The 72,089-nt window shown below is 37.0% G+C and overlaps 1 protein-coding gene and 1 pseudogene across 1 annotated transcript; both read left to right on the top strand.

Annotated features, from left to right (window-relative positions):
• The first annotated feature begins 17,471 nt into the window (after positions 1 to 17,471).
• Positions 17,472 to 18,790, top strand: LOC145042844 (NDR1/HIN1-like protein 13). The gene has a single exon (XM_078991344.1). The coding sequence runs from the start codon at positions 17,780 to 17,782 to the stop codon at positions 18,557 to 18,559; it is 780 nt and encodes a 259-aa protein (XP_078847470.1). The 5' UTR covers positions 17,472 to 17,779; the 3' UTR covers positions 18,560 to 18,790.
• Positions 18,791 to 49,905: 31,115 nt separating this feature from the next.
• LOC145040169 (proteasome subunit beta type-5-B-like) lies at positions 49,906 to 50,822 on the top strand (annotated as a pseudogene).
• Positions 50,823 to 72,089: the final 21,267 nt, after the last annotated feature.

Raw genomic sequence — 72,089 nt, 5'->3', positions numbered from 1 at the left:
CCGTATATAATGATCTTATGGCCGTCATGTCGCGTCTTTTGGCCGATTGAAGATACTTTGGGAGTTTGTGGGCATCTGGAGCAAGAGTGAGGGCTAGAGGAGGCTTGAAGAGATTGTTAGACAAGGAGGGGCAAGGTGGTGATCAAAGGAAGTCCAAGGAGTCGAGTACTGGAGGTTGGGGACACAGGGAACGCGTTTCCAGGTAATCTTCGGATCATAATCTGTAGCTTTTACGATGTATGCGAATTTAGGGTTTAGGAAACCCATTTAAGGAATTGTAAGATTATAGTGTTGTTATAAGTGTTTAAAAACCCCTGTAATAGTATATGTGAAAGTCTAGGAAGCCCCATATCTATATACTTCGAAATCATGCGAAATACAGGAGGCAGCGGATTGATTGCATGGCGAGGACTCGCCGAGTTCAATGATCAGACTCGGCGAGTAGCTTGAAGTTTCACTAGGACTCGCCGAGTTGTTCTTCAGACTCGGCGAGTAGCTTGAAGATCTACTAGAACTCGTCGAGTCGTTCTTTAGACTCGGCGAGTGGAGTCAGGGTGTCTATACTCGCCGAGTTGCCCTTTGCACTCGACGAGTCCGGTCAAGTTGACCGTTGACCTGTGTGTAATTTGGTAGGGTCGGTTATCTTGTTTGATAAGATCATTAATTAAGGTATGTGGTATTATAGGGAGCCTGCAGATTAGCGGATCGAGTGCGAGTAGCTCGAAGGGTTTATAGCCTGCACACTACGAGGTGAGTCTTCTCACTATACTTCACCCGGAAGGGTTTGACTGTGAGACCGGAAGGTCGTACGTGTTATATTCATGCTATGTTTAGAGAGGTAGATGCTTTATATGTGATGTATGCTTATATGGGCCGGAAGGCGAGACTTTATGTGATAGAAAGAACGGTATGATGTATGACTTATGTGCTATGTGCGTTATGTTACATGTGTTATGTTTTATACTATTATGGGCCGGAAGGCAAAATACTATGGGCCGGAAGGCAATTTAATACGGGCCGGAAGGCGATATGTAATGGGCCGGAAGGCGATTATGTTACGGGCCGGAAGGCAATGTTAGGTGGACCGAAAGGTCCGGGCCGGAAGGCGTATGTGGGTAAGTCGTATACTGGGGAACTCACTAAGCATTTATGCTTACTAGTTGTGTTTATGTTTTTTTTTCAAGTACTAGTGATGACCGTGGGAAGGCGCCGGCGTGACACGTACACACTGCCATTGTTGAAGATCTGGGAGATTTATTATTTATACTTTTGGGATAAACTCTCTTGTCGAATAATGAAATTTTATTTTAAATGAAAATTTTATTTGAAAAATTTGAGCTGTTACATTAATTATGGTAAATACTTAATATCTTAATGACTAGGTTAACATGGTACGGTTCGGTGCGGTTTTTTACCAAAATCGAACCGAAAACCACAACTTCGGTTTTTTGAAGTTTAGATGCCGCACCGTTCGGTTTTTATACGGTTTGGTTTTTGCGGGGTTTTTTTTTTCCAGTTTTTTGTCGATTTTTTTATTTGGTTTTTGTTTTGCCTTTTTACTATAAGTCTGCTTAAAAATATACAATCATTATCTGATAAGATATATATTTATATTTATAGAAATTTTAATTATCATGAGTTCTTCGTTCTTACAAATATCAACATTTAATATATATATATATATATATATATATATATATATATATATATATATATATATATATATATATATATAGTACGGTTTGGGTTTTTGCGGTTTTTGCAAGACTAGAAACCGCACCGCACCGAACATTTTCGATTTTCACAAAACTAAAAACCGCACCATCGGTTTTTATTTCGGTTTCGATTTTTTCGATTTGCGGTTCGGTTTTTGCTCACTCCTACTTTTATATACGGTGCGGTGCGGTTTTTAGAAACTAATAACTTCACCGCAACATAAATTTGTGGTTTTTGAAAAACAGAAAACCTCACCATCAATTTTTATTGCAGTTGCGGTTTTACGGTTAATTTTAATTGTGGCGCGGTTTCTACTCACCCTAGTATGTGTGGCGTACTCCTCTGTACGCTAAGTGTACAAGCTATATGGCTTGTACGATGAGTGTACATGCTTGTACCCCAGCATACTACTCTGTTAAGTCACTTATACCATTAAGTACTTAATACTTTATTCTAGGGGTTGAAATCATAGATCCAAGTCCTCTTAAACGTCTTAATCCATAAAGTCACCGACTTTATGACTTTCCATGACCGAAATGAACCAAAACTTAAATTCTAACAATCTACTTCCATAAAAATGGCCATAACTAAAGCATGGAACGATTTTAATCCCAAAGATGACAACTTCATGATTCAATGACCCAAATAACACTAAGAATGGCAATTCTAAGCTTCATAAACTATAAGGACTCATGACACTTCATTAATAGGACCAAAAGGGTCCATAAACCCATACTTCAAGAGATCTAAGCAAATAAACACCAAGTTCAAAGCTTTATACCTTAAATGAATGCCAAATGTTGATAAGGTTCTGGATCTATAAGTCTTTTCTCCTTTAATGATTCTTCAACAATGGTCACCTTCCTTCTCATCTTGCACAAACCACCAAAAGTCTTCTTTCAATCTCCAATCTTCATCAAAGGTACTTTAGGGTTCCTGAACGTCAAAGGGGTGGTGGCTGACTTAAAGTAACCTAAGAAGTTGTATAATGTTGCTTATATAGGGTAGAAACTGTGACAATCATCAATCTTGAGTCAAGTCAAGTCATCAAGTCAAACCGGTCAACTCGATTAAACCTGGTGTATTAGGGTTTGTGTTATGTTCATACTGTATAACTTGCTATAATGGGAAAACATCACTTGGGAAAAGTCTTGTGTTAAAATTTCCTAGGCCTTAGTGCTAATCAATGAACTAAACTGATAAAAACCATGTTGCATACTCATCGGGAGTGTATAGGATCCTTAATCATGACTTAACGGGGCTCAAGAACCTTGCATTGCGGAGCCTGATTTCACTTAAGTGCGCTAGAACCAATCGATTAGGAAGTTTTCTCCTCACGACTCGATCATTCGTGCATACTTCCTTGCCTAAATTTTAATTTCGGGACGAAATTCCCTTTAACAGGGGGATGATGTGACAACCTGAAATTTTCCATACTAATCAAACCATTTCAATCCAATAGAAGTAGAGCAGTTACAATGAAAATTCAGACTTAGAATATAAGTTTGACAGTTTTAGGGTTTTACACCAAAAAGGGGTATTAGGAGAGTGGTTGCACTAGGATTTTGTGCAACACTGTAAATTCCATTACCCTAGAATCATTAGAATCCATTCCGAGAATAGAAATATTTTCTGCCAAAAATCTCAGGACTATAAATAGAATTCTGAACCAAATTGGTTCATTAGTTGAATTCCATTTAGAGAAAAGCCCATTTCTCTCTCACGGATCTTCGGGTTTTCATCCCAGATTGTGAGTCTACTTCCCTAGATGTGTTTTAATACTTGTTATATGCTTAATAACATTATTTACATGTCCAAAACACAAGATCCGGGAGTTTACCGCCCAAGAACGTTCTTGGGGAGTAAACTCCAAAATCAAGCCTAAAGGCCACCTAGTCCCATTTCCGTGTTAGGCATCTAACTAAGGACCTTATGTATGAGCATTAGAGGCAAGAAACAAATCAAAACCAAGTAGTTTGAGGAGTTTACGGCCAAGGAACACCTCTTGGGCCGTAAACTCCAAGTAAAGGGCACAAATGAGTGCCTAATGTTCCTTTAGCCTTAGAACAAAAACCTAGAAGCCTTAAACTCATGATTTAGGCCAACAAAACAATTAGAAATCAATTCTAGAAGGGAGTTTACGGCCAAGTAGCTCCTTGGGCCGTAAACTCCAAGATTAAGTGCCAAAATCCCTTCAAACTCTTCCTAAGGCTTAGTCTTCATTTTAGGCAAATACCTTAAAGTGTTTAGGACCTAGAAAACTCATGAAAAGCTCAAGTGTTGAAGAGTTTACGGCCAAGAGTATTTCTTGGGCCGTAAACTCCTATTAAGGGGTCAAAGGACACCCTAGACACTTCCTTAGGCCAAGAGACTTTTAGGGCAAGTACCTAGATGAGTTTTGGACTAGTTAAAATTCTTAGAACCTCATGTGTGAGGGAGTTTACGGCCCAAAGAGTTCTATGGCCGTAAACTCCATCAAATGGTCCCATTTAGTGCCATAAACCTTCCTTAAGCCAATGGTTGAAGCCTAGACTTGTTCCTAGAAATGTTGGAGACTTGAAAGGACAATAAGAACCCTCCCAAGGGAGTTTACGGCCGTAAACTCCAAGGGAAAAGGGGTCTTTGGGCCGTAAACTCCCCAAAGGAGTCAATATGGTGCCCAAACACTTGTAAAGCCTTGAAACAATTCCCCTCTAAGGTTGTAGTACTTCTAAACTCTATTTCATGACTTGTTTGAGAGTTTACGGACAGGAGCTTACTCCCATGGGCCGTAAACTCTAATGAATATGGTCTTTTGACCTTAAACTTCCATTAGGGGCATTGCACTCCTTTGTTGCAACCCATTAGCCTCCTAGCACTTGACCAAAAGTGTTGTCCTCGCACTTAAATGTTTATACTTGTATGATTAGTGATTAAATCTCTAATTATTTATATACATATGTCTTCATATGTAATTAGGATCATTGTGTGTGTCTAAGTCTCCACTTGACACCAAGCACTTGTCCGATCCTTCCGTACGATAACAGCCCGTGCAATTCCAGTCACTTACTGCAGGTGAGTTCATACCCCTTAACTAAGGTTTTAAACTGTTTTTAAATGTTTTATGGGGGGGGGGATGCAAGTAGAATCATGCTACTTATTATGTCAATCACATGTGATTAGTAAGTAGGATTATATTACTTATTATATCGATCACATGTGATTAATATACAGCATTCAAATGATTTGGCTACTCGTTAGCCGTTTTACCAAACAATTTCCTTCAAATGACTTTTTATAAACATTTTAAATGTTTTAAACTCGTTTTTACACTGTACAGCTTACTCCGTACATTACCTTTCAAACTTATTTACATCTATGTTTCAAACAAATGTTTCCTTATACTTAAACTGTTTTATTAAACTTATGCCTTCAAATTGTTTTATAGATTGACACCAAGTCGATCTTTTCTTAAAATAATACTTATATTTCAAATGTCTTACAAATCTTATTTATGCTTTTATATTATAAATTGCATGCCTCTATATGTATAGTTATATAAGAAATGTTTAAAAGACTTAGGAAGGCTATCCACCCTATTTCCTTTTCGCGCCTTGAGATGTGGTCTGGTGGGATATTGGGTATTCGTTCGAAAGTCGTTTAAATATTAGTTATATATCATGTGTACATATATAGTCATAAAAGGTCCTTCCAGTTCATCCTATGCCTTTGGGTAGCAAGGGTATACATCCATGTCCATACGTACCATTTAGATTACTAGAAAGGTACCATATGGGTAGTTCAGGAAGATGCTAGAACAATTACTAGAACAAGATATCATACAAATGAGTCAGTTCATTCATGAGTCAATACCTTCTAGAACATTACAGTACATTACTATACTCGCTAGATAGAGAGAACACACATTACAGCTAGCACTTTTACATAAGTACGCATACATGATTACTTTTACATGATTACACTTACATGAGCACATTTACATAAGTACATATACATGTTTACTTTTACATGATTACACTTACATGAGCACATTTACATAAGTACATATACATGTTTACTTTTACATGATCATACTTATAAGAGCACTGTTACATAGATATATCAGGAGGAGTCCTATTACATTTTATATGTTATCAAAACCCTCATTCTTATCTTTACATTGTGATTTCAATCACATAACCGACGAGATAGATTGGATTTATTATCCTAGTACCCAAGGATACAGTTGTGGGATTGACCATTCCTAAAATCTCTGTTAGCCACAGAGGTGAAAGTACATCCACGGATGTCAACGGTTGGTACCATTACATGTATACGATTAAGGGATTAACTATTCCTATACCCAGCTGTTAGCAACAGAGGTAAGAGTACGTCTACGGATGTCTTAAAGTTAACAATGATAGTTTCCCTAGTACCAAAGGGTAATATTCAGGTTAGTTGTATTATTGCCTTTATTTTGTGACTCATTCACATAACCAATGAGGTGAATTATGTAAGTATCTTAGTACCAAAGGATACAAATTCTTATAATGATAATAATAGTAACATAGTTAGGTCTTGGTAGAAGACTACAATCAAAACAGTTAGGTCTTGGTAGAAGACTACAATCAAAACAGTTAGGTCTTGGTAGAAGACTACATTCAGAACAGTTAGGTCTTGGTAGAAGATTACATTGAGAACAGTCAAGTCTTGGTAGAAGACTCCTTTTGTTACTAATAGGAATCATAGGGATTCTAGGGTTTTTCAAACATTTACAGTTATTCTACAAACATTTTCATACTTATTCGAGCTTTCTTTCATAACAATGTCAAGTCTTAAAAATTATAAGTTTTACAAATTAAGACACATTAATACTTATGATCTCACCAGCTTCAAAGCTGATACTCGCTTTCAAAATTACTTGTATCCTCAGGTCGTCATAGACAGGTACCGATGCAAGAAGAATGGAAGATGGAGCTTGTTCAAGACTTATCTTTCATTTTGATTTATGCTTTAGTGTTTATCAAAATTTGACAGAACACATTTGTATAATAATTATATTATTAATGCAATGGATGATGTTGTTGCTTGTTTACTACTTTACATTGTTGTTGATATTATACATGACGTCCTCTGCCCCAGAACGTGTCCGCCGTTCCTGGTTTTGGGGTGTGACAGATTGGTATCAGAGCATTGTTTATAGTGAATTAAGTATATCAACCCATAAAAGATATACTAACTATAAATAGATAAGGGATTAAAAATACTCTCACCAAGAGTTTATACTTTAAATAGTAAAATATTTAAGTAAGTATACGTGCTGCATTCATGCTAAAATCAGTGTCACTAGGACAGTACAAAAGAATTACGATTGTTGGGCAACACAAGTGGGCTTAGAGACATATGGTCAAAACTGGGAAGATATAACCTGATCACCTATATTATCCGAGGGTTGACTAGCATGTGCCTAAGTTTAAGTGTGTGGTTGCAACAATGCAAAAATCTTACCAACCCTACCACAATGAGAACAATAGAACATAACATTAAAATTTAAAATACTATATGAGTATTTGTTGTTACTATAAGTACTTTATACTTGAGAATTAAAACGGGATCTTCATTACTAAGTTGATAGTTGCTAAGTGGATACACTAAGGCTACATGTAATTAGGATGTTATAGACTTAGAATCTGTGATAATTTTGCCTTACCCCTATTCTGTGTGAATTTGGAATTAAGGTCACTTATTCGAAGGTCTATCCTGTTTAGATTACACATAGCTGGTATGCACTTCACAAATAGCGATGTAACTGATGAAGATTTTCTAAATAATTATACATAGATAGTTCGTCTAATAATTATTCTCTTACCCTAAATTCTCGCATAGAAAACATAACTGGACTCCATCCCCTCGACAACCAGTACCTTCCGAATGAAGTCATAGCTGGTTGGTTTGGAGAATAACCAGAAAATGATCATCCTTTTCCCCTTGAATGATCACCATGACGAAGACCTTTCGTATGATGCTAACTCCGAACCAGAGTTTGAAAATCTACCCCGAGTAGCTCCTTTCCAATTGCTAACCCTCGTCCGGCTTTTCATGGCCCGACCCCCCTGAGTGAGGGGAATGCTTGGAAACAAGGAGCCAAGGATAAGATCAGTCTATGCTATTTGATGGCGACTGAAGCTTTTACGACTGGAGCAATGAGGGCTTAGCAGATATAGTCTTGCCAATCTTGGTCCGCAGAGTGGCCCAAAATGAGATTCAAGGCAGGACAGCCCTACATCAGATTACATAAGTAGTTGCCTATGCTAAAATGCATACCCTCCACACCATTCGTCTAGAAGATGCACATGAGAGATCAGAGAGAAACCAGGAAACCCTGCTGCAAGCACTGGCCGAATCACGAGCCGAAGTCATAGAGCTCCGGGTACGCCAGATGGTGTGCGAAAGACACCTACTTGACATGGAACGTCAATTGGTTGAACTACGAGTTCACCAGAGGGATGACCGTCGCCAGTAGTAGACGCCTTACTTTATTTCCCTTATAAAAAGGAATCGTGTTTTTCTATCTATGCCGGGTGTGGCATTTTCTATGAAATTATCTTATTCCGTAAGTAATTTAGCTAGGTCTTTATGCTGTCAGGAACTATCTTCTCCGGATATGATGTGAGACCTTTACAAGGTCATTTTCCAGAATCTTTACATCGTGAATATCAAAGATATTGACAGCCGGCTAACTTCTGTGTCATTCTTCATTCAAGTACTCTTATCATACTTTCATTGGAGTCTATATGAAACATACTTTAGTCAAGTCATTGGACTATAGCGATTTATCTCCAGAGACATTTCCAAGTTTCTTTCAGTGGTTGGATCTTGTTATTCACCAACCCATAATACCTCAGCTCGAATGACAAACGTCTTGAGACCATTCTACGAACATACTTCCATTCAGTACTAGGACTGCATCATAGGGATGTAGGTCAAACTTTCGAGATAATACTCTTACTGTTTCATGAACAATCTAAGTACATCAGGGTCAACCAAAGTCGCTCACAAATCCTTATCTTTCGTATTACAGAATCATGTCGTCATCCGGAAACAACCAGCCAAGCAACGAGACCTCTACTTTTTCGATGGACGCCGCTACCTTTCAAACGACATTAACAGCTGCTGTAGTGGCTACCGTAACCGCGGTCATTGCGCACCGTAGCGCTAGCAGCACAGTCGATACTGCTGATGGGAATGAAGTTCCCAATCGTGATATCCATCTAGGAAGTCACCAAACAGTAACAGTCACAGGCTCGCAAAGCCAGAAAGCAGAGAACAAGAAACGAAAGCGTCAAGCCCGGAAGGAACACAAGAGAGCCCAAAAGCTGGCTATACAACAGTAGCAAGTGGAAACCCCTGCCGTTCCCGTACCGAGCAGGCCATATGAGGGAAAACTCCCTAAGTTTGATAAATGTAGTTTCCATCATCATGGGACTTGCCATGAGATGCAATGTTGCAATTGCCTAAACATAGGGCATCATGCTCGTGACTGTGGAGCACCGAAACGACCCATCACTCAAGTCCCTTTCATCGAGACTAACCCTGCGCGCAAGACGAGTTATAGCGCATAACGATTTAAGAAGCAATTTTCAAAGTGGAGTAACGAGGAGGGCACTCGTGTCCACATAGCACTAGCTAAGCACCGTAATTCCGTCACCAAAACTAGTCCTAGCCAGACATGCCACCAATGTGGTGAGACAGGGCACTTCAAGAAAGATTGCCCGATAACGCAGAATTCTGGCGCAGATGGGAAGATTCTCAGGATCACAGCTACAGGAGAGCCTGCTCAGGAACCACGTTAATGTAATTAAGGCGTTTCTTTGTAACATACTTATAAACTATCTAGAACTAGTGCAACTAGAGTCTTACCTTTTGCGAGATCCTATCTGTATAAGGACTCTCGTGCTGCGTATACTTGTCTTTTGTAGTATACCTTATTCGCAGCAATAGTCTTGTGGTAAACCTAAAGTACTGTAACTCTGTTCATGGTTGCACGGTTGTGTTTTGTCTGTAAACGTCTTATGTTCAAATCTAATGTCTTTAAGTTTAGGTATGATTTCGACATTATCATACGACTCGACTCAATTTGATCCTCACGAAAACAGCTTCATACGTACACCTCTTTCTTCTAGATCACTTTTCCAGCGAAACAGTCACATCAGAACACCGAAGTACTCATGCCAGGAGTACCTATTAGTTATTTTCTTTCCGAAGAAATCCCCGAAGTACCACTCGTGCAGTACGTCAAGTTTAATCCAAGGATTCATGCGATTGATCTATCACCAAGGAGGATATACATAAGAGTGATATATAATCAAGCTTCTACAGGTTTAGAATTGATGATTCCACTTTAAATTCTTTTTCCCCGATGGGATATGAGCTTAAAGAAGAATCAATTATTCGACTACCTTTTCAACCTTAATTATATATGACTCGTATACACGAAATGGTGATTGTGACCCAAGTATGAATTCTAATATGAACTTCGGGATGGAGAACTGCTTAAGCCTACGAGTGATCGCATCGTCATGCGAACAAACTTAGAACCCAGTACGACTCCTGTAAACAGATCACCTTATAGTTTAAACACCCACGGAGATACAAGAACAGTTTGGACAACTTAGCGAACTACATATAAATAGAATTTGAAGACTATGTTTCTCACCCTAGAGAACCTCGGTCATATTCTTCCAGAGATCGACGGATCGCATTGCATGTACCTCGGTTATCGAAGACTCTATTGAGATTTTTCATTAGAAATCGTTATCTCTGCCGCGCGTAGACAAAATGTTTGAGGAAACGCAAAGAAAGAAACTACCTCCAGGAATGGATCAGGGATCCGAATATCACCAGTTCGAGTGTTAGGGAAAGATGTCCGGAAGACTATCTCCCGAACTCGATACGGACACTTCGAGTCCGTAGTGATACCCTCCGGATAGGACCAATGCGCCCATAGCTTTTATGAGCTAAACGAGTAGGGTATGTCTTTCTTACCTGGATCAGTTCGTCATTCCTCCTTGTAATGACTTACTTATCTACCCTTGTAGTAAGAAGGAACCCATGGGAAAACATATCCTCCAGAGAAACTTTTAATGATGTTCTCAAAGCACGAGTATTGAAATTGAAGAGTCAAATTTCTAAAACCCGCTATTAGTAGTGTGGGAAATTTTGAGTACTCTTTCGATTTGTCAAAACTGTTGAGCATTTATCGACATCAGAGACGCCGACAGTCTTTCGCCAAATTCTAGGTCTTACCGACCTACCGCCTTAGTTCATTCAGAACTCCTCGCAAACTACAGAAACTCGTACGACTTTGACCCAACAAGGGGTGGCCTTGACTGGGAAGTTACTCAAGAAAAGGAACCTTTGAGATTCCAAGTGAGTGACCAGGTTCTTTAGAATAACTCACTTTGGGAATGGCTTAATACGCTTCGTAAAGCGTGGAAAGCTAAATCCAAGTTAGACAGGACCGCCAGAATTCTTATCAGAATCGGTCATGTGCCTCGCACAAACTAGATCTACTCCGCGAACTCAGTAACATACTTTCTACTCTTCGCATCTCGATCGTGAAACAATACCTTTCCGTTAGGACTCTTGCAAGTTCACTTGTCGAGATCCTCGCCTTCGTATTAGAACCGTAGTGACCCTCGACCGAGAGGTCAAGCGGACGGAGCAACGCCATCACCAATTAGTGAAGGTTCGTTGGAATGCCAACCGAGAGCCCGATTTCACTTAAGTGCGCTAGAACCAATCGATTAGGAAGTTTTCTCCTCACAACTCGATCATTCGTGCATACTTCCTTGCCTAAATTTTAATTTCGGGACGAAATTCCCTTTAACAGGGGGATGATGTGACAACCTGAAATTTTCCATACTAATCAAACCATTTCAATCCAATAGAAGTAGAGCAGTTACAATGAAAATTCAGACTTAGAATATCAGTTTGGCAGTTTTAGGGTTTTACCCCAAAAAGGGGTATTAGGAGAGTGGTTGCACTAGGATTTTGTGCAACACTGTAAATTCCATTACCCTAGAATCATTAGAATCCATTCCGAAAATAGAAATATTTTCTGCCAAAAATCTCAGGACTATAAATAGAATTCTGAACCAAATTGGTTCATTAGTTGAATTCCATTTAGAGAAAAGCCCATTTCTCTCTCACGGATCTTCGGGTTTTCATCCCAGATTGTGAGTCTACTTCCCTAGATGTGTTTTAATACTTGTTATATGCTTAATAACATTATTTACATGTCCAAAACACAAGATCCGGGAGTTTACCGCCCAAGAACGTTCTTGGGGAGTAAACTCCAAAATCAAGCCTAAAGGCCACCTAGTCCCATTTCCGTGTTAGGCATCTAACTAAGGACCTTATGTATGAGCATTAGAGGCAAGAAACAAATCAAAACCAAGTAGTTTGAGGAGTTTACGGCCAAGGAACACCTCTTGGGCCGTAAACTCCAAGTAAAGGGCACAAATGAGTGCCTAATGTTCCTTTAGCCTTAGAACAAAAACCTAGAAGCCTTAAACTCATGATTTAGGCCAACAAAACAATTAGAAATCAATTCTAGAAGGGAGTTTACGGCCAAGTAGCTCCTTGGGCCGTAAACTCCAAGATTAAGTGCCAAAATCCCTTCAAACTCTTCCTAAGGCTTAGTCTTCATTTTAGGCAAATACCTTAAAGTTTTTAGGACCTAGAAAACTCATGAAAAGCTCAAGTGTTGAAGAGTTTACGGCCAAGAGTATTTCTTGGGCCGTAAACTCCTATTAAGGGGTCAAAGGACACCCTAGACACTTCCTTAGGCCAAGAGACTTTTAGGGCAAGTACCTAGATGAGTTTTGGACTAGTTAAAATTCTTAGAACCTCATGTGTGAGGGAGTTTACGGCCCAAAGAGTTCTATGGCCGTAAACTCCATCAAATGGTCCCATTTAGTGCCATAAACCTTCCTTAAGCCAATGGTTGAAGCCTAGACTTGTTCCTAGAAATGTTGGAGACTTGAAAGGACAATAAGAACCCTCCCAAGGGAGTTTACGGCCGTAAACTCCAAGGGAAAAGGGGTCTTTGGGCCGTAAACTCCCCAAAGGAGTCAATATGGTGCCCAAACACTTGTAAAGCCTTGAAACAATTCCCCTCTAAGGTTGTAGTACTTCTAAACTCTATTTCATGACTTGTTTGAGAGTTTACGGCCAGGAGCTTACTCCCATGGGCCGTAAACTCTAATGAATATGGTCTTTTGACCTTAAACTTCCATTAGGGGCATTGCACTCCTTTGTTGCAACCCATTAGCCTCCTATCACTTGACCAAAAGTGTTGTCCTCGCGCTTAAATGTTTATACTTGTATGATTAGTGATTAAATCTCTAATTATTTATATACATATGTCTTCATATGTAATTAGGATCATTGTGTGTGTCTAAGTCTCCACTTGACACCAAGCACTTGTCCGATCATTCCGTACGATAACAGCCCGTGCAATTCCAGTCACTTACTGCAGGTGAGTTCATACCCCTTAACTAAGGTTTTAAACTATTTTTAAATGTTTTATGGGGGGGGATGCAAGTGGAATCATGCTACTTATTATGTCAATCACATGTGATTAGTAAGTACGATTATATTACTTATTATATTGATCACATGTGATTAATATACAACATTTAAATGATTTGGCTACTCGTTAGCCGTTTTACCAAACAATTTCCTTCAAATGACTTTATATAAACATTTTAAATGTTTTAAACTCCTTTTTACACTGTACAGCTTACTCCGTACATTACCTTTCAAACTTATTTACATCTATGTTTCAAACAAATGTTTCCTTATACTTAAACTGTTTTATTAAACTTATGCCTTCAAATTGTTTTATAGATTGACACCAAGTCGATCTTTTCTTAAAATAATACTTATATTTCAAATGTCTTACAAATCTTATTTATGCTTTATATTATAAATTGCATGCCTCTATATGTATAGTTATATAAGAAATGTTTAAAAGACTTAGGAAGGCTATCCACCCTATTTCCTTTTCGCGCCTTGAGATGTGGTCTGGTGGGATATTGGGTATTCGTCTGAAAGTCGTTTAAATATTAGTTATATATCATGTGTACATATATAGTCATAAAAGGTCCTTCCAGTTCATCCTATGCCCTTGGGTAGCAAGGGTATACATCCATGTCCATACGTACCATTTAGATTACTAGAAAGCTACCATATGGGTAGTTCAGGAAGATGCTAGAACAATTACTAGAACAAGATATCATACAAATGAGTCAGTTCATTCATGAGTCAATACCTTCTAGAACATTACAGTACATTACTATACTCGCTAGATAGAGAGAACACACATTACAGCTAGCACTTTTACATAAGTACGCATACATGATTACTTTTACATGATTACACTTACATGAGCACATTTACATAAGTACATATACATGTTTACTTTTACATGATTACACTTACATGAGCACATTTACATAAGTACATATACATGTTTACTTTTACATGATCATACTTATAAGAGCACTGTTACATAGATATATCAGGAGGAGTCCTATTACATTTTATATGTTATCAAAACCCTCATTCTTATCTTTACATTGTGATTTCAATCACATAACCGACGAGATAGATTGGATTTATTATCCTAGTACCCAAGGATACAATTGTGGGATTGACCATTCCTAAAATCTCTGTTAGCCACAGAGGTGAAAGTACATCCACGGATGTCAACGGTTGGTACCATTACATGTATACGATTAAGGGATTAACTATTCCTATACCCAGCTGTTAGCAACAGAGGTAAGAGTACGTCTACGGATGTCTTAAAGTTAACAATGATAGTTACCCTAGTACCAAAGGGTAATATTCAGGTTAGTTGTATTATTGCCTTTATTTTGTGACTCATTCACATAACCAATGAGGTGAATTATGTAAGTATCTTAGTACCAAAGGATACAAATTCTTATAATGATAATAATAGTAACATAGTTAGGTCTTGGTAGAAGACTACAATCAAAACAGTTAGGTCTTGGTAGAAGACTACAATCAAAACAGTTAGGTCTTGGTAGAAGACTACATTCAGAACAGTTAGGTCTTGGTAGAAGATTACATTGAGAACAGTCAAGTCTTGGTAGAAGACTCCTTTTGTTACTAATAGGAATCATAGGGATTCTAGGGTTTTTCAAACAATTACAGTTATTCTACAAACATTTTCATACTTATTCGAGCTTTCTTTCATAACAATGTCAAGTCTTAAAAATTATAAGTTTTACAAATTAAGACACATTAATACTTATGATCTCACCAGCTTCAAAGCTGATACTCGCTTTCAAAATTACTTGTATCCTCAGGTCGTCATAGACAGGTACCGATGCAAGAAGAAAGGAAGATGGAGGTTGTTCAAGACTTATCTTTCATTTTGATTTATGCTTTAGTGTTTATCAAAATTTGACAGAACACATTTGTATAATAATTATATTATTAATGCAATGGATGATGTTGTTGCTTGTTTACTACTTTACATTGTTGTTGATATTATATATGACGTCCTCCGCCCCAGAACGTTTCCGCCGTTCCTGGTTTTGGGGTGTGACAACCTTCGACCCCTTCTTCTTTCTCATGATGCACTCAAGTCTCGACCAATCAAACTGAAGAACCAAATCGATTATCTGCCTATCGACACTCCACTGTCTACAGCTACAGCCGACGCCTAAAATTGAATTCATTTGCCCATCGTTTGATTTATTTTATGCTGAGAAGTAAGGAATTGATCTGTTTATGATGCTTCATAGATTGATTTAATTCTTTTGATACTTCATTTTGAATACTTCATCTTAGCCTCTCTTGATTGGCTTGATACTTGTATTTTTACTTGAATTCCATTCTTTCGTCTTCTGGCACGAAGTTCAAAAGTGGACATCTTTTAGTCAAATTTATTTCACTACATGTGGCATTATGGATGAATTTTTTTAGCACAAGCTAGCCTCTCGAATTCAAGAGTTGTCATGGGATTTGGTATATTAAATAGAATATCTATTGGCCTTCCTGGGTTTCAGTAGTGTTGGTTTTTACAAGGTAATATTATTTATTTTATTAATATATAATCCAGTTTGACTGTAAATGAGAATTTTTTATGGTTTCATAATTTCATTATAGATACTAATAAAAAGAAATTATATAAATGGCACACATGTGTCTCCACTAAAAAATCAAAATACAATGCTAAAAAAACGAGCTCAAGTGAATTGTTGAATCCGAAGTAAAACTTATGAGTTACTTCCAATAGAATACATACAATAATTGAATCTTGAATTCCAATTCTATTGGAATGGAATCACGAATTCCAATTCTGTTGGAATTAAATATGGATATTTTTTTTACTGATTTATGCATGTTCTACAATTCTTGGTTATTGGATTTGGTGCAATTCACAAGTCCGCATATTTTTCCAAATGATTTTTTTTTTCATTTGCTAATGCATTATTGGATTCCAAACTACAATTTGGTTTTGTTTTCACAGAAGTTGATGCTTGAAGAACAGACCACAAAATTGAAAGTGATTCTAAGCATCATTATTCTTTGAGAATATATTAATGTCTTTGTTAGATTTTGATATTTTCTTTCCCGGTTTAAATTTTTTTTAGTTTTATTCTTTTAACAATAAATGTAATTTTTAGTAATTGTTACTCGTATTCTATAAGAATTAATGTAATTTTTGTTATTATTCTTCAACCCATGGTTCAAATTTTTGTTATTTTTCAAAATGTCCATTCAGTGAGAATATGTATTCTGCTCGAATATCATTATAACAGAATCAGATCGTTTATGATTAAAAAAAAATATGTTCGATTTGAATTAACTAAAAAACAATCATAATTTTTAAAATTAAAAAATCATTTAGCCCTTGAAATCCGATAATTTCCATTTTTAATTAATGAAAAATGCTTGGACCACAAATGATTATTACATCCACACAATAGTTACAATCCACATTATAACCTAACCCTCTTTTTATATATATATATATATATATATATATATATATATATATATATATATATATATATATATATATATATATATATATATATATATATATATATATATATATATATGTGTGTGTGTGTTAGTGAGCAAAAGAAGAATAGATGAAACAAGTATAACCATATGGATATATATTTGTCTTTATTGTTTAATAATTAATATCATATTTATAGTTGTAGGTGAACATTATCTATTAAATTTTCTTTTTTGGAAATTGATCTACCGAGTTTTCAGATTTCACATATAGTTAATATTATATATAAAAAAAAAATTGATTAAAAATTTATAATTTCAATCAAAATATGTATGTAGACAACTCAACTCCTTTTATTTAAAGAACATTATTGTTAGATGCATACTTGCACAAACAATAAATACGATAATTTTGATTTATTTATTTGGTAACGAGTCGATTTAAAATGCATTTAATATTTGATTTGTTAAGAATAGATTATTAAAAGTTTAGTTAAAAACGATACTTATCAAGCGAATTAAAGATGTGGATTATAGTCTAAATAATATTTTTAATCTAAATCCAATCTTCAAATTCATTCAAAAAGTTTGATTACTATCGTAGTATTTGTATACTATTCCAAAACCAGATATGTATATAAAAAATAAAAATAAAATAAAAAAGATAACCCCATTAATTTTGACTATATATAACCAAAAATAGAACCATATTTTCATGAGAAAGTTTTTTTAGGGTTAATGATTGAGGAAAGGAATTTGATGTATTCCCTCCAACTCCGAAAACAGCCTTGCATCTTCCAATAAACAGAGATAAAGATTCCGCGGCTTTGTTCCACCTTCAACCTCCCTTTTGGTTGCACGGTTGCTATCTTTCTCTCTCTCTCTCTCTCTCTCTGTCCCTTTCCCGGCGCCACCGTCAGCTACAATACACGTACTTACAAGGAGATCTCAGCTAACAACAATCACAAATTAAATAGACAGAGATCGAGAGTGATCGACTTACCTTAACAAATCATCCTCAATGGCAGAGAAAATCTACCCTGCTTCTAAACCCAACACCGGCCCCACTCCCGCCGCACCCACCGGCGCCGGAAACGGAAACGGCAATGGAAACGCTGCGTTTCCGGCTACCAAAGCCCAGATGTACAACGCCACTCGTCCGGTGTACAGACCTCAACCCCGCCGCAGCCGCCGTAGCTGCTGTTGCTCTTGCTGTCTCTGGATCACTTTTGTTATACTTCTGTTGATTGTCATCGCCGCCATAGCCGGTGGAGTTGTGTACGTTTTGTACCGTCCTCACCGTCCTTCGTTCTCAGTCTCCTCTCTCCATGTCTCTCAATTCAACCTCACTTCCTCGGATAAACTCACCACGAAGTTCAATTTCACCATTACAGCTCGTAACCCTAACAAGAAGATCGTGTTTTTCTACGATCCGGTTTCTGTTTCGTTTAATTCGAAAGACGTTGATGTCGGTGACGGATTGATTCCGGCCTTCACGATGGGGAAGAAGAACACGACGATGTTGCGGACAACTGTATCGACGACCGGACAAACGGTGGATGATAACTCTGTTCTTAAATCAGATCTGAAGAACAAAAAGAGTTTACCATTGAAGATCCAGCTCGATACCAAAGTGAAGGCGAAGATCGGAAGCTTCAAGACTAAAAAGGTACCGATTAGAGTTACTTGTGAGGGAATCAAGGCGGCAGCACCCACCGGAAAAACGGCGACGACGGCAACAACTTCAGATGCTAAATGCAAGGTGGATCTTCGAATTAAGATCTGGAAATGGACAATTTGAAATTATACTTTTTAATTGAAAGAGAAATCAAAGGTGTGATTATCTGAATTTGATTTTTGTTCATGAATATTATGATTTTTGGGGAAAGTTTGGATTTGCATGTTTAGGAACAGTATTATGGGTGTTTTTTTTTAATTGTGTTTAATAGAATACGTTATAAGTTTGATATCTTCTGATTAATCCATAATTGGAAATTGAATTTTTGTTATGAATTTAAGCATTTTCCATTCATTCATATTTGTTATGGAAATTAATCGTGTTTTTGTTTTTGGTATTTTCGGCACATTCTTTTCTAATCATTATTTAGATATATTTTTGGTAAAAGAATAATAAGTAGAGTAAATTACATGAATGGTCCCAATGGTTTGGGTAATTTGCAAGTTTGATCGTTAACTTATTTTTTAATTCGGAAGGGTTGATATTTGTTTTTGTTGCGTGTTTGGTCCGTGTCTTATCTAAAAATATTATTTTGCTTTTGATTTTTTAATTTATTTAAATAACCACACATTTAACCCCATTTACACATCATCTTACCTTACCTATCCTATCTTATTTAAATAAATTAAAAAATCAATGACAAAATAGTCTTTTTAGATAAGACAGAAACTAAATACACAATAAAAACAAACTATAGGAACCTTTTGAGTTAAAAAAATAAATTAGAAACCAAATGTAGAAATTATCCCAAACTATAGGGACCATTCGTATAATTTACTATAATAAGTACATACAAATGTTTTTTATCTTTTTTTTTAAAATCAAATATATTAAACTATTCTTAAATTATTCTACAAATGTCCACCATAGGACTTAACATCCGACTTCAAGTAGAAAGGATAACACCGAATACTGCTAGGCTAGAAGCTCTGTGGTTACAAATGTCTTTATCAAATGAACAAAAAAACTAAATTGTGTTACTAATATTAACTAAACAGAAAATAAGGTTCATAATAGTTAATGTAAAAGATTATTTAAAATAAGAATTGGCCTAACATAAACAAAATAACAATTATATAAAAAAAAATGTAATCGGTCATTGTTTAGACTATGTTTGGCGTACTAGTTGTTAGTTAAAAAGCTAGTTGATAGCTGAAAAGCTAGTTAATAGCTACGTTTGAGTTAAAACTAACTGAAAAATATAAAATGACATAAAATGATATTTAAAAGAATGTGTTCTATGATTAATTAAGGGGTACATTTGAAAATTTTAAAATAAGAATTGGCCTGACATAAACAAAATAACAATTATATAAAAAAAAATGTAATCGGTCATTGTTTAGACTATGTTTGGCGTACTAGTTGTTAGTTAAAAAGCTAGTTGATAGCTGAAAAGCTAGCTAATAGCTACGTTTGTGTTAAAACTAACTGAAAAATATAAAATGACATAAAATGATATTTAAAAAAATGTGTTCTATGATTAATTAAGGGGTACATTTGAAATTTTTTTAAAAAGACTTCCAAAAAGCTACTCTCTAAGTAGCTTATTAAAAAGCTAGCTTATAAAATAGTTGATAAGCTACTTTTTTTGCTTGCCAAACATAACAACTTAAAAAAACATCGAAAAATAAACTAGCTTATCGGCTAGTTGTCGCACGCCAAACATAGTTTTAATCTAAACTTAATAAAAATGGAGAATTTCATGAATAAGAACTTAGTTTATTTGATATAACTTAATCTTGGATTCTAGGCTAGGAATAAAAATAAATAAAAAAAATATAACGATTCAAAATCAAATTAGAAATTAAAATGTCGATTTTTTTAATTCAGTTGTTTTATTTAAAATTAGTCATATTAAAAGTACTTAAGTTAATAGATGAAATAATATATTTAAAACCTAAGGGCATATTTTAAACGTCCATGTATATACTTAAAAGGATTCTAAATGATTTGAATATAATATCTATGTGATGATCAAAATTTCCAAATAAAACAGCTACGATAGTCATAAGGTATATATATATATATATATATATATATATATATATATATATATATATATATATATATATATATATATATATATATATATATATATATATATATATATATATATATATATATATATATATATATATATACTTTATGAATATGGTTTAAGTGTATTAAAAAATTAGAAATTTATGTTTATTAATAGATAAAAATCCGGTTTAATTGTAAAAATTGACATACATGTACTTTATATAGGTTAAATGAAACAAAATGAATTTATACATGAAAATATGATTTTTAATATAAAAAATACATATATATGGTAGGGATGAGCGTGGGACGGAACCGGTACCGATCCGTACCGTTCCCGATTTTCCAAAAACCGAATTCGATCAAAAGTTAATCACGAGTACCGAAACGAATTAAAATCACCGGTACCGGTACCAGGAATGGTCCCGGTTTTCGGTACTAGTACCGGTACCGAATCCTGAATTTTATGTATTTGGAGTACCAAGTACTGTCCCATATTTTTAAATTCGGTACGGTTCGGTACCGGTTCCGGTACGGGATCGAGATTTGGGAAAAACTGTTCATCCCTAATATATGGTACTAGTATTTATATTTATACGCAAAAAAAAAGTTTATTTATAAAAATGTTTTAAATATACGTAAATATTTGTTTTGTATAAATATTTATACATATTCGTAAGTAATGATACGAATTTATATCATGCAAAGTTAGCGATAAATGTATGAAAAATATTAATTAATAAATATGTATAAAAATAAAATAATTTACAAAAATAGCCATTTACACTAATGACATTACAAAAATAGCCAAACAAAATCGAAATTACAAAAATGGGCTTCTCATCTGCGAAAGTACAAGTACCTAAAGCATAGTTGTGCTTTAGGTACTTGTACTTCCGCAGGTGGTTTTAATATTTTTTTTTTTTAAATTTTTTGCTGTATATATAGGGGTAATTTCGCAGATGGAATAGGTCCATCTGCGAAATCCTCTGACTCTATCTGCGAAATCGTTGTTATTTTTGTATTTTTTTTTTTAGGTTGACTATGAAATGGTTTGTTTTGACTACGAAATCAGGTTGCTATATAAATAGTTTTGTAGAAAAAATATCATTTTGGTTGTTATTTGTTTAGGAACTCTCTCTACAATTTGCTCAAAAAATGATTGAATATATGGTTTGTCTTGTAACCGATGGGAGATGGCAAGTTAATGGAACTAATCTGGAATACATATGTCCACAGGGAGGTATTTCTGAACTTGCTTTGATATTTTCTGAGTATATTAGTTATAGTGATTTTGTATCTTTGGTAAGAAGCAAAATTGGTTTGTTAGACAAATATAGAATTAGTCTTCGTTTCCACCATCCTGAATTAAATTATTATATAGCTATAGTTGAAGACTTGGATGTTAGAATGTTGATAAACGTAATCAAATGTAGTGGAGGAAGGGCTGTGAAAGTGTTTGTGGTGGTTGATGAAGTTGAGGAGGTTAATGGGGGTAGTGAAATTGGAAACCAGGTTGTTGGTAATTTATGCAGTTATAAAAGGAGCAACGATCCAATAGGTACTTTTAATACTCCTAGTGAACCTCAGTTTCACAGTGTTGCTGAAAATGTTAATGTTAGTTATTCACCTATTCACTATGTGGAACCTGAGAATTACAACTCTGTTGGTGATGATGATGTTGGTACATATCTTAATCATGTGGGTGGTCGTTGTGATGATGTTGCCGAACAAGAAGTTAAACTTATGAATAGACGTGTGGTAGATAAAACTAAAAAGAAAAAATATTCAAGTCAAAAAAATGAAAAAAATCATGTTTACGGGCATTATGTTGATGTTGGTGATGTATGTTTAGATATAAGCGAGCTACAAAGCAATTCCGATAGAGATGAGTTGGGTGATGAAGTTAAAGCTAAGTTTCCCGATAACCTTTTTCACGGTATGCCCCATGTACCAGCATGGCCAGTTGATATTAATGAAGATATCCCAACACAGATGGTAGACATGAATCTTCAAAAGATTCAATGTGAGAGTATATTTAAGAACAAAGAACTTTTAGAGCGGTGTATTGGTAAAAAATGTCTTCGAGAAGGTTTCCAGACGAGGACAAGTAGATCCACCAAATCAAGGTATGAAGCTGTGTGTGTTTCGAAAAATTGTTCTTGGTTACTAAGAGCAAAAGCAATTAAAAATTCTGATGGACTTTTCCAAGTGAATAAATTTTTTGATGTACACACATGTTCTTCAACATTGTTGCAACCTAATCATTGACAAGCAAACAAATATGTTTTGGGTGAATATGTTGCTGATGTTTTGGCTGAAGACTATAGTAGAGTTTATCGGGGAAAAGAAATTGTTAATGATATGACTGCTCAATTGAATATCAATATCTCATACCATCAGGCATGGTGTGCGAAGCAATATGCATTGTTGTCGTTAAGGGGTTCGAAAGAGGATTCTTTTACCAAACTTCCGGCGTATTGTCACAACTTGGCCAAACATAATCCGGGTACTGTCACACATATTAAAATAGATGTTGATGATCGCTTTGAGTTTTTGTACGCCGAACTCGGTTGCTCGGTTAGTATTATCATATTATATTAATTTTTTAATTTTTATTTTGGTATATTTGAATAGATATACAATGTATTGTAGGTACGCGCTTTTGTCAATTTTTGTAAACCGACCCTAGTAGTAGATGGAGCTCACCTAAAGGGCGAGTTCAAAGGTACCATGTTACTTGCAGTTACTAAGGATGGACAAAACCAAATATTACCGGTTGCATATGGTATATGCAAAAATGAGTGTACCAATTCTTGGACATGGTTTTTTCAAAAACTATGTGATTGCATAGGAAATATGCAGGAGCTTACAATTATATTTGATAGGTCTCCATCTATAGCAACATCCGTTGCCAACATTTTTCCTCACGCTCATCATGGAATATGTGGTGTCCATTTGTATTTCAACATAGTCTCTAGATTCGGCAAGAGTAAGACGGTTAAAGGAATTTTTTGGGAGGCATGTAGGGCGTACACAGTTGATGCTTTTGATGCCGCCATGGATGTTATGAAAAAGACAAAAGAACCAGTATGGGAGTATTTGAAAAGTATAAATCCAGAAACTTGGTCCAGAGCACATTTTAAAGGGAACCGATACAATCTTATGTCGTCCAACAGTGCGGAGTCTATAAATGCATTATCTAGACACGCACGTAAGGTGCCAATACTTATGTTGATCGATTTTTTTCGTGCTACAATGCAACAATGGTGGTTTCAAAGACGTAACTTTGCAGGTATTAAGTAAATTTTTAATATTAATGTTTTATTAATTTTGATGTTATTGATCTTAACTTCTTCATTTTGGCTCTTTTTTTAGCGGAAGCAACAACAATTCTTACCCCTTGGGCGGATGAAATTGTAAAAGAGAACAAGAAAAGTTTTAGCAAATGGGATGTTCGCATGATCTCAAATACGAAATGCGAGGTCAAAAAGGGGGCACAAAATGTGATTGTTGATTTCAAACATATGGCATGTACATGTCGGCATTGGCAACTTGATGGGATACCTTGTGGTCATGTCATAAGATGTTTACCAGTGAACAATTACGAAGACTGCTCGAGGTATGCATTAAATGCTTACTTTACCGAAACACTGAGGAAAACATATGAGGAATCAATAAACCCTCTGCCAAAGCCATCCGAATGGGAGATCCCCGATGATTTGATGATTGTTAAGCCACCAATAATGGATAAACGTCAGCCAGGCAGGCCAAGAAACACAGACCGCATTCCATCCCAAGGCGAGGGTCCAATTATAAAAGAGTGTTCTACATGTGGTCAAATTGGACACACGAGAAATAATTGTACTGGAAGGGTGTCCGGTAGCGGAGCACGTCACATAATTTCTACTGCAGAAATGGCATTTAATATTGGTGGTTCAGCGAGTTGCTCACAAACCTATAACGCTGATTTTGATATAAAACATCCTTGAAATGAAGAGTAATGACGAGTTGTTAACTTATTATGTATTCTAATATTTTTATTAAATCTTACAAGACGTTGCTATGCTTTCATATTTTTGTTTAGTTTGTTGATTATATCAATTAATGAAGACTTTATATTAAAAAATATAGTTTGCAAATTTTTTTTAACAGTTACAACATGTTATTTAAAAAAACAACAAACGATCATTTTGCAACCTAATCTGTAAGTAATTTTTAAACCCAGGGAACTGCAACGGGTACTTATCTTTCTCCATTGTTATATAGTCATCCCTAATTCTCATTTTGTCTTCGAAATGATCCTTTTTTTACCATAATGTGTATCAACTGCTCATCCTTCTCAGCAAGCCGTTTTTCAGTGGTGTAAAAAAAGGGTCTACTGAATCACAATAATAACAATCTACTTCGTTGCATGAGCAAATTTCGATTTTGTGTGAGGAAGTCATAATAAAGTCGATATTGTATTAAACTAGACAGTAATGACAAGTCCAACTTTGAAATGACTAGACAGTAATGACAAGTCACTGTAGTAACCTGCACATAACAGTGGGACCCTTAAGGGACAAGAGATAAATTACAGTTTGACATGACAAAACACTACATAAAGCTGAAAATCGTAGTCCAAATATAACCATTTCGTAATCAAAGTATTAATTCATATCTATTTACTTATATAAATAGATGTTTAAGATCTAAAAACCAAACACCCGAATCACCTAAACGAAATGAATTCCCATTATTAGAAATGTCGTCGAATGCAGCAAGTTCTTCGAATGAAGTACCTGGTTCCAATTCTGAAAGGCCATAGACGACAAACGAGGTGTTAGTTCTAACACGATGCTGGCTAAGTGTTAAGGATGATGTATCGTTACTTGCTCCCCCGCATTGCCTAATTGGTGATGAATGGAGTCGCATCACATCTTTGTTTAACCATGAGATGGGAGAAGGGAAAAAAAGAGAAAAAATCAGATGTTGTTACTAAGTGGACGGATGTAAAGAAAGAAGTGACATGGTTCAATCGAGCATGTGGTTATGCGAAACGTAACAATGTTCGTTATCGTGACGAAGAAGAGTTCTTGGAAGTTGTTACAGAGTTTTACATCTGTCAGCATGACGGCAGAGACTTCGAATATGAGGAAGTTTGGAAGGTTATTAGAGATAAACAGTATTTCAAGTAGACCGCTGTAATTTGTGTTAAGAATAACCCATGGACTTGTGTTTTACGTTAATGTTTTGTTCGTATTATGTCGTTGTTTTTCATGTAATTGTTGTGATGTTTTTAATGGTTCATGGAATCCTTGTTACTAATGTATTCTAATATATTGTGATAACTAATGCAATGACCATTTATTAACTCAAGTTAATCATACGAGTTGCTCACATAATAAACTAAAATACATTTTAAACAAACGAAATACATAAGAAATACATGAAAATAACTTAGTACATGAAAATAACCTAGTACTCAAATAATAAACTAAAATAGATTTTAAACAAACGGGATATATTTCAGAATATTCCAAGGGGCTTCAAACTGGAATTCCAACCCGTTACTTAATGACTTGTATTCCTCCTTAGCAGCTTCCAAGATAACCTCCTCAGTAGCATTTAAACGGGTGTCGTCAATTTTGGTATAAAGATCGTTGAATAATAGAACTTCGGTTTTCATTTCATACCATCTTGCTAAGATGTCTAGTTCGTCACGATCGTTTCTTGTAGCCCTTTGGTTTTCAGCATTGAAAATATTGGTTAAACGGGTCCAAAACATTGGATCGTTCAACTTGCTTGTCTCGTACACATGAATATAAGCATGTGTAAGAACCAAGAAATCTTCATTGCTCCATGATATGGAACTCATTTTGATTGAAACTAAGAGAGTGGAATATAAAAAACAATATTTGAACAACTATATTGGTTTATTTAATAAAGTATTTATGTAACATAAGGTCAATTTATAGTAGTTTCTACACAAAATCGCAGTCCAATCTTCTAATATGTCTGCATTTCATAGTCAAAATTAACTGACGAATGCAGTGTACTATACTAATAACATAACAGAGCACTGTTCGAGTTGACAAGTCATCCCCGGTCGAATGACAACACAATACATTGCTGCTTGAATTGACAAGTCATTGCAGCAGGAAATGAAGGAGTCGTTATAAATAGATTTTAATATGCGTTGTAGTTGTTTCGTATTACTTCCCTCCCTGCAATTATGGACTCACCACATACATGGAGGAACGCAGAGGAGGTCGCTTTGGTTCAAGCTTGGATTATAACTGTAGAGGAGGATTTTCCACCGGGTCCCCCACAAGTTCGTGCTGGATCATTTTGGTCTCGTGTCTGTCATTTGTTTCACCATTTAATGGGGCGTAGTCAATATCGAAGAAGAAAAGATGTCAAAGCCAAGTTTCTGGATTTGAAAATGAAGGTGAAAGAATTTCAACGTATTTACAACGAGTTGGATAATGAACATGCAAATACGGATGAAGACATTCTACGGAAGGTGACTTTGGAACTATACCGTTTTGAATATGATGGTAGCGAGTTTACCCACTTAGATGCTTGGAATGTTTTAAAAAATGTCTATTATTTTTAATATGCATGTTGGTTAAGGTAATGGATTTTCGTTATTTAAGTTGCTTGTTGTTGTATGTCTGTAGGCGTCACTATTTAATAAAAGTCCATTTCTTTTAATGTGTGTTGTTTCCTCAATAGCCAATACATAATACGACATAAATTAAATAACTAATACATAATAAGTCATAAAATATGAATGAGGTACATAAATAACTAATGCATAATACGACGTAAAATGTAAACAGGTTTCACGGATAACTAATACATAACACGACACTAATACATAATACTACATAAAATATAAAGGTGCTACATGAATAACTACTGCATTGAGGGAGGTAACAGGACCACCGTTTCATTTGGTATTTCTCAATACACATGTGATGGTATAGTATTCACCAACTCAGATCCATATGCAAGTCGATACACATAACTAGTGAACTTATAATCAACCAATCTGTTTATGGATTCAGATGTACGAGTTCTTAGACATGCTATAGCGTGGGCACATGGTATACCACTTTTTTGTCATTTACCACAACTACATACCCTTCGTTCAAGTTGTACGTTGGTGGTGGCAAAATTGTCATCGACTTGATATGTATCCCCATATAAACGTCTTGCATTCCAATTGTAAGACTTGTTGACACATTTTTGAACTTTACTCTCAACGTAAGGGGTCAACCCACCAGAAAACCTCCCTGTAAAATTTGATATTTTAATAAAAATAATAACACAATATCCCTTACCCGCCACGTCGGCCCGTTCAACATACTTTGATTGTATCGACGTGGTGATTAACTCAATTATCGTTGTTATAGGAAACTCACATCTGGATATAATTTGCAAAATTTCAGGGACGTCAATCGATTTAACATTGTAGCGTATTTTTGGGAAAAATGCTCGTGTCCATTTTGAAATCGGAATATCGTCAAGCCAGTAAATTGGACTCCTAAGCAAAGAAAAGAAAGGTGATTTCCTACATGCAGTTTGCAACCTTTCCAAACACAAGTAAAAATCATCAACGCTATATGCATTGCATGACTTCCAAAACAACGATTCAACTTCCGTACTGTTATGTCCCACACAGTCACGTATCTTTCGAGCTATATCTTTAGGACAATATCCATGATAGGAATCCGGGTAGGCACTCTGAACACCAAATTCTATTTTATCACACAGGTTGCTTATGAAACCAACCTCTATGTCGTCACCTTAACAATCTTTTAACCTCATCATGAACCATCTCCATGATTCTTCACACTCTAAGGTTCCCAAACCAATTGCTAAGAGTAGTGGTTCATGATTTCCATCTAAAGCCACTGCGAAGTACATTGTTGTCAGATAGCTCCCAATAAGGGGTAAATAACCCACATATATCAGCGGTATCATGCACCTAAGGAAGGTACGAATCTACATAAAAACGAACACATATTAGTGGTGAGTAAAAACTAATCGAGATACATTACCATGAAATATTATATAACTCAATAAAATTAGTATGTTATACCACGCAACCTAAAGCCACAAAACAGAATTGAAAGCGGTTGGTATCGGTTTTCTTGATGGCTGTGAAGGTATTAGGATTTGTTCGTTGAAGGTTATGCAAGAAAATTGGTAGTTGAGAAAAGCTTCTTCCGATGTTAGTACTCATTTTCAAAACCGATGAAAGTTCTCTACAATCATCACACAAATGCAATATCAATAAAATGAGATTATAAATAGAAAATATTGTATCTCTAATAACCTTTTAAATTCGTAGTCAAACCAGTTCATTTCATAGTCAAATTTCACTGACCGACATGGCAATACTACAAAACGTACTTGTCTGGATTTCGTAGTTCAACTTTTTGAATTCATAGTCAAACCAGTTCATTGCATAGTCAAATTTCACTGACCGACAAGACAATACTACAGAATGTACTTGTCTGGATTTCGTAGTTCAACTTTTTGAATTCATAGTCAAACCAGTTCAATTCATAATCAAAAAGATTTGTCTATAACATGATTTCTTCTATAAAAGGGTGTCACTCAGTATGAAAACTGTATCAGTCAAAGCAACTCCTATTTATAAGAAAAACAAGGCTAATGGCATACTGCAATTGCGGAGGAGAACGTATCGTTAGGATTTCAGGAACATCTAAAAACCCAGGAAGATTGTTTTACGCTTGCCCATATTTGGTATCATGTTGTTAACGTCATTCAAATTTAAACCCTCGTATTTACATCACAAAAATTTATTTTCTTATTGTGAATATTAAATTTAACAGGGACCAAAATGCGGGTTTATCAGTTGGGTTGATGAAGAGAAGGACCAATCTTCTATGGTAATAGCTAAAGTAGCTAACTCTAATAAGCTCTTTCAATCAGAAAATAAGAAGTTAAAGATAGCGTTGGTTTGTAGTTGGGTGTTGTTCTTGGCAATTCTTGTTTACAAGTTGTAAGCTTTTCAATATTGTTTTTATGGTTTTGAAGTTGTTAGGTCAATAAATTGTTGTATTTGTAACGTTAAAACAAATGTTGTAGTCGTTCTTATGTTGTATGTAATGTTAAGTAATTAGTAGGTCATTAATTTGTTGTAATTGTCGTAACGTTATATTTTTTGCCATCCGTTGAGTAAACTGTAAAAATAAACTAATAATGAAATCCAACATTAATTTGTATATACATTTATATAATCCAACTACATAGGACCAAGACAAGACCCCCAAATAATTTTTGCCATCCGGAGACGGAACTCTAAAGCTGCATTTTTTGGGTCAATAAGAACACGTATAGGTTGACCTGAAACCAATTGCTCCATAAACATACAAAGAAAAACACCGCAATCTTCCAAATGACCACTTTCTTGGGGAACGTTTTCTTCATAAATGAATTGCATATTCAATGGAATCGTTGGGATGTTCCTCCGGGCCCAATACTTAATCTTGTCCAAATAATTTGCCACCCGACGTTCAAATTTGGAAAAGATTCCTTCAGATTGGAATTTTTCATAAGCACCTCTACCAAGACTGTCATAAATATGCACTTCCATTGACGACAATCGTAGTTCCCCAAATAGCCAATGATTAGGGATGAATGAATCGGCAATAAGACCTGTATAAGGATCAGAAAATAAAATTATGTTTATTTACATCACAATACAAAAACATCACAATACAAAAACATAACAAAAAAAAACGATATTATTTTCAATATAAACTATTAAGTTTACCGTATTAACATCCCACCAAGCAACCATGAAGTTGGGGTACGTAGCAATACCAACCATAAACGCCCTCCAGTCCTGTCCTTCTTCCAAAGCATGAGAAACAAAAAAATTTGGAGGCATTATTGTATGTCGGTCGCTCTCAAACCGTCTCTCCATCAAAAGTCGGTACCAAATGGTTATATGTTGCACACATGATACTTTTGTTATTGACTAAAAAACAATTAACTTTTAAAAGAATTAATTAACAATTAATTTACCGTTGACTCCAACCATCCGTCGTGTGTATGCCCAAACAATGAGCTCCAAAAATCTCTATCTAACACGAAATTAAACAAACGATGCTGGACATCATATGAATGCAATACATAATTTTGGATGACATCCTCACCGCCTGCTACGTAAGGTTGCAGGCGCAACATGGAGAAGTCATGAGCAACACCAAAAACTGGAGGAGGAACGGGGCTTGTTGATTTCATATCAACCTTCTTTTTTGTTCTTCTTTTTTGCTTCGGTGTCGTGTGCAACTAAAAACAATATTGAAATGTTTAAATCTATATCTTTCATATAATTCACATAAACATAAAATCATCGATTTATAAATAAAACGAATACATCGGTGTAAGGAGGGCACAAATATTGTGATGGTTTTCGACTCCTCGGTTTATCGGGTGTAACTTCTTTGTCATCATCATCATCATGAAAATAATCTACATTTCCTGTTATTATTAGTTCGTCTTCGTCCGGCACATCATCATCAAATTTGTTCCCCGCATTGTCATTCCTCTCCTCTCACTCCTACATTAAAAATAATACTTTATACTTAATAACGAAATACACATAATTTAATAAGCAATAATATCTAAATAAACAAAATATTTATATTAATGTAACTATAATAACCTCTTTAACTTCACTATAATCATTTACATCAAACACATCATCATCAAATTTGTTCCCCGCATACTCATTCCTCTCCTCCAACACCTACATTAAAAATATAACTTTTTACTCAATAAAAAAAGACACTTTATTAAAAAGTAATTATTAAAATCGTAAAGGTAACATCTATAACAACCTTGTCGTCTTGAGTATCACCAAAAACATTTTCAGTTGTATTGTTTTTATTCATCACTTCATCTTGCACAACCTATATTTTCAAATATAAAATATGAACACAGGTATTCATATATGTTAATAAAATTTAATAAATAGTGTAGCGTGTAACTAACATGTTCATCATAATTTTTTTGTGACACTGTCCTATCATCATAAAAAATGTCGTTCCAAAATTGGTCATTATTCACTTCTTCAACAAAAACCTCTGTAGGTTGTCGGTTCATAAACACATGCTGCTCCAGTGCATGTAGCCGTTTCAACACCTCGTCTAGCTTGTGTTTCCCACTGCCCCGACCTCTACCATGAGAGCGACCACTGGATGACATACTAGACGAAGATTCGTCTTGTCTCCTAAAATGGTCCCGTACTGGGGATGGAACTGCTTTCCCTTCACCATATACATACTCTTGAAATGACATATAATAAAAAGATGTCATCTCACCATCACCCGGTAACATGTTTTGTCTTGGTGGTAGCCCCGCCTAAAAAATTAAACATATTAAAAATGCATATAAAAGTATAATAATCAACTTTATTAATAATAAACGAATTATTTTTAAACCTGCATCTTTGACCAAATCTTGTTCACGTCAACCCATTTCAATTTTTTTGTTCCACTCTAGCGTTTCATCCGAGGCAAGTCTTTATTTTTTCTCGATGCAAATCCACATGCACGAACAGCCGAAATCATCTCATATATCCATATCTACAATTTTTTACAATTACAGTAATAAAAGTTAAAATTAAAATAAAAAACATAATAATAAAACAATTTAAATATAAGAAAAAATTTATACCCTTATTGGAGCCGTAAATCCTGAGACGGAGTACTTTAAAGTTTTACCACCCTCAGAAACTGATAAATTATTATGTATCTTATTCCATGTATCCTCAAGGTCAACATAGGTAAAATTCCAGAGATTGCTACCCCAAGCGAAGCTAACAAAACAAAAAAACAAAATTGATTATTATATAAATTATAACTTTAATAAAATAGAATTTTTAACGTAAACAAAATATACCTATTCCAGAGATCCAAATTTTCAGCCAAATAAAACCAATCTTGTGGCACCCGATCGTTAACTTCTTTACCCAAAAAACCTTCACACAAAATGTATATAAAACATACTCTAACTGCATCAACGTCGTCAAGTGTTAGGAATGTTCGATTTAAAATTAAACTTTTCAGGTCGCCGATTTTCACCGAACTATTAGTATGGTCCGGAAATAGCCGTTCACGCAGTAAACATCTTTTTTTACTGCTCATTAATTTTTCTGACCCTTTTCTCCCAATGTTTTTTGGATACTCCCCAAAATTGAAGCCGGTAATCAAACAAAACTCTTCCGGCCCATAAACCATTTTCGTATTGCCTACTCGAAAATATAAATGTTTTATTCCATCTAGGGATAAAACAGGGTCCGGCCGGATCTGATGAAGGAACATTTTATGAAACAATAATGCGTCCCCTTGTAAACGAGGGACATCAATAAAATAACCAAAGACGGTATCTCTGAAAATAGCACGTCGAGCATCATCTAAAACTTTAAATACTTCCCATATGTTACCGCCAGAGCCTTTTAAGTTCACAAAGGCTTTCGTATTCATTAAACTAAAATCATGCTGCAAAAAAAACACAAAAACAAATTAGATAACTAAAAAATATTTTTTTTAAAAATATATGATTATGAACTCCAAATACATTTTCTTAATTACTAATATATATATATATATATATATATATATATATATATATATATATATATATATATATATATATATATATATATTCCGATAAAAAACAATAACATACACATATATAAACAATTTTCCAAGTTATACAACTAATATATTAACGATAGAAAACAATATCATACATAATTATATAAACATTTTCTTAAACATATTTTCAACTTAAATGACAAATATATTAACGACAAATATTTAACTTAAACAAATTTTCAACTTAAACGACAAATATATAAACAATTTTTATCTTTCTAATTAAAACTAACATTTTATAACCATATAAACAAAAAAAAATTATAAATAAAACGACAAACAAACTAACAGTTTTGCAAGTTATACGACAACTTTATACAAATTTTCAACTTACACGACAAATACAAACAATTTCTAACAATATATATACAACAAATTTTCAACTTATACAAATGTTATACTTATACGACAAACACAAACAATTTCTAACAATATATATACGACAAATTTTCAACTTATACAAATGTTATACTTATACGACAAATATATATACAAACGACTATTTTGCACTTTATATAAACAATTATACGATTAGAATATACAAGATTTCAGGTCATACAACAACTAAAAAAACAACAAAAATAACAAATTGTAAACATTATCTACGCAGTCTCTACTTGTCTCTACTTGTATTTAAACTTCAAGTATACTAAAAAAATATTAAAACTATCAAACATAACAAAATTACCCTTTTTTAACACTAAATAATACAACAAATGATAAAATAAAGAGATTGTTGACATTAAAAGAGTTAAAATCTAACCATATTTGCGGGATTGTTGACATAATCCTCCATTTTCTTCAAAAACTAGCCAAAATTCCGAGATAAGCCCAAAGTTAGAGAGAGTTTTTGTGTAGAGAAGGGTGAAAAATGAAGAAAAAAAACGTTTTTATAGTCAAATTCGAGGGTATTTCGCAGATGGGGCTTCTCATCTGCGAAAGTACAAGTACCTAAAGCACAACTGTGCTTTAGGTACTTGTACTTTCGCAGATGAGAAGCCCATTTCGCAGATGGGACCTTCTCATCTGCGAAATGGGTGGCTATTTTTGTAATTTTGATTTTTTTGGCTATTTTTGTAATATCATTAGTGTAAATGGCTATTTTTATAAATTTCTCATAAAAATATGAGTAGTGTTTAAATGTGCATAAAAAGTGATTAAATGTATTTATGGAAACCTACAATAGCATGTTATAATTGTATATTTTTTAACAAAGGAAAATAATTTAATGCTAAGATGTGTATAAAATAATAATAATAATAATAATAATAATAATAATAATAAACAAATAAAATCTAATTACTAAATATGTATAAGAAAAGAAAGTCGTTGAAATGTTATATGATGTATATTGGCTTTTATAACTATATTTATACCATATTATCTTTGTTAAACTTAATCCAATTGTAACACTTCATCTTAAAAATAAAAATAATGAATCTTAGTGAACGTAATTTGGATGGTAAGTTATATGGTTAAAAAATCAATAAAAACAAACATTTGGATGTAGCATGTTCTGCATCAGGACTCGTGTAATGGAATCCATATGTAACAGCTCAAAAATCAAATAAAATTCTTTTCATTTTCAAATGGGAAGTTACATCCATAATTTGTTTCCAAAATCCATTACATAATAAACAAGTCCAATTATCAGAGTAATAATATCAGTAAGTGCGAAAAACAATGGAGAATGAATGTTGCGCCATCAAGTGAGGCCCTTCCCCTAAGTACCAGAAGTATACCACAATACAAACTATAAACAAAAGCTTAGCGAGTTATCCCAAATACCACATAACACACAATCATAAAATACCACACAAAATACATATAATTGTCATGGGCTACCCCCATAGTCTTTTTCCTAGAATGTCATGGGCTACCCTCATGGTCTAATATCCAAGTGTTATGGGCTACCCTCATGGTCTTCCATGCCATGGGATGTCACGGGCTACCCCCGAGGTCTTTCAGGCAAGCAGACACGTAATCTACATGTCAAGTAATGGGTCGGCATTGGTGCCTTCAACCAATTGATATAGTGAGAAGACTCACTTTGGTTTACTAATAAATACAATCTGCTCGGTTGAAGCTCAACCACGTCCAAGACGTGCTTACCAACTTCTTCTTCTTTCAAACACACCAAAAAGGGCTACTAATGTCACTATCAAACTCAAAGATCACTCTCAATGGAAACTAGGGTTTTAGGGATGTTCAAAGGCAGTGGATGCTGATAAGGATGAGGGTCCAAGGTCATAAATAAGTGTAAATAGGGCTCATGCCCGAAAATTTGGGTTTTAATGAAAGCTGTACGCCCTGCGTACGCTGCGTACGCCCCACCTACGTAGCTAAAGATCCTGACTCCGCATGTCCCATGTACGCTAAACGTACATAAACGTATACCCAGCGTATAGAGGGACTTCTTTCACAATAAATCAATAACTCATAGGCTTAAAGGGACATACCAGAATCCGAGTGTTACACCATAAGGATGATTTAGCATCCGTGTCACGTGTTAACACCATTTTTCGTATTATCATTTGTGTGTGTGTGTGTGTGTGTATATATATATATATATATATATATATATATATATATATTGTTATGTATCTTGGCCCTTTTAAGGCTCATCCCATTCTTGTGCTTGTATCCTATATATTTGTGTATAATGAATCAATAGTTTCTGTGGGAAAATATACTACTTTTATGGTATCAGAGCCTTACCTTCTATAGCTCCCTAATTCCTTTCCTTTCATTCTCACCTCTTAATTGTTTTCCTATTTCTTCTTTTTTTGGCTGGCCCTAACCATGGTTGGGGATAACAGAAACAACAAAGAAACTTCTAACAAACCATGTGGCATCACAAACATCCACACCTTACAGACCTCCCTCTCAACAACCCCTCTGATGAATGAAACAAACTCGATCACCTTGTGAAATTTTGGATTTATGGCTCTATACATCCATCTCTTGTTACAATGGTCTTGAATCCCGATATAACTACACATGATCTCTAGAAAGCTCTTGTGACAACCTAAATTTTTTTTGCTTCAAAAGCCAGTCCAAGCAACCTTAAGTCAGACTCACTCCTACTAACATTTGGCATTGTTTAGAGTCTGTTTGAATGTTCTGAACCCAATACACTCAAGGAATGAGTGCTAGGAAGTACCCGCTAGAACCATGGAACAATGATCGAGCCTTAAACACCAACATCATGAGTTCACGGCCACCACAATGGATATTACGGCCGTAGACTCCATGTGGGCCGTAAAATCACCCCATATATGCAAGTCTTGGCCATTTTTCTCATTTCTTTCCTTCCTTGGTCGATTTTCCCTCATTCTCTCTCAACTATCATCCAACTTTCCATCCTTAGATCATCAAAAGTGTAAGTATTCTATCCCTTGATTAGTTGATACACCTTATTAACTAGCTTCATTCATTGATTTCATCCATGAAAATCATCTTTGTTTAGTGTTCTTGGCCAAAATCAACCCTTTCAAGCTTCTATATCGTAAGTACTCTTCATTATACTTCATATCTACTAGGAAGTCTTGAATTACATCCATAGAAACATGTATTTCCCAAGAAGATCTTGAGTCTACGACCCAAGAACATCCTTGGCCGTAAACTCCATGTTTGTTGCATTTTGGGCCTTAAACTCTTCCAACAAGCAAGCCATTGACCTTGAACTCTTAATGGATGTTTCTAGGACCTTAAATCACTCAATTAAGCACTATGTCCATGAGTTTACGAATTTAAACTCCTTGTTTGGCCGTAAACTCATGTGTGTTGGCCGTAAACACACTTAAGTGTGGCCACACAATTCCCTTTTATCAATCACATGTGATTGGTCTCTTCATTTCTAAGTTCCTTAGTCCCTTAGGTTGTTTCCTTGATGATTAGTTTTATTATACACTAATTATACACACATATGTATCAATATATGTCATTAGGACTCATTTGTATATCGGGACTTCAATTGTGGAACTGCTCAATCCTTACTTAAACCATTTGGATCACCAAACATAGGGTGAGTTCATACCCCTACATTTTGTCATTTTTCACTGTTTTAAGAGGAGGGGGGGGGGGGGAATACAAGTCTAAACACAAGAAATTGTGTTTATAATATATAATACTCTTTAAATGTTGTAAATGACATCAAGTCGTCAAAATGCTTTTAAATATTAGAAAATGCTTTTAAATGGTTTTTAACCCCTTTAATATTAAAAAATTCTTTTAAATGTTTTATAAAATCCTTTTAACTTATGTTGTGTAAAATTGATGTCTATATAGATATAGTTATACAAGTAGTGTTTAAAGGACTTAGGACTGACTACCAGCCCTAATCCCTTTTCCTTGTTTGGATGTGGGTTTAGAGTAAGGTTGTTTGTCCGAATATCGTTTAAATATTACTAGTATATCATGTATATGTATGTAGATATAAAAGTTCTAGAAGTCAGTTAATACCTTGGGTATCAATGGTATTCTTTCAGCTCAGTTCAGTCAGTTAAATACAAAGAACTTACTAGTAACTATAAGGAGTATAGTTAGAGAGTCAATGTTCATTTCTTGGTAGATCAATATGTTTCACTTGGTGGTTCATGGAAGTCATAGCTGTACATAGAGATATAATACTTGTTAGTTATATATTTAGAAAGTATGAACAACAAAAGGAACTAAACTTAAGGAACTCAAAAAAGTACATCTTCCAATGTACCACACGTATAAAAGGGGTACCCGGGCACGATACCATACCTTCAGTTAACATGGGCATGCGAGCATTGTACCACGACACCAAACATAAGTGGGTACGCGCGCATAGCACCAATACCCTAACATAAAACGCACATAGGTAGTAGTGTCTGTAATTGCCTCGTATATACCCAAAAGTTATGCACAATGAGAAACTGATAGACGGTTGAATATGTGAACTTTGTTTTGCTTTCCTTTTCCTTGTTTGGATGTGGGGGTCCGACAGGATCGCACAATCCATTGTCCGCCCTTTTCTGATTATGTATAATAAGTATGTACTATGTGAATCACGAGACAGTCTTTTCAAAAGTGTATTTAGAGTACTATTCAGAAGAACATAACGATCGTACTATAGTCTTTTCGTAGTATATTTATTATACTATGAATTGAGACTGAACTTGCTATTTTCAATAGCATAATATCCAATTCAGGAATGGTTTTAGAAGATATAAAACTAAGTATGCTATTCCATAGCATACTTATACATTCATTAAGTCGTACTTTTGGAGGGTTACAAGTTAACTATTCCATATCACGGTACGCCATCCTTCAGTATAACGGTTTTAGGGGATAAAACCACGGTTCAATAACAGTTAGGGAATATGGGTTTTCCTACGTTCAATGGTAACATTTTCTAGGTATTCTAGTAACACTTATTAGGAATTCTAGTTCATTAAAAAGGATTCGTAAGAAGGTTATTATTATGATTTCCTCGCTTATACATTCTCGAGTTATATATAACAAAGATCTGGTAGACAATAAAATGTGAGATTTCTAACTTAGTTTCTTTTCCTCGTTTGGATGTGAAACTAGAGTAGAACCACACATTTTACTATCTGCCTAATCTTGATTATATCATAACGTGTATAAGCTAAGTTTTCATGTATAATAACTCATCTCTTAGTCAGAATCAAAATAACATAGATTACTTTTAATTATAACTATAATCCTTCAGTTTATATGAAAGATTATATATAATGAAGACTAGATAGATTAGCGATTGTGTGAACTCAATTTTTCCTTCCTTTTTCCTTATTTGGATGTGGGGGTACGACCGAATTACACAACCGACTATCCATCTCGTATTGATTATATGTAATTAGTATAACCTAAATGATTATAGAAGAAATTGATTTAGAATTACTTTACTTTTAAGGAAACATATGGTTTTCTTGTTAGTCTTTCAAACTTGTTCAATTGTCAAAGAAGTTTCTTACTTTAAACTAAATCTTATGCACTCACCAGCTTTATAGCTGATACTCGCTTTCAAAGTACTTGTATTCTTAGGAATATATTAAGACAGGTATCCAACCGGAGTTCGTGAAGATGGAGCAGTAGTTTCTCGTCTTATCTTTTGATACTATTATACTATAACCACATGTGATGTTTTGATGTGGATGTAAACACTTTACATATATATAAAAGAATGTTGTTGCTTTGATTACTATTATTCAATTGTTGTGATACTGCATATGACGTCCTTCACCCCCGAACGTTTCCACCATTCCGGTTTTGGGGTGTGACAGCTCTGGAAAATCTTTTTTCGTGACAATAAAGATGCTATGGGTATTTAATTGGATAACGAGTTGCGGTCCATTGAAATAGGTGATATGACTGTCGCTGCATTCTGTGAAAAAATCAAGATGCTTTCCGACCTCCTCTCTGATATCGATTAGTCGGTTCCTGAAAAGAACTTCGTTACATATATGATTAATGGATTAGGAGACAAGTTCGATCAAGTAGCTTCCATAATCCGTCACCAACGTCCTCTCTCGTCCTTTAATGAAGCTCGTTTCATGCTTACCCTTGAAGAAACTCGTCTCACCCGGAGACAATCTCATGCTTCTCAGCGGGATAATGCCTCCGCCCCCTTCCACTCTTGTTTCTGCTTTCGGTGAAACCCTATGTTCTTTTTCAGCTAGATGTGGTGACTGGCGGCCTTAATAGTAGGTTGATTGTTATGGGATAAGCGTCGACAACATGTTCGTGGGAATAATAGGCGACAAAATGATCGTCGGCAGCAATATCAGTTTGGCACTCCTCCACCTTGGGCTTCACGGGGAAATCATTACCACCTCATTGGTACACCCCAACCCGACAGCAAGCCTGGTCTTTTGGACCCCAACAATGACAGCCTGCTCAAATTATGTCACAACTAGTATTTTAAGGCTAGGAAATTTTGTCCTTGTGTAATTACTTTTGGTGAATTCTTGTAACACTAAGTATTATGTTATACATTTTATTCATTCAAAAATGACAATTCGAATCAAAATTCACTTATGCAAGCTCTAAACCTAATTTAATACACTACATTCACTCAGTTTTGGGCTTGAAACCCCGGTTCAAGCCTCTTAATGGACTAGGATTCTCATATTGGGCCTAATGGGTCTGTAAACCCTCAAATTGGTTCTTTTGGGCCAAGAATTCTCATTTGGGCCCTAATTGGACCCACATTCATTAAGCATTAGTATTTTGGACTATAAGACCCTTCATGGGCCTTATTGGGCCGAAATCACTCACCTTGTCTCTATGGGCCGAAAACCAACTTATTTAATCACATTGGGCTGAAAAACCAATTCTTCTACCATTTTGGGCCGTAAACTCCTAATGGGACGAAAAGATTTTGTTGGGCTTTATACGTTCGGTTGCTATTCAAAAATTCCAAGCCCAATATCCCATTTCATTCTCCCTTCTCATAAATTCTCGACCCATTATATATATATATATAGAGAGAGAGAGAGCCACAAAAGCAATGAAGTTGACTTGGGTTGCCACCTCCTTATTGCATGGAGGATATCCATGCATTTAACCCCCATACATCTAGAAATCTCATACTTCAAGGCAAGCTCGATTCCCTCTTCCATCTTCAAGATTGGCCGAGACCCCCACCATCACCCTCACTCTTCACTTCAAACTTATTCACAACTCTCTTATACCATCCCCCTTCCCCTCAAACTTAAAGAAATTATTTCACTTTCCTTTCAAAATTTCAAGGATTGTATATGTGCATCAAGGAAGTTCTCACTAACTTGGTAAGTTTTGTTAAACTCTATTGTTTCCTTCCAATATTACATTAAAATTCCTCCTTCTTAAACTCCATTTTCGTATGTGGCTTCCTACAACTAGCTTAGTTTAGAAAATCTCTCCAAAGAAACATCCAAAGCCGAAAACACCTTCAATCTTTTTCATTTCTTCAGCAAAACTCATCTAACCCAAGGTGAGCTTCATACCCCTCCTTTTTCGTGATTTACTAACTTTTAGGGAGAATACAAGTTGTTTTGTGTTAAATTTAAGTATGTATGCATGCTTGTGTGTATTTTCATGATATGTTGTGTAAACATGTTATGAATCTATGTTAAACCTTCAAAAACTCGACATATTTTCCAAGACTTGAAGATCTTAGGAAAAACAAGTTACTTTATGTAACTCATTATGAAGATGGATAAGATTAAGCATGTTAAAGGACACCATAAAACTAAAGAAAACTTAAAGAGGGGTCAAAGTTGTTAAATGAGCAAAAGTGAGCCTTTTATGATACTCATGGTTTTGAGGGGTTAAAAGAGTCATTTTTGGATAATAAGGGCCTATTCTGACATTCACGGTTTTATAATGTTCAAAATGTCACTTTTGCCAAAATGGGCTTCTTATTGGGCCTTATCGATTTTTATGTGTTAAAAATGTCAATTTTCATAAAAATGGGCCTCAAATGACAACTCACGGTTTTAATGGGTCAATAATGTCATTTTTATCAAAATAGGCCTTTATTTATAAAATTTTGGCCTAATGGGCCAAAAATGTCATTTTTACTAAAAATGAGCCTAAAATGCCATTTTTCATAAAAATAGGCCTTAAGTTTAAACTTTCGACTTTAGCGGGCCTAAAAAGTCATTTTTAACAATAATAGGCATTATTTGCAAACTTTCGGGTTTATTAGGCCAAAAATATCAATTTCGGCAAATTATGGGCCTTCATTGTCAAATTTGGTTTAGTTGAACTAAAATGGTCATTTTTAATAAAAATGGGCATTTTATGTCATTTTAGCACTAATTGGACTAAAACGTGCACTTTGATTACAATTGGACTCCTTACAACATTTTTACCCTAATTGGGCCTGTTATAATCATTTACAAGTTTATTGGGCCCTGTATACTCATTACATGTTTATTGGGCCTCATATACCTCTATACATGCTTATTGGGCCTTACATTCTTGTTAGGCTTGTTTTGCAATTTATACTTAAATAGACCTTATATGTGCTCATTTTACTTCCTTATTGGACATTACGACACACTTGACGTTAATCTGGCCTACAACAAATAAACACTTGACATTTCGATAAAAGCAAATTGTATTTTTATCACTAATGTTTTGTAATCTAATACATACTCGAAACATTATTTAAAATATTAAATAATGTGATGCATTCTTCGCATAAGTTTAGTTAAGGCTCTTGTGAGACATTCATTTATTTATACCTACCTAGTGTACACTGTAAGTCCTGTAGTTATAACCAAAGTCTTCTGAAGGGAGAGCGAAAGTTTGTGTATAGATCTATACGTGGTTGACACCCCACGCCTAAGTTGTTCGCTACAGCTAGACTAGACCAGTCTAGAGTGACAAATATCTTACCTTAAACAAGCGACGCCTGAAGCACTTCATGACAGGCATATCAGTCACATCAAACATGGTTATAACAACTCACATAAAGATTAACAACACAATATATTTACGGAATACACTTACTATACTCTTGATACATTGTACAAACTATACATTCACTACAATACTCGGGTCTTATGATATAAGACTACAACTCTTTTACAAACAAAAAATATCGGATTTTCTGGAAACCACATACTACACAATGCAGTTTACAAACAGCAAAAAATATAGGATTTTCTGGAACTCTCTTTTTATACACTATCAAAACCAGAACACATATGCTTTAATACAAGAGTTGAAACAAAACTCTCAAACCATTTCGACAAAAAAATATCGGATTTTCTGGTGTTTACAAAATGTTACAAAGTTTTCATACAAACATGCTTATGAAATCATCAATATTATATATGTGTATTCTCAAGGACACGGTAAACAGGTCGGTCGCCAAGAAAATGTGGAATTTTGATGTACTTTTGTTTTATCATACATTTAACATTTTGGAATGTAATTTGTGAAAAAATACAATGATGTAAACCATGTATGTTGTATTATTCAATGTATGGTGATGATGTTGTATTTGGTTCATTTATATACACTGTGACGATATTACAAGATGAAGTCACCTGCCCCCGAATGTTTCCGTCGTTCTGGTTCGGGAGTGTGACAGATTGGACTCTTACTGCTGTTGGACCCTCTTGACAGCAGCCACAACAAAACTAACAACCTACTGCGTGTTTTTTTTTTCTGCATGGCCCAATTCTGATTATGGCCTAGCAGATCAGCCAACAGCCTTTCCACAAGCCTTTCAAGCTACGAGTCTTCAAGATTCAAGCACATCTGGTTGGTTCATGGATACAGGAGCCACCAACCACCTCACATCGGATATGGGTAAACTACATAATATTTTAATTTGCACCCTATTTCATTAATTCTTGTTGGAGATGGGTCTTCACTATCCATCACCAACATGGGTCATGGCATTCTCCCTACGCCACACCACACTCTCCACTTAAATAATGTCCTTGTCACCCCAAATATTATTAGAAGCCTTATCCCGGTCCGTAAATTTACTTGGGACAATAATTGTTCCATTAAGTTTGACAAACTTGGTTTTTCTATGAAGGATCCTTAAACCAACAATCCTTCTCCGTTGTGATAGCTCCAACAAGCTCTACCTGTTGCATTGCCTCAAGAGTTTCACCTAAGCGCTTCTCTCTTCGAGGCCCATAACACGGCACCAAAGACTCGGTCATCCTGAGAATGACATTCTTTGTTCATTAATTTCTAGTCATTCCATTTCTTTCAATAAACATTTGTTGTCTTTTCTTTATAATGCATGCCAACTTGGCAAATATGTGTGTCTTCTTTTACCAAATCAAATAAAAGTGTGGGTGCTCCTTTTGATATTATTCGTTCTGATATATGGACGTCACCTATTTTAAGCCTAAGTGGTCTTAAATACTACATCATATTTCTTGATCACTACTCTCACTATGTTTGGATTTACCCTTTACGACAAATATGTGATGCTATCTCAAAATTTTTACATTTTTGAGCTCATATTATCACTCCATTCAACAAAGACATTCAGGCTTTTCGATGCAATCATGGAGGAGAATTTGACAACTCCACCCTTCGCCTCCTTTTTGGACAAAATGGCATTAAATTCCGCTTTCATGTCCAAAGACTTCTCGACAAAATGGAAAATCTGAGCGAATGCTAAGGACCATAAACAACCTTGTTTGCTCCCTCCTCTTTCAAGCCCACCTTCCTCCCAACTTTTGGGTTGAAGCTCTTCACGTGGCCTCCCATTTTCTAAATCGCCTTCCTTACAAATCCATAACTAAACATGACCCCATTTTTTAAACTTTATAACAAAAACTCAACCTATAACCACCTTAGAACATTTGGATGCCTTTGCTACCCACAGGGTATCCCTTGTATCTTCATCGGGTATCCCGATGAAAACAGGGGCTCCCATTGCTTTGATCTCAACACCAAAAAGATAATAATTTCAAGAGATCGATGTAACCTTTAATGAACAAGTTTTCCCATATGCATCCGTGACTCCCACCAACCCCTCATCTATGATTTATGTGACATACATATTGAACCTAATCCTATTTCCACTTGTATTCTCACCTCTTCTAATTCGCCATCGCTCCACGCCCACTTCGATAGCACCATCGTCATCATTAGTTTCCTCACCGATCAGATCTTCCCCTCCTCATCAATCGGTGTCTTGGCCTCCTCCCACTACCACTTCCGATAATCCTCAGCCAACCATCCCCATAATTCCCCTACCTTCAACAACCTCCAACACCTGCCACCCCATGCTCACCTACTCTCGGCTTGGAATAGTCAAACCGATCCAACGACTAAACCTTCACACCAGCACACTTTCTTCTATTCCCAAAAATCCCGCTCAAGTCCTTCGTGATCCAAATTGGAAATCCGCCATGCATGATGAATTTAACGCACTTATTAAACATAATAGGTGGTCTCTCGTACCCTGACCAAATAAGGTCAATATTGTATGTGCTATGTGGTTATATAAACATAAGTTTAATACCGATGAAACTTTTAGTAGGTGCAAATCTCAGCTTGTTGAAAATGGAAATAGCCAACAACCATGAATCGATTATGATGATACTTTCAACCCAATTGTACATCCCATCACCATCCGCACGACTCTCAGTCTTTCCATATCCATACATTGGCTTGTTCACCAACTTAATTTTAAAAACACATTTCTACATGGTCACCTGTCTGAGATTGTATATATGTATCATCCACTAGGAATCGTTGACACCCAATAACCACATCATGTATGTCAACTCTAGAAGTCTCTCTATGGCCTCAAACAGGCTCCTCGCGCTTGGTTTCAGCATCTCGCCAACCATGCCATTACACTTTGATTCGTCCATAGCAAGAGAAATTATTTATTCTCAAACAGGGCAACGACACAACTATCTCCTTTTGTATGTCGATGACATCATTTTGACAGCTTCATCCACGACCCTCCTTCAGAGTATCATTCATAAACTCGACCTTGAATTTCCAATGACTGATCTGGTTCCCCTCAATTTCTTTCTAAGAATCTATGTCTCCTGTATAGAAAAAGGCATGTTTCTCTCTTAGAAAAAGTATGCTACTGACCTTCTCGACTATGCCAACATGTCTGGATGCAACCCATGTCGCACACAGGTTGGTATTTCCTCCAAGCTCAATGTTGACGGTCCTCCAATTTCGTATCCATCCATGCGTCATAGTGTTGCAGGGGCATTGCAATATCTGATTTTTACACATCCCGAAATTTCATTTGCAACACAATAGATCTACATATTTGTGACAATCGTCAATCTTGAGTCAAGTCAAGTCATCAAGTCAAGCCGGTCAACTCGATTAAACCTTGTGTATTAGGGTTTGTGTTATGTTCATACTGTATAACTTGCTATATTAATGATAAAACATCACTTGTGAAAAGTCTTGTGTTAAAAATTTCCTAAGCCCTAGTGCTAATCAATGAACTAAACTGATAAAAATCATGTTGCACACTCATTGGGAGTGTGTGGGATCCTTAACCATGACTTAACGGGGCTCAAGAAACTTGCTTAGCAGAGCCAAACACTCACAAATGCCACACTTGAAATCTCTCTCAAATATCTCTTTGTATGAGAAATCTCTCCAAGAATGTCAAATCTCTCCCAAATCTCTCCAAGTATGTGAAATCTCTCTCAAATATCTCTCTGTATGAGAAATCTCTCCAAGAATGTCAAATCTCTCCAAGTATGTGAAATCTCTCTCAAATATCTCTTTGTATGAGAAATCTCTCCAAGAATGTCAAATCTCTCCCAAATCTCTCAAAGTATGTGAAATCTCTCTCAAATATCTCTTTGTATGAGAAATCTCTCCAAGAATGTCAAATCTCTCCCAAATCTCTCCAAGTATGTGAAATCTCTCTCAAATATCTCTCTGTATGAGAAATCTCTCCAAGAATGTCAAATCTCTCCCAAATCTCTCCAAGTATGTAAAATCTCTCCCAAATCTCTCTCCAAAGTTTCCCGTAACTTTTTTTGAATCATTCGGGTCATTCCGACGCTTAACCGTGTCAAAAACGGCTTAAAACGGGGTAAAAACGAGAAAAATAGACATTAGGAACCGAAACCTCTCGAGAAGAGAGAAGCTTCTTAGGACCCGAAGGTCCTCTTAGGGACTGAGAGCAAGGAGGAGCCGAACCCTCCTGAACCGAACCGAACCTCGCCCTGGAAGAACCGAAACCGAACCCTACTTAAGAGGAACCGAACCGAACCTCGCCCTGGAAGAACCGAAACTGAACCCTGCTTAAGAGGAACCGAACCCGAACCCCGCTTAAGAGGAACCGAACCTCGCCCTGGAAGAACCGAACCCGAAGGTACTGTTCACCACTGTTCATTCGGCACCTTTCGGTCGGACACGGCGCCTCTTATCTCCGGACTGAACCCCCTCTCGCCTTCGCCTCTCGCTTCCTCGCCCCTTTCGCTTCCCTCTGTTCGTTTCGTTTTCGGCTACAGCCCCCAGCAAGGACCGAACCTCGGCCTAGGGACCGAGAGGTCTCGCTGGGAATGCCTTTCTTCCCGGTTTTCGCGTAGTTTTGCATTTAAGGCCCGTTTTTAATTATTTTAACGCGGGATTGTCACCCAAAATCATATTTTAACATAATAAACTCTAAATATTCATAATTTAAACATATTTTTATGAAAATCATTATCTAAATAATAAAGATCTAATGGGGAATTTATTTAAGGTGGAGTGTTGACTTTGCCTTAACGTATGACACAAGCAACCACCCCACACCCACTCTATGACCAGCCATACCTCCCCACCTTACCTATGTCACTTCAATGTCCCCTTACACTCAAATTTCACTCACTCCCACGTTTTTTTGAGCTGGAACAAACAACCACACTCCTCATTTTCTCTCATTTCTCTCATTCCACTAAGTAACAAACACCATTTTTCTCTCAAACTTTTTCTACACAAATTTTCGAGATTCAAGGCTGATTTCAAGTGTTCTTCCGCTCTTAGTAAGTAAAAATTCATCCTCCCTATTATTATTTCACTTCCTTCTACTCAAATCTTTGATTGCTTACACAAACTTCATAACTATAATGTTAGATTCTCGAAAACCTTCAAGGCATCTCCAAGTGTTCTTGAATTAAACACTTCCATTCTTCAACAATCATCTACTGAAATCACTTAAGGTGAGTTCATACCCCTACATTTTCATGTTTTCTCAAGTTTTCAGGGGGGGGGGGGGGGGGGAATACAAGTTAAAACATCAAGAACATAACTAAATATTTCTAACAGCCTTCATCAGAAAAGTTCAACTCCATTCACGGACTGTTTTGGGCATCTTAAACATTTTTGTTTTCAAAACTGTACAAGGTGCAAATAGTTCACACTACTAGAAAATAGACCTTTAATGACGTGCAATTTATGACACGCGGTGATTTATGATACGCAAAAGCATGTGACCTAAAAATAATGTCAGCTCTCTAGAAATTTTAAGGATTTAGAACGCACAATTTTGCGTGCCCTAGAATAAGTGTTAGAAAAAAAACACGGAGGGCACTAATTATAAAACATGCGTCATCTAAACATGTCGCTTTAAATTTTTTAATGAAACGCGCTCTTTAGTAATAAGCGGGAAAAAGAAAAACCCAAAAATTAGAAAAGCCCGCTTTCACTTCCCTCTTTACCTTAGCCCGCTTTCACTTCTCTCTTTACCCTAATCGGCAATACTTCTTTCCCCTTCCCACATCGACCGCTAACTACTTCCCCAATCGTTGACATCGATCAAGGCTCACTTACTTCTACCCACTGGAACCACCATATCTTCCACTCGATGTTGAAATTTTCAGAAAAAGCCCTAATTCAATATTATAGTCTCAAGTCTCAATATTAGGAATTCAAATCTTGATTCTCGTTTGTTTTTGATTCCCCATAGATAACTAGAAAAACACACAGACGAAGAACCATAACTTTGCTCCATTAGCTTCTCGATTGTCATCACCTTTGAAACTTTTGTGTCAGAGATCCAGGTAATCAATTTATTGTTCGTTTCTTCACATACTTTTTTTTCTAGTTTTGAAGGATTTGGTGGTTCCTATGTAAAAATTGGGACCGTATCCTACAAAAAAATTGAACATGTTTGAATAGAAAGCGAATCTGAATCGCTTATTACTGCTTCTAAATTTGACTTCATGGATGTTTTCAAAACGAAATCATGGATGTTTTCAAAATGAAATCAATCTATCTCATGAATTCGTCGATTTCTATTTGGAGGATAGATTTCATTAATTTTCCCCCTTTTGATTCTCTGTTGCAAACCATAATTCAATTTAACAATCGGGAATCTCCGTTGTCGATCTTAAGAATTTTGAGCAGCAATTGGGAATCTCGTTAATTTTCCCCCTAACACGAAGACTTCTCTTCCCGTTCAGAGTTCTGCTTCTTCTTTGTGGAGTCGCTTACAAGAATCCATCTCCAAAAACTCATTTGACACTCCTCTTTATAGGGTATAACAATCATCGCTATCAATTTCGTTCAATTTTACTAAGTATCTTATTAAATTTGAGTAGTTTTGCAGTTTAATATCCCAAATCTTCGTGTTGGCACTCTGGATTCGCTTTTAACCCTAAACAATGACTTACTCAAGGTTAATATTATACTATTTTGTGAAAGCTTTATCCTTTACTTGAAATTGTATTCAGTTTGGAGCAACTTCAATTAAATAAGAATAACATAGAGCGTATTTGGTACCCCTCAGCTACAGATGAACCTGATATGCCTTTCCAAAATTTGCATTGCCTACTTATTGGTAGTTAATTGTATTTTTTTGGGATTATATAATATTACTTGAACAATTCCAAGTTATTGAAAATTTATGGCGTGTGTCCAGGAGGTAATAAAATCCAGGAGACATCTTCCATTGATGCCCTAAACTCTTATCCTGGCTTAATGGTAGGTAAGCTTATTTATCTTTATTTTTGCTCACAAATCTGATAACTATGGTTGCAGAAAGCAGTCAAACAATAACATTAACACTTAGGTAACAGGAATAATAACATTAACAAAAACAAAAACAGTGAAGGTAGAGTAACAATAGCAATAACAATAAACATAAATTATTACTGTATAATCATATGTAGCAGTCTCTGTATCCTGTAAGAACTCTGGTTTATTTATTTATTTTTCCTTATTTTTTTGCAGTCATCTGGCCCATGTTGTTTAACCATTCAACTGATGGATGTTGGGAATGCAAAGACTGATGTGGTTGCGGTTTCTGTGGATCATAATTTTTCAACTTATCTTCACAATGGTTTTCTTTCTGTTGTGCCTGGAAAAAAGGATTTTGGTATTATGTTGCAGAGGTAATAACTAATAAATATTAATACTTCTTATGACATTGAGTAAATAAGTATCTATTTATGTTCATATTTAATTTGTTTCCTAATTACATGCAGAAATAAATGCCAATTCTCAGGTATTGATGAATCTTCTGCTATATCAGCTGTCATGGAAGGCGTACATGTGGTGAATGGTTTGGAGTATAAGATGTATTACAGCTCATCAAAGGTAATTATTATCGTATGCGATTTATTTTGCATCTGATTAAACTGCACAAGTTCACCACTCTATGGAGGAAGTGACGACCTGCTTTCTGATGCCCCTTCATTTGACCTACCAGTTACATCAGATGTGAGTTTCTTTACAATTCTTGCCTTTTTCTCTTTTCCTTTCTGCTAGATATTAAGTGAATGTATATATTGCTAAAACACTACATCAAATCCTTTGCTTCAGTTTGATGGATTTCAGAAGAATTCTATCCAAATGGTAAAACCAGCAAAAGGAACAACAACTTTGGCTTTTATTTTTAAGGAAGGTGTGATGGTTGCTGCAGATTCCCGAGCTAGCATGGGAGGCTATATATGTATCCATTTCTCCTTCTAAATTATAATATATCTTTACTTGATTAATAATTAATTATGAATCGAAAGCAACATGATTTGAAAGCATTAAATAGTCTTCAAAAACACTCGTTTAATTTTGTTTTGTTTTTTTTTTTTTTTTTTTTGCAGCATCTCAATCTGTGAAAAAAAATCATTGAAATTAATCTGTATATGTTGGGCACAATGGCTGGAGGAGCTGCAGATTGTTAAAAATGGGAGTTCTATCGCCAAGATGTCCAGTACATTGTTAAAAATGGGAAAGCTCTTATAATAAACGAGGTATTACAAACATCGTATTTTTATTTTAGGAGAAAAACCTAGTTATATTGCTGTAAATTAATGTTCATTTGAAGTTGGCGGGGAGAGTGGAAAAAAAAGACGATGGTCAGAGGGGATTCACCTGGCTGTGGAGGCAAAAGAAGGGTTACCAATCCAGGTATATATTGCGATTTCCTGCCACATCATCATTCTTTTTGACAACTCTTGTTTAAAGCTATTACCTTGTATTCCTCTTGGGCTTTGCAGGCTGATTCAGTTGTAGTGGCACAAATCACATACCAATCAATGTTTAAGCTTTATCCAAAGCTTTCAGGGATGACAGGAACTGCAAAAACTGAAGTAAGTATTCACTTTCTATATGGGCTAAAAATATAACAAGCAACAATAACTACTTGTTTTCATCTATTTGTGTGTTATAGCATCCTACTTTCATTGCTTTCTACCATACTAGCATACTCTTTAAAAAAGATATCTTTCATAAGGCACTGTACTTTGAAAACTATACCACTTATGGTTATAGCTGTATACTTTCATTTTTTTTCTTTTTAGGATGTTGTACTGAGAGTAGGATGCTGGTAATTAGAAATAGGTAGCTATTCTTTCATTTGGCCCTAACGTTAATGTGAATGGTATATGGTTTTGGGTAAATAACGCAGCTAAATACGTGGGCAAAAGTGAGAACAAGAGTTGGACATATGAGAAGGCAAAATCTATAATTTCAGAGTCAGTTGAAATGAGCCAGTCAATGGGTTTAGATGAACTGCAAAGGCTTGTGGAAGAACAGGCAGAGATGTACCCTCTTGGTCCTTGCATTGCAATTGCCTATTTATCGGTTCTAAAGGACTGTGAGATTCATTGCTTTCATGAAGGATTGGAAGTCAAACGACTTGGTGGTCTCCATGTCATTGGGACATCTTTGCATGAGTCCCGAAGAATTGATAATCAGGTAACTTTGCATCAATATTGTGTTTTAAGGTTTTACATAAATTTAGCATATACTTTCAGACTCACTTTTTTAATTTATTTCTTGCTTTACAAAGCTTCGTGGCAGAGCAGGAAGGCAAGGAGATCTTGGATCAACACGCTTCATGGTCAGGTAAGTTCTGTTAAATGATTTTTATGAAGTTTAAAGTCAATCCTTTCATCTGGACAAAATTCTTCATGTTAAATTACGTAATAGTCCTTGGAGTAGTTGACATGAACAATTTTTTTTTTGTTAGAATGATTCCATATATATGTGCAAGCAAGCACATGCCTTGTGAAAAAGGGAAATCTATTCTAGTCATTCTCTTTAACAAGGCAACCTTAAAGTTGATTTTTTAAACCTGATGTTTAAAACTACATTGAGTGTGAGATAGAAGTTTATGCAGAGAAGGAAAAAGATAGAAGTTTTTGAGGATGTTGCTGATGAAAAAGATAGAAGTTCTTTAGGATGCTGCTAATGAAGTTTATGCAGAGAAGGAAAAAGATAGAAGTTGTTGGCACATAGTAAGCTAGATAATGCAATTGTATATAAATGAGTTCATTTTCTATAACATTTACTCACTATTGGAATAATTATTTGTATTTGACATATTAGTGAAATGAATTATCTTTGTTATTTATGGTATTTTATTTATTATTATGAGATTTCTAATGTATTATTTAATATGAAAAATTAGTAAATCTATAAATAATATTTTTTTAAACATTTAAAATTATGATACGCAAAAATGTGTGTCATCTTTATTTATGACATGGCCTTTCTTGACAGGGGCTTCCTTGATACGCATTGCGTGTCATAAACACGCGCGTCGTAAGGTTACGACACGCAAATGCGTGCCGTCTTCCTTTATGACAGGGCCTTCCTTGATACGCATTGCGTGTCATAACCGCGCGTCGTAAATGCGCGTCATAAATGTGCGTCGTAAATGCGCGTCGTCTATAGACGACGCACAAAAGCGCATCGTCTCTCTTTATGACAGGGCCTTCCTTGACACGCATTTGCACGTCGTCTGAGCGTTTTACGACGCGCAATGAGCGTCGTAAAAGGCCTTTTTTCTAGTAGTGTCAAGTTTGTAGCTTTAAAATGACTACTTGCACATCTCCATACGATTTTTCTACAATTTATGGTGATTTTTACAAAACTGCCTATCATTTCAAACAACAATCCGGACCAGTCTGTGATTATGGACTTTTTCACCCAAGTTGGAGGTCATTAAAAATCGTGAAAAAAATTATAGTAAACTAGACACATTTTGTGAACTCTCAGAATTTACGGATCTAGTTTTCGACTTCGTATGATTTTTCTATGATTTTTCCAAAACAGGGCAGAATGGCTAAAGTTAGCCAACAGCATGTAAATATCATAACACTTTGTATTATGTTGAGCAGAGTGTATAATCATAAGTTCTAATATTTGAATGTGTTTCCTTGTTAGTTTATCATTATGAACTGAAACTAAGTCATTCATATTAAATATTATTCATTCATTTTAGAACACGTATTATGTAACTATAAAAAGTATAGTTTGATAAATTCACAACACTAATACATTTCCATAAACGAATTCATACATATTACATAAATTTTAGATAAACTATAATAGGTATAGTTTATGATACATCACTCAACACACTCGTACAAAAAGGGTACATTCATACAAGAAAATTTTATATCCACACACATACCACGTAAACTTGTTAACCTATGTTGTGAGACTCTCTCTCTCCCCCATACGTCCGAGTGCGGGATATAATTCCTGGTAGTTATAATCAGAATCTCCTTGAGGGAGAACGTGATACATGTATATAGATCTATATTGGGTTTGACACCCCACACCTTGCTGCTAGCTACAGTGGGACCTGCAGGTCTACGGGTGACAAATGTCATTTCATTTTCGCGACGCCTGAGAAATGTTGTGGCAGGTTTACATAGTCACAGTATGATTATAGCGACTCACCTAGGGAGTTAGCAATTCATAAAGTTTACGGGATTTCATAAAACCGAAGTAGGTTTTAGGTTGATTAAAAATTTACTTTCCATATCATTTTAAACTCACGACATTTCTACTAAGTAATGATGATTTCTTATACATTTTGGTCTTTGGTTATAAGGCTACATTTTATGGATTTCAAGGAAAATATCGGATTTTTCTGAAACAAACACGACATTTACATGTGAAAGACTTCTACTAAGTTTATTAATAAAAGCTTATGAACTCACCAACCTTTGTGTTGACACTTTTCAAACAACTTGTATTCTCAGGAAAACACTAAACAGGTAATCAAGTGCTTTTGAGGATGGGACGTTAAGGCGTCAAACTTTTCATATTTTGTCAACATATTGTAATTGATTTTGAAACATGTAATTCATACAAGTGATGTAACTTTTTCAATTATATATATGTCGGTTGTGTTTGCTTAAATTACTATTGAAATTGTGGTTATGATACTATACATGAAGTCCTACACCCCCGGACATTTCCGCCATCCTTGGTTTGGGGGTGTGACAGATTGGTATCAGAGCACGGTTTATAGTGAATTAAGTATGTCAAACCACATAAGATATACAAACTATAAACAATTTGGGACTAGAGGTCTCTGATTCTTAAAATGCTTTAACGAGTTGTACTTTTAGAAAACAAATAATTTCTTGTTTTAAAGTATACTTACATGCTTTCTATACTAGCATGGTGTCATATCTTAGGAGAACATAAATTGAAAGAGGAGGAGTCGAACATTATTAGTACGCCTTAGCATGTGTAATCAGTTCTGGGAGGGATATAGCCTGATCAACTATATCCGTCCAAGAAGTAACTTACGCACACTAAGGAATAGTCGTAATGAGCGACAAATCTGATAACCTAATTACACTCCATAAAGAACACGCTAAGAACCAAATATAAACATTTAAAAATACTATAGGAGTATTTGTATGTTTCTATAGTGCCAGATTATTATTTTCCGATATGTGCTTCTTAACCCCGTTTCTTGTGCAGACGACATGGCAGGATTTCACATACCCGGGGACCCCTATTTTCCCAATCAGGGAAACGCGGGATGGATCGAAGATAAGCCCGAGGAGGATCCTGAGGAAGATCCCGAGGAGGATCCCGAAGAGGATCCCGAGGGGGAAGACGAACAAGAAGAAGAAGAGGAAGACGACCAAGAAGAAGAGGAAGCTGAAGAGGAAGAAGAGGAAGGTGATGAGATAGTCATGTTTGGGAACGAAGCAGAGGAACCACCAGAAGTATTCAACCCTCCCTACATCGCAAGGGTACCCGCGCACCATTTTGGATACAACGGACCTGAACCCCCTTGGGTAACAATGATCGAAAGATGGAGCCGACAACAACGCCAGCGGTCACCATATGGCTACCAACGAGGTTACTATGATCTCACTCATGGTGGACCGGCTGACAGAGCTCTCCCCGTCACGATACAACGAATAGCAAGTATGGATGATTGTGGTAGGACGACGACCGATCAGGTCTGGGAGTTAAGTGCCATCGTACAGTCTACTACTGATTGCACCAGAGACCTGGAACGAGACTCCCACCACAGAGACCAACTCATTCAAGACCTTCTCGCAGCTCAAGCAGAAACAAGAGAGTATCGGGAGAGATACATGGCACTCGAAGAGAGAATGGTTGCAGCCGAACGCAGATTGGCGGAACTACAGGGCGCATCGACATCATCGCAGCCTCTGTCAAAGAAGGGTCGCAGTGATTAGAACTCGTTGCTATTCTCACGTCTTGGTAGTAAAATTTTATAAGTACGCGTTGGTGCTACTCTTTGTATGTAGGTCGACCCTGCGACTATGTGATTACACTATTCAAAGGGTTTTTGTAATGCCAAAAATATCTTTTGTAACGATGTAATGTAGACCCTTATGAGGTCAAACTTTTCCCTCTAAACGTTATGTACTAAAAGTTATCAATGAAATTTGGCATGTGTTTTATTTATTGAATGTTTGGCACTATACATCATAACCTGATCACACAAACAGTTTACGAATAATAAAGTTTTGATAAAATACAAGAGGGATGAAACCAGTAACACTCGACTCGTTATCACTATTGAAGTCTTACTGACTGGTCATTTTTTTTTATGACAGAACCATGCCACCAAGGAAAAGACCAAGGCCTTCCAACAACACAGTGCCGCCTCCACCACCACCTCCGCAGTTTGATCCTGCAATGTTCCCGGCTGCAGTAATGGCAGCCGTGGCGGCAGCAATGTCGCAAATGGGAACCAATGGTTCTGGCGGTTCTGGATCCGGAGCTACCAATTCCATTCATGGGGACAGCACGGGGCGTACGAGGGAGTGCTCTTACAAAGACTTCACGAATGGCAAACCTGACCCTTTCAATGGAAGCGGGGGCGTTATCACGTTGGTGCAATGGTTCGAAAGGATCGAGGCAATTTTTGAAATATGCGCTTGTCCCGAAGCGAGCAAGATCAAGTATGCGGCATTCACTTTCACTGGAAAAGCACTTACTTGGTGGAATGGCCGAGTTAAATCACTTACTCCCGCAGTAGCTAACGCAATGAGCTGGGAGGATTTGAAAGCCCTAATGTTAAAGGAATACTGCCCGAGGGGCGAAATACAAAAACTTGAAGAAGAACTTTGGAACCTCAGAATGACAGGCACTGATCTTGAAACTTATACTGCCCGTTTCAATGACCTAGCACTCCTCTGTCCAACAATGGTCACTCCAGAAGAGAAGAAGGTGGAACGATATCTCTGGGGGCTGTCATCCCAGATTCAAGATAGTGTATTGGCCTCGAAACCCACTACCTTTGAGAGTGCCAAGGAATTGGCACAACAACTCATAGATCACAGGGCTAGCCGTGGTACCGTGATAACCACCACCGACCGAACAAAAGGAGGGAACAACAAGAGGAAGTTCTGGGGCAATAAAAAGAAACAACCAATTCAGGACCCCGCCAAAAAGCAACAGATTGTTGCTGTTCGTGCCGCCACTACTGCTATCGCTCCAGCGCCACCGAAACAGTATATAGGAACTCTTCCCAAGTGCAACAAGTGTAACTACCACCATAACGGTGCTTGTAGAGAGTTACAATGCAATAACTGTAACAAAAAGGGGCACACCGCACGATTCTGTAGAGCGACTACCCAACCCGCCGCACAAGTCGCTACGACCGCCAACACCGGAGCAAGCCAAACCTGCTATGGATGTGGTGAAACGGGACACTTCAGGAGGAACTGCCCCAAGGCACGAGCCCCTAATGCTGGGGGTGTAGGGAGAGTCCTAACTTTAGGACAGGGAGAAGCAGTCAAGGATCCCTCTGTGGTTACTGGTACGTTCCTCCTCAATAACTCTTATGCATGCGTACTTTTCAATAGTGGGGCAGAGAGAAGTTTCATAAGTCACCAATTCAAACATATACTTAAGCAAAATTCTCAACCACTAGAAGATTCTTACATCGTAGAAATGGCAAATGGAAAGGTTGAGCGCGCTAATGATATTTACATAGGGTGTACTCTCACTCTAGACAACCATTTGTTCAAAATTGACCTTATGCCGGTCACCATAAAAAGCTTCGATATAATCATTGGTATGGATTGGTTAAGCCTTCATCGTGCCGACATTCTATGTTACGAAACGGCCGTCCGCCTCAATCTACCGAATGGCAACGTTCTCACCGTTTATGGCAATAAACCTAGTGCGAACCTACAAATCATCTCTTGTGTTAAAACCCAAAAGTACCTCCGAAAGCAATACCATGCTTTCTTAGCCCACATCGTAGACAAGAAACAGGAGGTGAAGGACATCAAAGAAATTCCAGAAGTATGCAACTTCCCTGATGTTTTCCCAGACGATCTGCCAGGTGTACCACTCGCACGACAAGTCGAATTTCGGATCGACTTAATCCCAGGAGCTACCCCCGTTGCCAGGGCTCCATATCGCTTAGCACCAGCAGAAATGCAAGAACTATCCAGCCAGTTGAATGAACTATTGAGCAAAAGGTTCATCAGGCCAAGCTTCTCGCCCTGGGGAGCACCAGTCTTATTTGTAAAGAAGAAGGATGGGTCTTTTCGCATGTGCATAGACTATCGAGAACTAAACAAACTCACTATCAAGAACCGTTATCCCCTACCCCGAATAGATGACCTCTTCGACCAGCTCCAAGGAGCCAGCTACTTTTCAAAAATCGACCTGAGGTCGGGCTATCATCAACTACGAGTTTAGGAAGAGGATATCCCCAAGACGGCATTCAGAACTCGCTATGGGCACTATGAATTTGTAGTGATGCCATTCGGGTTAACAAACGCGCCTGCGGTGTTCATGGATTTGATGAATCGAGTGTGTCGACCCTTCTTGGATAAATTCGTCATCATATTCATCGATGATATCTTGGTCTATTCGAGGAGCGAAGAAGAGCACAGACAACATCTACGACTAGTTCTGGAGATTTTAAGAACCGAGAAGCTTTACGCCAAATTCTCAAAGTGTAAATTTTGGCTCCGTGAAGTAGGATTCCTTGGCCACGTAGTAAGCAAGGAAGGAATACATGTGGACCCCTCAAAGATCAAAGCAATCGAAGATTGGTCAACACCTACAACGCCAACAGAAATCCGACAGTTTTTAGGACTCGCAGGCTACTATCGAAGATTCATACAAAACTTCTCCAAGATCGCTAAGCCTCTCACCACCTTGACTCAGAAGGGTGTAGTGTTCGAATGGGAAGATAAACAAGAAGCCGCCTTCCAGACACTAAAGCAAGCCCTATGCAGCGCACCAGTCTTGTCTCTTCCAGAAGGAACCGATGATTTTGTGGTGTATTGCGATGCTTCGAATCAAGGCCTCGGCTGTGTGCTCATGCAAAGGGGAAAAGTCATCGCTTATGCATCAAGGCAACTGAAGACACATGAAGTTAATTATACAACCCACGACCTTGAACTGGGAGCGGTGGTGTTCGCCCTGAAGATCTGGAGGCACTACCTCTACGGCACCAAGTGCACCATTTTCACTGATCACAAAAGTCTTCAGCACATTCTCAATCAGAAAGAACTTAACATGCGCCAAAGAAGATGGGTGGAATTACCGAGTGACTACGAATGTGAAATTCGCTACCACCCGGGCAAGGCCAATGTAGTAGCCGATGCCTTAAGCAGGAAAGAATACTCGGGTCGCCGAGTAAAATCCCTAGCCATGACCATCCACTCCCAACTGGCCACCCAGATCAAGGACGCCCAATTAGAAGCCTTGAAACCAGAAAACGTGGCAAGCGAAGCACTAAGGGGGATGGACAAGAACTTAGAAGTCAAAGGGGATGGAACTCGTTATCTCATGAATCGAATCTGGACACCGAAGTTCGGTGGGTACCGAGACGTTGTAATGAACGAGGCCCACAAGACTCGATACTCCATTCACCCTGGTTCAGATAAGATGTATCTAGACCTCAAAAGGTTATACTGGTGGCCAAACATGAAGGCTGAAATTGCTACTTATGTGAGCAAGTGCCTCACTTGCGCCAAGGTCAAGGTGGAATATCAGAAGCCATCAGGACTACTTCAACAACCGGATATACCCGAGTGGAAGTGGGAGCGAATAACCATGGACTTCATAACCAAACTGCCTAAGACATCAGGTGGGATGGACACCATATGGGTGGTTGTGGACAGATTGACCAAGTCCGCGCACTTCCTGCCAATAAAGGAAACAGACAAGATGGAGAAGTTAACCAGGACGTACGTTAAAGAGATCGTGCGACTACATGGTGTACCAACATCCATTATCTCTGATCGAGATAGTAGATTCACCTCGCGTTTCTGGCAGTCCCTACAGAAGTCTCTAGGAACCAGGCTAGACATGAGTACGGCCTACCATCCACAAACTGACGGACAAAGCGAGAGAACCATCCAGACATTGGAAGACATGCTGAGAGCCTGTGTGATAGATTTTGGTAAGGCATGGGATACCCATCTACCGCTTATCGAATTCTCTTATAATAACAGCTATCATACTAGCATTGGAGTCGCTCCATTCGAAGCTCTCTACGGTCGCAAGTGTAGATCACCACTGTGTTGGGCCGAAGTTGGAGATACTCAGCTAGCCAGAGGGCAAGTCCCTGATAGCACCCTTACTGGGCCTGAAATCATAAGGGAAACCACAGAAAAGATCATTCAAATTCGGGAAAGACTAAAAGCGTCTCGTGATCGACAAAAGAGTTACGCGGATAAGCGACGCAAACCTTTAGAATTCCAGGTCGGAGACCAGGTACTACTAAAAGTTTCCCCCTGGAAGGTGATGATACGTTTCGGTAAACGAGGGAAACTAAACCCAAGGTACATCGGTCCGTTCGAAATCCTTACTAGGATTGGTCCTGTGGCGTACAAACTCCGACTACCACAAGAACTTAGTAATGTACACCCTACCTTCCACGTATCCAACTTAAAGAAGTGTCTGTCTGACGAGACACTCGTAATACCACTCGAAGAAATCGAAGTTAATGAAAATCTCCACTTTGTGGAGGAACCTGTCGAGATCATGGATCGAGAGATCAAGAGAACAAAACAAAGTCGCATTCCCATAATGAAGGTTCGTTGGAACGCGAAACGAGGGCCTGAGTTTACCTGGGAACTTGAAGATCAAATGAAGCAAAAGTATCCACATATTTTCCCAAACCCTTGAAGTTCCCAGCCGAATTTAAATTTCGGGACGAAATTCCCTCTAACGGGGGAATGATGTGACAATCGTCAATCTTGAGTCAAGTCAAGTCATCAAGTCAAGCCGGTCAACTCGATTAAACCTTGTGTATTAGGGTTTGTGTTATGTTCATACTGTATAACTTGCTATATTAATGAGAAAACATCACTTGAGAAAAGTCTTGTGTTAAAAATTTCCTAAGCCCTAGTGCTAATCAATGAACTAAACTGATAAAAATCATGTTGCACACTCATTGGGAGTGTGTGGGATCCTTAACCATGACTTAACGGGGCTCAAGAAACTTGCTTAGCGGAGCCAAACACTCACAAATGCCACACTTGAAATCTCTCTCAAATATCTCTTTGTATGAGAAATCTCTCCAAGAATGTTAAATCTCTCCCAAATCTCTCCAAGTATGTGAAATCTCTCTCAAATATCTCTCTGTATGAGAAATCTCTCCAAGAATGTCAAATCTCTCCCAAATCTCTCCAAGTATGTGAAATCTCTCTCAAATATCTCTTTGTATGAGAAATCTCTCCAAGAATGTCAAATCTCTCCTAAATCTCTCCAAGTATGTGAAATCTCTCTCAAATATCTCTTTGTATGAGAAATCTCTCCAAGAATGTCAAATCTCTCCCAAATCTCTCCAAGTATGTGAAATCTCTCTCAAATACCTCTCTATATGAGAAATCTCTCCAAGAATGTCAAATCTCTCCCAAATCTCTCCAAGTATGTAAAATCTCTCCCAAATCTCTCTCCAAAGTTTCCCGTAACTTTTTTTGAATCATTCGGGTCATTCCGACGCTTAACCGTGTCAAAAACGGCTTAAAACGGGGTAAAAACGAGAAAAATAGACATTAGGAACCGAAACCTCTCGAGAAGAGAGAAGCTTCTTAGGACCCGAAGGTCCTCTTAGGGACTGAGAGCAAGGAGGAGCCGAACCCTCCTGAACCGAACCGAACCTCGCCCTGGAAGAACCGAAACCGAACCCTGCTTAAGAGGAACCGAACCCGAACCCCGCTTAAGAGGAACCGAACCTCGCCCTGGAAGAACCGAACCCGAAGGTACTGTTCACCACTGTTCATTCGGCACCTTTCGGTCGGACGCGGCGCCTCTTATCTCCGGACCGAACCCCCTCTCGCCTTCGCCTCTCGCTTCCTCGCCCCTTTCGCTTCCCTCTGTTCGTTTCGTTTCCGGCTACAGCCCCCAGCAAGGACCGAACCTCGGCCTAGGGACCGAGAGGTCTCGCTGGGAATGCCTTTCTTCCCGGTTTTCGCGTAGTTTTGCATTTAAGGCCCGTTTTTAATTATTTTAACGCGGGATTGTCACCCAAAATCATATTTTAACATAATAAACTCTAAATATTCATAATTTAAACATATTTTTATGAAAATCATTATCTAAATAATAAAGATCTAATGGGGAATTTATTTAAGGTGGAGTGTTGACTTTGCCTTAACTTATGACACAAGCAATCACCCCACACCCACTCTATGACCAGCCATACCTCCCCACCTTACCTATGTCACTTCAATGTCCCCTTACACTCAAATTTCACTCACTCCCACGTTTTTTTGAGCTGGAACAAACAACCACACTCCTCATTTTCTCTCATTTCTCTCATTCCACTAAGTAACAAACACCACTTTTCTCTCAAACTTTTTCTACACAAATTTTCGAGATTCAAGGCTGATTTCAAGTATTCTTCCGCTCTTAGTAAGTAAAAATTCATCCTCCCTATTATTATTTCACTTCCTTCTACTCAAATCTTTGATTGCTTACATAAACTCCATAACTATAATGTTAGATTCTCGAAAACCTTCAAGGCATCTCCAAGTGTTCTTGAATTAAACACTTCCATTCTTCAACAATCATCTACTGAAATCACTTAAGGTGAGTTCATACCCCTACATTTTCATGTTTTCTCAAATTTTCAGGGGGGGGGGGGGGGAATACAAGTTAAAACATCAAGAACATAACTAAATATTTCTAACAGCCTTCATCAGAAAAGTTCAACTCCATTCAAGGACTGTTTTGGGCATCTTAAACATTTTTGTTTTCAAAACTGTACAAGGTGCAAATAGTTCAAGTTTGTAGCTTTAAAATGACTACTTGCACATCTCCATACGATTTTTCTACAATTTATGGTGATTTTTACAAAACTGCCTATCATTTCAAACAACAATCCGGACCAGTCTGTGATTATGGACTTTTTCACCCAAGTTGGAGGTCATTAAAAATCGTGAAAACAATTATGAGTAAACTAGACACATTTTGTGAACTCTCAGAATTTACGGATCTAGTTTTCGACTTCGTATGATTTTTCTATGATTTTTCCAAAACAGGGCAGAATGGCTAAAGTTAGCCAACAGCATGTAAATATCATAACACTTTGTATTATGTTGAGCAAAGTGTATAATCATAAGTTCTAATATTTGAATGTGTTTCCTTGTTAGTTTATTATTATGAACTGAAACTAAGTCATTCATATTAAATATTATTCATTCATTTTAGAACACGTATTATGTAACTATAAAAAGTATAGTTTGATAGATTCACAACACTAATACATTTCCATAAACGAATTCATACATATTACATACATTTTAGATAAACTATAATAGGTATAGTTTATGATACATCACTCAACACACTCGTACAAAAAGGGTACATTCATACAAGAAAAATTTATATCCACACACATTCCACGTAAACTTGTTAACCTATGTTGTGAGACTCTCTCTCTCCCCGTACGTCCGAGTGCGGGATATAATTCCTGGTAGTTATAATCAGAATCTCCTTGAGGGAGAACGTGATACATGTATATAGATCTATATTGGGTTTGACACCCCACACCTTGCTGCTAGCTACAGTGGGACCTGCAGGTCTACGGGTGACAAATGTCATTTCATTTTCGTGACGCCTGAGAAACGTTGTGGCAGGTTTACATAGTCACAGTATGATTATAGCGACTCACCTAGGGAGTTAGCAATTCATAAAGTTTACGGGATTTCATAAAACCGAAGTAGGTTTTAGGTTGATTAAAAATTTACTTTCCATATCATTTTAAACTCACGACATTTCTACTAAGTAATAATGATTTCTTATACATTTTGGTCTTTGGTTATAAGGCTACATTTTACGGATTTCAAGGAAAATATCGGATTTTTCTGAAACAAACGCGACATTTACATGTGAAAGACTTCTACTAAGTTTATTAATAAAAGCTAATGAACTCACCAACCTTTGTGTTGACACTTTTCAAACAACTTGTATTCTCAGGAAAACACTAAACAGGTAATCAAGTGCTTTTGAGGATGGGACGTTAAGGCGTCAAACTTTTCATATTTTGTCAACATATTGTAATTGATTTTGAAACATGTAATTCATACAAGTGATGTAACTTTTTCAATTATATATATGTTGGTTGTGTTTGCTTAAATTACTATTGAAATTGTGGTTATGATACTATACATGAAGTCCTACACCCCCGGACGTTTCCGCCATCCTTGGTTTGGGGGTGTGACACTATTTATGCATGACCCATGTGAATTGCACCTTCAGGCTCTCAAGCGTATCATATGCTATCTTCGCGGTACTCTCGACCATGTTCTATAGTTGTATGTCACTCCAGCAGCACAACTCTTAGCATATTCCGTGACGACGGGGGAATCGACGTTCCACTTCGGTGTATTGTATCTTCCTCGCAGACAATCTTATATCATGGTCTTCCAAGCGACAACATATCGTATCCCGATCTAATGCCAAAGTAGAGTATCGTGGCTTGGCCAATGTCGTTGTTAGGGAAGCTTGGCTTCGCAATCTCCTTCAATAGCTCCATTCGCCTCTCTAGTCCGCCACTCTTGTATATCATAACAACATCAGTGCCATCTACATGTCTACAAATCTAGGCCAACACCAACAGACCAAGCACATTGAACTTGACATTCATTTTATTTGTGACAAAGCGGCCATCGGCCACATCCAGCTTCTTCATGTTCCTTTCTGATACCAGTATGCAGACATCTTCACCAAGGATCTCCAATTTTTCTTATTTTATAAGTTTTAATCCAGTTTGAGTATTTGAGAACCTCCCCCTCAACCTGTAGGGGCATCTCTCTCTCTCTCTCTATATATATATATATATATATATATATATATATATATATATATATTTGTATTGTTATGTATCTCGACCCTTTTAGGGCTCAACCCATTCTTGAGTTGTATCCCATATATTTGTGTATAATGAATCAATAGTTTTCGTGGGAAAATTGTGACATCCGGGAATTTAGGGAATAGACTACGAACGATGAAACTACCATAAATATGTTTGTAATTTAACTCATTCAGTTTTATAGCATCAAAAGTAATATAAATGAGTTTATTTCAAACTATATAAGATGTCATATGTTACCTTACTTCCAAATGTGTAAACTGTCAACCCAATCAAACCGCTCAAACTGCAACACTGATTAATGCGTATGAAAAACTGAAATTTGTATTAAGCAGTTTTGAGTAAAGAAAAAATTTTAATATTTTATTACATGTTCCCCTGTTTCTGAAAATATAAAGAACTTCCAAAACGGGGTTCGTATGCAAAAGGTACGACTATTTTAAGAAACCAAACCGATATAACATCGGTTTTACATGTTCTGCATAAATTGTTTTACTATGTTGAGGCACTTACGCATTGACGACGGGATTTTCAAGAACGTTTTTAGACCCAAAATGGGATCTATTATTTAATTTTATACTGGAAATATTTTTAGCAAAAATATTTATAAAATTCGCGAAAACAGACACCGCGGGCCGTTTAGAGGCAAAACTTTAAATGCGATTTCCTGGAGTTCCGAAACTCAAAAAAATAATCCGTTTGAGGTTTTGGAATCCTTGAATTAAACTCTATCTAACGGCACGTTTAAAAAAAATCTCAATATTCAGATCCCGATGCACCCGTTTATGTGTATTTTTAGGCACTTAATGAGGGTATAACCTCATGTGGGGCCGACATGGACTTACTAATCAACTATTTTCTTGCCCCTTACCTCTATCCCATGTGTGATGACCCCCAAAACCATCTTTGGATTACTTACACTCCTCCACTTCAAGGTACAATGTATAGACATTAGAAGTATGGATCAAGTATGGTGTGTGTGTGTAATTCTTAGTATAAATTAAACCCAGACCCGCCGATGCAGGGCCAACAATCCGCGACTATCAAAATCAAAGGAATACACCTGACTCATAATGTCCTCACTCTTTCAGTGATCTTCCTTTCCAGCCTCGACCTAAGCCTCGCAGATTCTCTAACAATGGAGTAATCACTGTCATCCTCAAGCATATATCTCTGATCGGAGTAGTGACTGCCTTGCTGCTGAGAGCATCAGCCACCACATTGGTCTTCCCTTAGTGACAAAGGATCTTGTAATCATAATCCTTCACCACATCCAACCAAATATGATGCTTCATATTCAGGTTCGGTTGATCCATCAAATACCTTAGGCTCTTGTGGTCCGTGTAAATAGTACAACGAACCCCATAGAGGTAATGCCAGCAAATCTTGAGGGCGAAAACAATGGCCCCCAACTCCAAATCGTGTGTCAGGTAGTTCACCTCATGAGGCTTCAGCTACCTCGGATCGTAAGCGATCACTCAACCCTGCTGCATCAACACTGCACCTAAACCCGTGATTGAAGCATCACAATATCCACAAAATCATCAACACCCTCTGACAAGGTCAGAATTGGTGGCTCACACAAATGTTGCCTAAGAGTCTCAAAAGCTTCATGCTGCTCAGATCCCGAACGAAATGTCACCGACTTCATGGTTATTCAGGTCAATGGGACAATGATCTTAGAAAAATACTGGATAAATCTCTGATAAAAATCTTCCAGACCAAGAAAACTCTGAATCTCAGATTGAGACCTTGGCACCTCCCACTGCGTAACGGCCTCAACCTTGTTCGGATCAACCAGAATACCATTTTGGTTGACAAAGTGCCTTAGAAACTGTACCTCGTACAACCATAACTCACAATTTGATAGCTTTGCAAAAAGTCCATCCCTCCTCAATGTCTCCAGCACTTCCCTTAAGTGCTCCTCGTGTTACTCTTGAGTCTTGGAATAGACCAAGATATCATCAATAAAGACTATCATATACCGATTTAGTGTCGGTTTGCACACGCGATTCATGAGATCCATGAACGCGTCATGAACATTGGTGAGCCCAAATGGCTCACCACAAACTCATAATGAACATATCAAGTCCGAAAAGCTATCTTCTGCACATCCTCATCCTGGACCCACATCTGATGATAACCTGATCGCAGATCAATCTTGGAGAACCAATATGCACCCTGAAGCTGGTCGAAAATATCATCAATCCTCGGAAAGGGATAACAGGTTCTTCATTGTTACCTTATTCAACTCCTAGTAGTCAATACACATAGGATGAGACCCATCCTCCATCTTCATAAACATAATCGGGGTACCCCAAGGTGAACTGCTTGGCCTAATGAATCCCTTGTCTAACAGCTCATGCAGATGTATAGACAACTCCTACGTCTCGGGAAGAGCCAGCCGATACAGTGCTTTGGCTATTAGAGCCGCACCTGGAACCAAATCAATCCTAAACTCCACCTTTCTCTCTGGAGGTACCCTTGGAAAATCCTCTGGGAACACATCCGGATAGTCTCACATGATCAGCACATCCTCCACAGTCTCCTTACCCTTATATCGGGGGTATCCATGACATAGGCAACGAAAACCGAGCAACATTGATGAAAATAGTGTTTGGCCCTCGCTTCAGAACACATAACTGGCTCATGTTGCAGTCTCTCGCCCTGAATCACTAACTCTCCCCCACTTGGGGTCTGAACCTGCATTAGTTGCTGCTCACAGTCAATCACTGCCCCATTAGGGCTCAACCAGTCCAAGCCCACGATGACCTTTTTCTCACGTAGAGGAATTGGAACTAGATCAACCCGATACCGCTCGTTGAGCAACTAGAGAGTACAATCCCGATGAACTCTCGCAACCCTAATTGGTAATCATCATCAATCTCCACATCAATAGGAAGATCCAACTCCCCTAGAGCTCCAACAAATCTCTTGCTAGGCACAAGTGACACAAAAGATCGGGTAGCCTCGGAATCAAACAGTACCAGAGTAGAGATATCGTTCCTAAGGAACAATATTAAAATGAAACACATAAACATAAGAAACAATTCAATATAAATAAAGAGAAAAGGAGAAGATACATATCTATCACAACATTGGGAGTTGCACGTGCCTCCTCTACCGTCAGCTGGAAAACCCTGTTCTTCGCTACAGGCGCATCTGGCGGGCCTTGACGGCCGTCAGTAATCCTCAAGGTCGCAGGAGCGGGTGCTGACAACGGTCCTACTGCAGCCAAACTCAGACATTGGACCTTCTTACATCCCCTCTTATTGCAATTAAAGCAAATTAAATTCGATCCCTACGTGGTGGTAGCAGTTCCCTGCTATAATGACTGGTCTAGCCATACTTGAAGCAGCCAGAACCACCACCACTACCACTCTTGCACGCACCCTCATGTGTCCTGCTGCACTTGCTATAGAGGCTACGACTCTAATGGCCCCTATCGGGAATTTGATACCTTGGGCCTCTTGCCCAAACCCCCTGATGTCTGAACCTCATCTGGCTTCTTCTTCCTTTCCATCTCAGAGTTAATCTCCCTCTCGCAGACTCGGGCGATCATATCCTCCATCGTCTTATAGTTGGATTGGCAAACTGCTGAATGTCGCTTCTAAGCATCTCATGATATCGGGCCTTCTTCATATCCTCGTCCGCCACATACTGCAGAACCAGAAGCACCTTCTCCCTAAACATAGCGGTGATCTCAGCCATCGTCTTAATAGTCTGGCAGAGATCTTGGAACTCTCGCAACAACTATTGCACCTCAATAATCGGTGTAAAATCAGCTCGAAACCTGGTCGAAAAATCATCCCATGTCATCCCATCAACCATATCATCACCCACAACACTACTTACCTCCTCCCACCAGTTTCAAGCCTTGTCCTTCAAAAGGCAAGAAGCTAGTCTGACCTTGTTCCCCTTGGTACAACGACAGTGAGGTAAGCATTACCTACATCTGATAACCAACGCCTGCACGCAATGGGGTTCTTCTCCCCATGATACTCTGGAGCTCCACAACCCTGGAACTTCCTAAATGTCAAAGATCGAGCTCATGAAATAACCATCATCCCAAAACGAAACAAGCTCAATCACTCCTCCAAAACCTCCAAGATACCCTCCTTGACCGAGCCGAAGATCACAGAAGTCTGATCGAGAATGAAACGAGTAATCTCTGAGGAGAGAAAATCCCTAGTATGATCATTGAGCTTCCTGACTCCAAATTCTGAGTCTGAATCCTCCCCGGCACCAGAACTGCCGACTGGTTTGCCTCATAATACCACCATACTGAAAATAGACCATAGAAACTATCAAAATATGCATCAAAATATATCGGGCCATCACAATACTACAAGCTTCCTAATTTTATCACAGCCCTCCTTGAATCAAGTACGGATCCTCTGCTTCTAATAGTATCGGACCATACTACCTTCCACATCAATCTGTACTTTCCTCAAGAATTGCTTTGAATCAACCAGGCCACTCCAAATCTATCTATCCATCCCTCACAGATAAGGCTCCCAACACTAAATCTTCTCCTATGTTTTCCTAGGGCAACTCCACACCACTCTCCGCCATCCACTACACAAGGAATTCCTGCTATCTCCTTCTAACTAACTCGCAAATACTATTACATATCACTAAAACTAGATAATTCTTCGAATGAGAGTCCTCACACTACAACAGTTAGACTTAAACAAGAGTTGCGTAGTAGAGTTAAAACCTAACCTTCTGAAATAATTTAGTTCCATTGATATGTAACTTAGCATATTCATTTATTAGTTAGATGAAGCTAGGTAGAAGTCCTAAAAGCACAAAGCAAGCAGCACTCGAGCATCAAGTATCAGATTCAAGCATAACCCAATCAGGCCATCCTATTACTGATTGATCGGTACTAGCATGCAAGTCTACAAGCTCATACAACAGGCATACAAAGGAATCTCTCCTAGCATTTTATTATGCAAATCCGAGTAGATCCTTAGCCCTAACTAGTATGCGATTCATAGATTTCAAGCATATCAAATAGCATGTATGGGTAATTTGGGAAAACTTACTTGAGTTCGGTCGATTGCATGCACCACACCCTTTATCTGTTTTTAGAAACCTTTTTTTTAATGAAACATTTTTATTTTGAAAATTCTACCAAGTCCTTAGTTTGAATTCAGACACACCCGAGAGTGTGCCTGAATCCCTCAAACCAAGGCTCTGATACCAACTTGTAACATCCTAAAATACGGTCCCAAAATTTTCATTTTTAAAGTAGATAAAATAGTATTTCCAAATATCATCTATACATCTCAAAGTAGTCAATGTATCAAATGTCATAAAAATCAGAGTAAAATATCATATGCGGAATTCCAATGGTGTGTGTGATGCAGTCAAACCGAGCTCTTCCTTTTGCAACGAGAAGTACATGAAAACTAAATTGAAAACGTTAAGCGCAAAGCTTAGTGAGTTTCCCAAACTACCCTATACCATACATAATAAATCATATATTAGGCCCCACCCGGCATCGAGCCTCGCTCGGTTTACAAATCTGTTATTCTCAGGCCTCCCCTATCATTGGGCCTCGCCCGCTATACACATACAATCAATATAGCATAATCATTCTAATACACATAATGATCATAAACACTAGTGTATGTTCCAGTCCTCAGGCCTCGCCTTGCATTGAGCCCCGCCCGGTATACATAGCAGCACATAACACATGCAAACATCATGCAGACTCCTAGCAACCTAACATAATCAATAAGTGTTGGTATTGGTGCCTTAGACCTGCTAAAGCCTAGTGAGGAAACTCACCTCAAATGTTGAATCTCAAAAAAAAAAAAAAAAAAAACCTAGTTGCTGCCCTGACGATTCCGCGAGCTATCGGTACAAAATAACACCCAATCAATACTTGGGCTTCAAAGCAAATAGGTCCAAGAAATGGCCCACACTAAGGGCTAATATATGAAGCCCACTCTGACTGAGTACGTACGGCGTACATGCCTATTGGCTTGTACGCTTTGTGTACAAACTTGTACGCCCAACGTACTCCTCTATTAAGCCACATTTCCATTAAGCACTTAATGCTTATCCCTAAAGGTCTAAACCACATATTTGAGTCATAATCAATGTCTAGATCTATAAAGTCACTGGCTTGGTGATTTTGCATGCCCCAAATGAACCCAAACTCAAAATATAGCATTCTACTTCCATGAAAATGGCCCTAACTCATGCATGGATGGATCTTAACCACAAAGACGACAACTTTATGACTCAAGGACCCAAATAACAGCAAAGTCGAAACTCTAAGCTCCAAAAACGACGTAGACTCATAAGATCTCATCAATGGGACCAAAATTGTCCATAAATCCAAACCGAAAGAGATCTAAGCTAATAAGCATCATGTTCAAGACTTTATACCTCAAATGAGTGCCAAAAGATGATAAGGTTATGGATCTATAAGCCTTCATTCCTTCAATGAAGCTTCAAGGATGGACACCTTCTTGCAAAGCACTAAAAACACCTCAAAATGACCTTCTAATTTCCAAAATCACACAAGATGGGATTAAGGTTCGAATGTAGGGTAAAGAGGAAAGAAGGCTGGTGAAATGAGGGTTTCAAGTCTATAAGGATGATTATATAGTGGCCAATCCCTAAAATTAGGGTTTTCATTAATCATTACGTACGCCCCGCGTACGAAGCTGTACGCCCGCGTACACATCCGGGACCCCGATCACACCCTCGCATGAGTACGCTAAGCGTACCACTAGGTACTCGCTTCATCACTTATACGCTAAGTGTACCTCGTTCTACGCCCCATGTACAACTCAAGGGTCAAAATGGGACAATTTAAATATGCAATGTTAAAAGATGAACTTACCGAGATTCAAGCGTTACAATTTCTCAGAGTGCAATTTATTTTATTTAAAACAGCCCCTTCAATTGATTATTTTCACAAAATTAATCCTATACTCAAAATTCTATTCCAAAATAAATACTACTCAACCAAGCTTTTAAAATTCTTTCAAAATCAATCCCAAAGCTCCAAACTTAAAATAAAAGTTTCAAAATCTACCCTATCTTGGAAAAATCCTTTCAAATGAATCCAAAATGTTAATTCGAAATTTAATAAATTTATTTTGTAAATAAGATTGATTTAATGTATATTAAATAAACTCTAGATTAAATAAAATTTTACACATTATTAAATATATTTTAATTTAAATAAAATTTTAAATTAAACTTTTGGAAAATATTAAAGTAAATTTTTAGATAAAATTTATTCAAATAACTAACTATTTAAATAAAGTTTGAATTAACAAAACTTTGAAATTATTCAATAAGTCGCTATACTTAGTAAAAATACCAAATCACTCCC

This window comes from Lactuca saligna, chromosome 4 (genome assembly GCF_052625555.1).
Source record: "Lactuca saligna cultivar CGN05327 chromosome 4, ASM5262555v1, whole genome shotgun sequence".
NCBI classification, from domain to species: Eukaryota; Viridiplantae; Streptophyta; class Magnoliopsida; order Asterales; family Asteraceae; genus Lactuca; species Lactuca saligna.
This window is presented reverse-complemented; position numbering and strand designations above follow the sequence as displayed.

What these genes read in the sequence shown, in the direction of transcription:
- LOC145042844 (XM_078991344.1), top strand. Translation starts at nt 17,780, where the DNA reads ATGGCAGAGAAAATCTACCCTGCTTCTAAACCCAACACCGGCCCCACT.